General features: G+C 36.5%; 1 protein-coding gene across 3 annotated transcripts; it reads right to left on the bottom strand.

Moving 5' to 3' along the window:
• Window positions 1-11,714: 11,714 nt before the first annotated feature.
• Window positions 11,715-58,528, bottom strand: LOC125411768 (vomeronasal type-2 receptor 116-like). 3 transcript variants are annotated; one of them, XM_085678757.2, is made up of 7 exons: window positions 58,332-58,528; window positions 36,991-37,282; window positions 35,901-36,713; window positions 34,325-34,552; window positions 25,038-25,161; window positions 19,202-19,931; window positions 11,715-11,766 (listed from the first exon to the last, which is right to left on the bottom strand). In XM_085678757.2, exons 1-7 carry the CDS (start codon window positions 58,526-58,528, stop codon window positions 11,715-11,717), a joined length of 2,436 nt encoding a protein of 811 aa, XP_085534883.2. The 3 variants fall into 3 exon arrangements, with proteins under 3 accessions (XP_085534883.2, XP_085534784.2, XP_085534825.2); XM_085678658.2 differs by having other exon boundaries at window positions 19,202-20,081; XM_085678699.2 differs by lacking the exon at window positions 11,715-11,766 and having other exon boundaries at window positions 19,177-20,081.
• Window positions 58,529-72,089: the final 13,561 nt, after the last annotated feature.

The following is a 72,089-nucleotide window of genomic DNA, read 5'->3' on the forward strand; positions in this document are numbered from 1 at the left end:
CAAATGGGTGTGGCTATACTAATATCTAACAAAATTGATTTCAAACTAAAATCAATCAGAAGAAATGGATATGGACATTTAATATTCATAACAGGACCAGTTTATCAGGAGGAAGTCTCTGTCCTGAATATCTGTGCCCCTAATATAAAAGCACTCACATATGGAAAAGAAACATTACTGGAACTCAAAGCATACATCAAACCTCTCTCCTCTCTCACCAATGGACAGGTCAACCAAACAGAAACTTGACAGAGAAATAAGAGAACTAACAGATGTAATGAACCAGACATCTATAGAACATTCCACCAAAACAGAAAAGAATATACATTCTTGTAGGCATCTCATGGAACCTTCTCAAAAATTGATCACATAATTGTTAACACAGCAAACAGGTAGTAACCACCTGTGTACTATCGGATCACCATTCAATAAAGTTAGAATTCAACAACAATTCTAACCCCAGAAATACTACAAACTCATGGAAACTGAACAGTCAACTACTGAACTACCCCTGGGTCAAGGAAGAAATAAAAAAAGAAATTAAAGTCTTCCTTGAATTCAATAAAAATAAAGACACAACATACCAAAATCTATGGGACACTATGAAAGAAGTGCTACGAGGAATGTTCAAAGCTCTAAGTGCCCACATAAAGAAAGCAGAGACAGCACACATAAGAGACTTAACAGCACACCTGAAAACTCTAGAAAAAAAAGGATCAGATTCACCCAGGAGGATCAGAAGACTGGAAATAATCAAACTGAGGGCTGAAATCAACAAAATAGAAACACAGAAAACAATCCAAAGAATCAATAAAACAAAAAGCTGGTTTCCGGAGAAAATCAACAAGATTAACAAACCCCTATCCAAAATAATCAAATGCCAGAGAGAGAACACACAAATTAACAAGATCAGAACTGAAAAGGGGAACATATCCATAGATACAGAGGAAATTCAGAGAATCATTAGATCTTACTACAAAAGCCCGTATGCCACAAAATTGGAAAATGTAAAAGAAATGATCATTTTTTAAGTTAAATACCATATACCAAAATTAAGTCAAGAATAGGTGAGCAGTTCAAATAGACCTGGAAGTCGCGAGGAAATAGAAGCTATCATCAGAAGCATCCCTACCAAAAAAAAGTACAGGACTAGTGGGTTTCAATGCAGAATTCTACCAGAACTTCCAGGAAGAGCTAATTCCTATACGCCTTAATGTGTTTCAAAAAATAGAAACAGAAGAGTCATTTCCTAACTCCTTTTAAGAAGCTACAGTCACCCTGAAACCAAAACTACACAAAGACTTAACCAAGAACGACAATTACCGACCAATCTCACTCATGAATATCGATGCAAAAATTCTCAATAAAATACTTGCAAACCGAATACAAGAACAAATTAGAAAAATTATCCAGTATGATCAAGTAGGCTTCACCCCAGGAAGGCAGGGCTGGTTCAACATATGCAAATCTATCAATGTAATCCATCATATAAATTAACTGAGGGAAAAAAATATGATTATTTCATTAGATACTGAAAAAGCATTTGACAAAATTCAACACCCCTTTATGACAAAGGTCTTAGATAGATTAGGGATACAAGGATCATGCCTAAATATAATAAAAGCAAAATACAGCAAGGCAACAGCTAACATTAAATTAAATGGAGAGAAACTCAAAACCTTCGCACTAAAATCAGGAACATGACAAGTCTGTCCACTCTCTCCATACCTCTTCAATATAGTGCTTGAAGTTCTAACAATAGCAATAAGACAACATAAGGAGATCAAGGGGATTCAAATCAGAAAGTAAGAAGTCAAACTTTCGTTATTTGCAGATGATATAATAAAACATAAGCGACCCAAAAGACACTACCAAAGAACTCCTACAGCTGATAAACACCTTTAGTAATATGGCAGGATACAAAATCAACTCCAAAAAATTGGTTGCCCTCCTATACACAAAGAACAAAGAAACAGAGAGGGAAATAAGAGAGACATCACATTTCACAATATAGCACACAAATAGCATAAAATATCTTGGGGTAACTATAAACAAGGAAGTGAAAGAACTATTTGACATGAACTTTAAGGCTTTGAAGAAAGAAATTGAAGATCATACCAGAAAATGGATGGATCTCCCATGCTCTTGGATTGGGAGAATCAACATAGTAAAAATGAAAATTCTACCAAAAGCAATCTATAGATTCAATGCAATTCCCATCAAAATCGCTACAAAATTATTCACAGAACTTGAGAGAATAATTATCAATTTTATATAGAAAAACAAAAAATTCAAGATAGCAAAAACAATCCTATCAAATAAAAGTACTTCCAGAGGCATTACCATCCCTGACTTCAAACTCTATTACAGAGCTACAGTAATGAAAACAGCATGGTATTGGCATGAAATCAGAGATGTTGACCAATGGAATCAAATCGACGACCCGGATAATAACCCACAAACCTATGAACACCTGACTTGCGACAAAGGAGCTAAAAGTATACAATGGAAGAAAGAAAGCATCTTTAACAAATAGTGCTGGCATAACTGGATGTCAACCTGTAGACGAATGAAAATAGATCCATATCTATCACCATGCACAAAACTCACGTCCAAATGGATTAAAGACCTCAATATTAATCTGACCACACTGAACCTGAAAGAAGAGAAAGTGGGAAGTAGTCTACAACACATAGGCACAGCAGACCACTTCCTACATAGAACCCCAGTAGCACAGACAATAAGAACAACAATGAATAAATGGGACCTCCTAAAACTGAGAAGCTTCTGTAAAGCAAAGGACATGTCATTAAGACAAAACGGCAACCTATTGATTGGGAAAAGATCTTCACCAACCCCGCATCAGGCAAAAGATCTGATCTCCAAAATATGTAGGGAACTCAGGAAACTAGACATCAAAACTCTAATTAACCCAATTAAAAAACTGGGGTACTGAACTGAAAAGAGAATTCTCAACAGAAGAAATTCAAATGACCAAAAGACACTTAAGGTCATGCTCAACCTCCTTAGCAATCAAGAAAGTGCAAATCAAAACTACTTTGAAATACCATCTTATACCTGTCAGAATAGCTAAAATCAAATATACCAATGATAGCCTATGCTGGAGATGATGTGGAGTAAGGGGAACACTCATCCATTGTTGATGGGGGAACACTCATCCATTGTTGATGGGAACGCAAGCTTGTGCAACCACTTTGGAAATCAGTATGGCAGTTTCTCAGGAAACTGCGAGTCAACCTCCCTCAGGACCCAGCAATTCCACTCTTGGGAATATATCCAAGAGATGCCCAGTCATACTACAAAAGCATTTGTTCAACGATGTTCATAGCAGCACTATTTGTAATAGCCAAAACCTGGAAACAACCTAATATAAGAATGGATAAGAAAGGTGTGAAACATATACACTTTAGAGTTTTACTCAGCGGTAAAAAACAATGACATACTGAATTTTTCATGCGAATGGATGGAAATAGAAAACCCTTTACTGAGTAAGATAACCCAGACCCAAAAAGATGAATATGGTATGTACTCAGTCATAAGTGGATTCTAGCCATAAATAAAGGACATTGAGCCTATAATTCATGATTCAAGAGAAGCTAAATAAGAAGGTGAACCCAAAGAAAATCATATCGTTTTCCTCCCGTATATTGGAAGTAGACAAAATTGCCAGGCAAAAGTTGGGTGCACGGGGGTGGAGGTGGGGGTGTAAGGGGAGATGGGTAGAGAGAAGGGAGAAGGGGAATATTAGGGAGAGCTTGGGGGAATGGGATGGTTGGGATGGAGGAAGGGTGGATATGAGTGCATGGAACCAGATATCTTAATTAAGGGAGCCATTTCAGGGTTGGTAAGAGACTTGACTCTACAGGGGCTCCCAGGTGTCCAAGGAGATGTCCCCAGCTTGTTCCTTGGGCAGCAAAGGAGAGGGTGCCTGAATTGGCCTTGTCCCATAACCACACTGATGAATATCTTACACATCACCAAAGAACCTTCATCTAGTGATGGATGGAGATAGAGACAGAGACCCACATTGGAGTACTGTTCTGAGCTCCCAAGGTGCAAATGAGGAGCAGAAGGAGGGAGAACATTAGCAAGGAAATCAGGACCACAAGGGGTGTGTCCACCAACTGAGATGTTGGGACTGATCTAATGGGAGCTCACAAAGGCCAGCTGGACTGGGACTGATGGAGCATGTGATCAAACTGGACTCTCTGAATATGGCTGTCAATGAGGGCTGTCTGAGAAGCCAAGGACAATGACACTGGGTTTGGATTCTACTGAATGGATTGACTTTGTGGGAGCCTGGTTTGTTTGGACGCTCACCTTCCTAGACCTGGATGGAGGTGGGAGGACTTCCCATGGGACAGGGAACCCTGACTGCTCTTTGGACTGGAGAGGAAGAGGGAGGGGGAGTGGCGGGAGTGGGAGGAAAATTAGAGGTGCGGAGGAGGTAGACATTTTTAATAAATAAATAGATAAATAAATAAATAAAAATAATTTCTAATATTTTAGTACCACACAGAAAAATTATCATTGAAAATTTCAATAACACACAGGAATTTGAGATTAGATATTGTGAAGCCCAAACACTAATTTATTTCCATCAAATATTCAGAAATGTAAATCCCTTGAGCAGTTAGAGTGTCCCAGTGGACTAATTTTCTATGTTTGTTAACAACTCTTTTATATGTTTGTTTTTATTTTCTTTGACTTTAAAAATAATACCAATCAAAATTTACACTTTCTCCCATCCTCCCACTCCTCCTGTTCCCCTACACTCTCCCTGAACCATCTCTACTTCTAAGACAGGTCAAGGTACCCTGTCCTGTGGGAATTCCAAGGCCCTCCCCACAACACTTATGATGAGCAATATATCCATCCTAAGAGAATAGGATCCCAATAGGCCAGTACATTTAGTAGAGACAAATTCCAGTGTCATTTTCATTGGTCACTTAGTCTGCTCCAACTATCAACTACATTCAAAGTGATCAGTTTGATCCCTTGCTTGTTCATTCCCAGTCCAACTGGAGTTTCTGAGCTCCCATTAGCTCAGGCACATTGTTTCAGTGGGTGAACACCTCGTGGCCCTGACCTCTTGGTCATATTCTTACACCTTCCGTTCTTCAACTGGACCATGGGAGCTCAGTCCAGTGCTCCACAGTGGGTCTCTGTTTCTTTCTCCATCTGCCTCCAGAGAAAGTTTCTATGGAACTATGATATTCAAGATAATCATCAGTCTGACTATGGGACAAGGCCAGTTCAAGCACTGTCTCCTCCACTACCCAGGGTTCTAGCTGGAGTCATGCCAGTGGACACTTGAAAACCCCTCCAGAGTCAATCCTCTTGCCAACTCCAAAATGGCTACATCAATTAAGATATCTCCTTTCTGGTCTGATAACTAACTGTTCTTCCTCCATCTCAACCATCCCACTCCCCCAATCTCTCCCCAATCCTCCCTCATTCTCTCACTTTCCCTGTACTCCTCCACCCACATGCTGGGCGATCTTGTCTCCTTCCAATTTCCAGGTGGATTTATATATGTTTTTCTTTGGGTTCACCTTATGACGTAGTTTTTCTAGGATCATGTACTATAGTCTAAATATCCATTGTTTGTGGCTAGAATTCACTATGAGTGAGTACATACCATATTCAAATTTCTGGGTCTTGGTTATCTCACTTAGAATAGCGTTTTCTACTTCCATCCATTATCCATTAGCATGAAATTTAAGATGTCTTTTTTTTCCACTGAGTAGTACTCTTATGTGTAGATGTGCCACACTTTCTTTAGTCATTCTTCCATTGAGTGGCACCTAGGTTGTTTCCAGGTTCTGGTTATTACAAATAATGATGCTATGAACATTTTTTTTTATTTATTAAAAATTTCCACCTCTTCCCTGCCTTCCTTTTCCTCCCTATCCCCACCTCCCCGTCGCCACCTCCCCCTCCCTACTTCCCCCTCCCTACCTCCTCTTCCCCACCTCCCCCTCCTTCTCTACTATTAAGAGCAGACAGGGTTCCAAGGTCCTCCCCCATCCATACCGGTCTTTAAAGGTGAACATTCAAACAAACCAGGATCCCACGAAGTTAGTCCATGCAGTAGAATTAAATCCCAATGCCATTGTCCTTGGCTTCTCAGTCAGCCTTCATTGCCAGCCACGTTCAGAGTGTCCATTTTGATCACATACTCCATCGCTCCCAGTTCAGCTGGCCTTGGTGAGCTCCCATTAGATCAGTCCCACCGTCTCAGTGGGTGAACGCACCCCTTGTGATCCTGACTTACTTACTCACGTTCTCCCTCCTTCTGCTCCTCATTTGGACCTAGGGAGCTAAGTCCAGTGCTCCAAAGTGGGACTTTGTCTCTATCTCCATCCATCGCCAGATGAAGGTTCTATGGTGATATGCAAAATATTAGTCAGTATGGTTATGGGACGAGGCCAATTCATGCACCTCTACTCTGCTGCTCAGGGAACAATCTGGGGATCTCTCCTTGGACCTGGGACCCCTGCTAGAATCAAGTCTCTTACAAACCCTAAAATGGCTCCCTTAGTTGAGATATTACTTCCCTGCTCCCATATTCATCCTTTTTCCATCCCACCCATCCCATTCCCCCAAACTATCACGAATCCTCCCCTTCTCCCTTCTCTCTAAGCAACTCCCCTTACATCCACCCCCATCCCCCTTCCCCCACCCCCCACCCAAGCTTGTCTCGCAATCTTGTCTACTAACAATATCCGGGAGGATAACTATATGATTTTCTTCAGGTTCACTTTCTAATTGAGCTTCTCTAGGATCACAGATTAGAGGCTCAAAGATCTTTAATTATGGCTAGAATCCACTTATAGGTGAGTACATACCAAATTCCTCTTTTTGGGTCTGGCTTACCTCACTCAGTAAAGCGTTTTCTATTACCATCCATTTGCAAGCAAAATTCAAGATGTCATTGTTTTTTACCTCTGAGTAAAACTCTAATGTGAATATGTTCCACACCTTCTTTGACCATTTTTCTATTGAGGGGCACCTAGGTTGTTTACAGGTTCGGGTTATTACAAATAATGCTCTTTTGAACATAGTTGAACAAATGCTTTTGTAATATGATAGGGCATCTCTTGGGAATATTCCCAAGAGTGGAATTTTTGGGTCCTGAGGTAGGTTGACTCCCAGTTTCCTGAGAAAACGCCACACTGATTTCCACAATGGCTGCACAAGTTTGCATTCCCACCAACAATGGATGAGTGTTCCTCTCACTCCACATCCCCTCCAGTATAGGCTATCATTGGTGTTTTTGAGTTTAGCTATTCTGACAAGTGTAAGATGGTATCTCAAAGTTGTTTTGATTTTCATTTCCCTGATCGCTAAGGAGGTTGAGCATGACCTTAAGTGTCTTTTGGCCATTCGAACTTCTTCTGTTGAGAATTCTCTGTTCAGTTCAGTACCCATTTTTTGATTGGGTTAATTTAGAGTTTTACTGTATAGTTTTTTGAGTTCTTTGTAAATTTTGGAGATCAGACCTTTGTCTGATGAGGGGTTGGTGAAGATCTTCTCCCAGTCCGAAGGTAGCCTTTTTGTCTTACTGACAGTGCCCTTTGCTTTACAGAAGCTTCTCAGTTTCAGGAGGTCTAATATACTCATTGTTTCTCTTATTGTCTGTGCTACTAGGGTTCTACCTGGGAAGTTGTCTCCTGTGCCCATGTCTTGTAGACTTCTTCCCACTGTCTTATCTATCAGGTTCAATGTGGTCAGATTAATATTGAGGTCTTTAATCGATTTGGACTTGAGTTTTGTGCATGGTGATAGATATGAATCTACTTTCATTCTTCTACAGGTGGACATCCAGTTATGGCAGCACCATTTGTTAAAGATGCTTTCCTTCTGCCATTGCATATGTTTAGCTCCCTTGTCGAAAATCAGGTGTTCATAGGTTTGTGGGTTAATGTCTGGTCTTCTATTCGATTCCATAGGTTGACTTCTCTGTTCTTATGCCAATACCAAGGTGTTTTCAAAACTGTTCAGGGATGGTAATGCCTCCAAAAGTTCCTTTATAGTATAAGATTGTTTTGGCTATCCTGTGTTTTTTTTGCTTTGCCATATAAACTTGATTATTGTTCTATCAAGGTCTGTGAAGAATTTTGCTGGGATTTTGATGGGGATTGCATTGAATCTATAGATTGCTTTTGGTAGAATTGCCATTTTTACTATGTTGATCCTCCCAATTCAAAAGCATGGGAGATCCGTCCATTATCTGGTATCCTCTTCAATTTCTTTCTTCAAAACCTTAAAGTCCTTATCAAATAGATCTTTCACTTCATTGGTTAGAGGTACCCCAGGATACTTTATGCTATTTGTGGCTATCGTGAAAGGTGATGTTTCTCTGATTTCCCTCTCTGTATCTTTGTTCTTTGTGTATAGGGGGGCAACTGATTTTTTGGAGTTGATCTTGTATCCTGCCACATTACTAGGGTGTTTATTCAACTGTAGGAGTTCTTTGCTAGAGGTTTTGGGGTCGCTTATGTACACTATCATATCATCTGCAAAAAAACGAAAGTTTGACTTCTTCCTTTCCAATTTGAATCCCCTTGATCTCCTTATGTTGTCTTATTGCTATTGCTAGAACTTCAAGCACTATATAGAAGAGGTATGGAGAGAGTGGACAGCCTTGTCGTGTTCCTGATTTTAGTGGAATGGCTTTGAGTTTCTCTCCATTCAATTTGATGTTAGCTGTCGGCTTGCTATATATTGCTTTTATTATATTTAGATATGATCCTTGTATCCACAATCACTCCAACACCTTTATCATAAAGGGGTGTTGAATTTTATCAAATGCTTTTTCGGCATCGAATGAAATGATCATATGGTTTTTTTTCTTTCCGTTTATTTCTATGATAGATTATATTGATAGATTTGCATATGTTGAACCAGCCCTGCCTCACTGGGATGAAGCCTACTTGATCATAATGGATAATTTTTCTAATGTATTCTTGAATTCGGTTTGCCAGTATTTTATTGAGAATTTTTCTGTCGATATTCATGAGTGAGATTGGCCTGTAATTCTCTTTCTTGGTTGTGTCTTTGTGTGGTTTGGTATCAGGGTAACTGTAGCTTCATAAAAAGAGTTTGGCAATGATTCTTCTGTTTCTATATTGTGAAATACATTAAGGAGTATAGGTGATAGCTCTTCTTGGAAGTTCTGGTAGAATTCTGCATTGGAACCATCTGGTCCTGGACTATTTTGGTAGGTAGATTTTTGATAGCAGCTTCTAATTCTTTGCGACTGACAGGTCTATTTCAATTGTTCACCTGTTCTTGATTCAATTTTAGTATATGGTACTTATCTTAAAAAATGTCCATTTCTTTTACATTTTCCAATTTTGTGGAATACAGGCTTTTGTAGTAAGATCTAATGATTCTCTGAATTTCTTCTGTGTCTGTGGTTATGTCCCCCTTTTCATTTCTGATCTTATTAATTTGCATATTTTCTCTCTGCTGTTTGATTAGTATGGATAGGGGTTTGTCGATCTTGTTAATTTTCTCCAATAACCAGTTTTTTGTTTCATTGATTCTTTGGATTGTTTTCTGTGTTTCTATTTTGTTGATGTCAGCCCTCAGTTTGATTATTTCCAGTCTTCTACTCCTCCTGGGTGAATCTGCTTCTTTTTTTCTGAGCTTTCAGGTGTACTGTTAAGTCTCCAATATGTGCTTTCTCCATTTTCTTTAATTGGGCACTTAGAGCTGTGAACTTTCCTCTTAGCACTGCTTTCATAGTGTCCCATAGGTTTGAGTATGTTGTGTCTTTATTTTCATTAAATTCAAGGAAGACTTTAATTTCTTTCTTGACCCAGGGGTGATTCAGTAGTTGACTGTTCAGCTTCCAAGGGTTTGTTGGCTTCCTGGGGGTAGCATTGTTGTTGAATTCTAACTTTAATCCATGGTGATCTGACAAGACACAGTTGGTTACCAATATTTTTTTGTATCTGTGGGAGTTTGCTATGTTACCGAGTATGTGGTCTGTTTTCAAGAAGTTCCATGAGATGTTGAGACGAAGAAATATTCTTTTCTGTTTATGTGGAATGTTATATAGATGTCTGTTAAGTCCATTTGATTCATTACCTCTATTAATTCTCATATTTCTCTGTTAGGTTTCTTTCTTATTGACCTGTCCATTGGTGAGAGAGGAGTGTTGAAGTCTCCTATTATTAGTGTGTGTTGTTTGATGTGTGCCTTCAGTTCTAGTAATGTTTCTTTTACATAAGTGGGTGCTTCTATATTGGGGCATAGATATTCAGGATTGATACTTCATCTTGATGAATTGTTCCTGTTATGAGTAGAAAGTGTCCACCTCCATCTCTTCTGATTGATTTTAGTTTGAAGTCAATTTTGTTAGAAATTAGTATGGCCTCACCAGCTTGTTTCTTTGGTCCATTTGATTGAAAAACCATTTCCCAACCCTTTACTCTGAGTAGATATCTGTCTTTGTGGTTGAGGTATGTTTCTTGTAAACAGCAGAATGTTGGATCCTGATTTCATATCCAATCTCTTTGTTTGTGCCTTTTTATAGGTGAATTGAGTCCATTGATATTAAGTGATATTAATGACCAGTGGTTGTTGACTCTGGTTATTTTTTCTTCTTTTTCGGTTGTAGAGTTTGTGTGTTTCCCTTCTTTGTGTTGTGCCAGTGAAGGGTTGCTAGTTGTCTGAGTTATTGTGGGTATTGTTTGATTCCTTGGGTTGTGAGTTTCTTTATATTACTTTCTGTAAGACTGAATTTGTGGCTACATATTGTTTAAATTTGTTTTTATCCTGGAATATTTTGTTTTCTCCATTGATAGTGAACAAAAGCTTGACTGGGTATAGTAGTCTGGACTTGCATCCATGGTCTCTTAGTTTCTGCAGCACATCTATCCAGGACCTTCTGGCTTTCATGGTTTCCATAGAGAAGTCCGGTGTAAGTCTGATATGTTTACCTTTATAAGTTACTTGACATTTTCCTTTGCAGTTCTTAATATTCTTTCTTTATTCTGTATGTTTTGTGTTTTGATTATTATATGGCAAGGGGATGTTTTTTTTGATCCAGTCTATTCAGTGTTCTGTATGTTTCATGTACCTTCATAGGAATATCTTTCTTTAGGTTGGGAAAATTTTTATCTATAATTTTGTTGAATATGTTTTCTGGATCTTTGGGCTGTAATTCTTCTCCTTCTTCTACTCCTATTGTTCTTAGGATTGGTCTTTTTATTTTGTCCCAGATTTCCTGAATGTTTTGTGATGAGAAATTGTTGGATTTGTTGTTTTCTTTTATCAGTGCATCTATTTACTCTATGGTGTCTTCAGCATCTGAGATTCTTTTTTCTATCTCTTGTATTCTGTTGTTTATGATTGTCTCTATCATCTCTGTTCATTTACCTTGATTTTCCATATCCTGCCGACCCTTGGTTTGTGTTTTCGTCATTGCCTCCATTTCAGTTTTCAAGTCTTGACCTGTTTCCATTATCTGTTTGATTGTTTTTTCTCGGTTTCCTTGGGTATTTTGTAGGGATTTATTCATTTCTTCAAACTTTTTGTTATTCTTCTCATCCATTTCTTTAAGGGAGTTTTCACCTCTTGTTTAAGGGACTCTATCACTTTCATAATGTCAATTTTTTCTATTCCTTCTGGATTAGTGTGTTCAAGTCTTTCTGTTGTATGTTTGCTGGGTCCTAGTGTTACCACGTTGTTTTTTTTTTCAGATTATTAGAGGAATTCTTGCATTGGTGCCTACCCATCTCTTCCATCAAATGTTCTCCAATGGATCTTGTAGTACAGGATTAGGACCCCTTGCTGGCTAGGGACCTCAAAGAAAAGATGTCTATCTTGTTCCCTGCAGCCTTGGTGAAACGAAGGAGCTCCTGTCCAGTTGTACTCACCACCTTGTCCCAGGCCCAAACCAGGCTGAGCTGGGGGGTCTTTATGGCCACAAAGAAAGTAAAGGGTGCCTGGGTACAAGCTGGGATGGGATAGAAATAGTGGGGCAGTAGCCGGGGGGAGAAGCCCCTGCAGAATGACTAGAAAGTTAAGGAGGTTGAGGAATCCACTGTTACATTTTGAGTTTGTAAAAATCTGTATTTCTGGAGTATATTCCGGTAACATAATGACTCAATTCATGTTAATGACATCATTGAATTCTTCCAGGGTGCAGAGAAGTCCATTTTGTGCAAATAAATCTTTTGAGGCTTTAATTTCAATTCCAATATGTGTAAGAGAAGTATGAATCCATCAATCTTATCTGTTTAATTTCATCATTGATTTTAATAGCTAATGAATTGTATGGTGCCTATTTTTTTCATCTTTTTGTATCAAGAATATTTTTAAGCAATGTTATCTCCCTTTACATAGCTATTTTCATTGCAACTCCCTTTAATCATTCTAATCCACCCTTCCCTGATAGGCCCCCAATTAATATCCAGAATGCGTAAGGTTTCCCAAGGTGAGTCAATAAAAGTGCATATATGGTCCTATGTTGATCCTATGTAGGTTTCCTCACAATCAGTCCAGAGTCAGTGAGTTCTCAATAGCTTAGGTCATCTCTTTCTGTGAGTATCAACATTACAGATCATACCACTTTGCTTTATCTTAATTCCTCTCTCTCATGGATTGGTCTTCAAAAGCTTGGCCCAGTGCTTTATTGTAGATCTCTGTATCTGCTTCTATTTGTTGCTGGATGAAGGTTCTATGATTACAATGAAGGAAGTCATCAATCTGATTAAAGAGGAAGGACAGTTTAGGTATCCTCTGCACTATTGTTTACAAACTTTACTGGGATTATCCTTGTAAATTCTTGAGAATTTTCCTGGTGCCCTCTTTCACCCTAGCCCTTTGCAGACTCCCTCAATCAAGATATCACTTTTCTTGTTGTCCCTCACTACTGTTCCCCCTTCTTGAGCATCCTGTTCCCTCATATTTCCTCTTCCCTCTCTTTCTCTCTTCTCCCACCCTTTGAACCCTTCTTCCATATTCCCAAAATTTTCAGGAGATCTTGTCTGTTTTCCAATTCCAGGAGGATCCATGTATGTCTCTTAGGGTTCTCCTTGCTACCTAGCTTCTCTGGGATCATGGGCTATAGACTTGTCATTCTTTGATTTACATCTAATATTCACTAATGTGTGAATATATACCATGGTTATCTATCTAGGTCTAGGTTAAGTCACTCAGAATGTTTCTTTTCTAATTCCATCCATTTGAATACAAATTTCATGATTTCATTCTTTTTAGTGATGAGTAATACTACTTTTATAAATATACCATATTTTTTAAAATCTATTCTTCAGTTTGGGAGCACCTAGGTTGGTTGCAGGTTCTGGGTATTACAAATAATGCTGCTATGAACACAGTTGAGAAAATGTTCTTGTGGTATGAGTATGCATCTTTTGGGTATATTTCCAAGTGTGATATTGCTGGGTCTTGAGGAAGACTGACTCCCAGATTTTCCCAAACCACAACAATGTTTTCCAAAGTCATTATCCAAGATTGTACTCCCACAGGTAATGGTGAAGTGTTCCCCTTACTCTGAATCCTCTCTAACATAAGCTCTCTTTGGTGTTTTTGATCTTAGCCATTCTGTTTTGCGTAAGATGTTATCTCAGAATCATTTCATTTTGCATTTTCCTGACATCTGAAGATGCTGAGCAATTCCTTATTTGTGCTTTGGCTATTTGCAACTCTTATGTTGATTATTCTCTCTTTAGATCTCTACCCCATTTTATTAGATTATTTTATAATTTGATGTCTAGTTTATTGAGTTTTTAACATATTTTAGAGATCTGTCCTCTTCAATATGGATCTGGGAAAGATATTTTCCTATTCAGTACACTACCATTTTGTCTTAGTGACTGTGTCTTGCTGATAGTTTCAGGCAGCTCCATTTAATAATTGGTGTACTCAATGTCTATGGTACTGGGGTTATATTTAGGAATTGGTCTCTTATGCCCATAAGCTCATGGATACTTCCCACTGTAGGCTGTGTGTCTTGAGATGGGGCATTGTACATGGCTCTCAGAGGAGAAGTGTGCTCTGCCAAGCTACACTGGGTGAGGCAAGCAGGCAGTACTATATTTCCCCTATCAATGTCACCTCTTAAGTTTTTCAGAAGGGTTTATCATTTTAAGAAGCACTCCTTGACAGTAAAGATTTACAAACATGCAAGAGGACAGAATCAGACATAAAAGACCTCTAAATGAGTTATAGGGTTGGATAAAATGTACATAAGCTTGCAAAAAAAGAAGAAAAAGAGTACAGAGAGTTATAAAAAGAAGTAAATTTTGTTTAAAAAGATAAGGTCTTTAAAGAGATAGAGTACAGACAGTCATAGATTAAAAGAGTAAGTATAATAGAATAAATATTAAGAAGTAATAGAGTAAATATAAGCTATACACAGAAAACCTAGATTTTGTATGCATATATATATATATATATATATATATATATATATATATATATATAATTTCTGTGAAGGAGCTAAGCACAAACAGATATTTTAATGTACAGGGTGCTAAGCAAAACCAACGTAAAGCTATCTTGACTTTATAAGGATATGATGCTTTGGAAAAGAGGTTCTTCTTTTGTTTCTACAGAGGATGAGAACCTGTGGATTTTTTTAGAGACAAATATGGTTTCATACACCATGAGCCCCTGAAAAGTCACCATGAAAATTACTTTGCCTAACTGATGACTGAGAAGACATAGCACACAGGATATACCATGGAAAACCTGATTAACAGCACACCCAATCAGCAGGAGCAGTATGGAGAAAACTATGCCAATATTCTCAAATATTGTCTATAAATCTATATGAATAATTTGCATTGGTATGTATCTTGATTTATTGATACAAATTTAAGATCAATTTTGTTATATGTATATTTCTGCTCTTGATTAAGGTATTATGTGTGTGTAGCTCATTTAAAAATGTAATGTATGATTTAAAAAATATATGTTAATAGATAATCATCTATAATAGTCCAGCTTGTAGTCATGTTAGTTAGATTTTCTAGATCTATAGAGATAAATTTTAGTTAGATAAGAATTCTTCAAATCTTTAGAGAACTTTAGAATATGGCATTAAATGTTCTAATAATGTAGAAATTCTCATGACATGAGACACATCTGCTCATGGCAGCACCAATCTACTTCAAGAGAAAAATGGGCATTGAAGAGGCTACTTATAAAGTCAATCAGCCATTTGTGCAAAAAATGATCTTGCTTAGGACTGCAAATTGGACATGCAGAACCCACAGAGAAATGACTGCTGAACTTGCCTAAAACGAGATAATCCTTCATGGTTCCTGCTTCATGAAAGAGTCTGCTAGACATTCTGCAGGACACAGAAAAATATGACTGAAAAACTGCCAATATATGCAGAACTGGCTTTGAACTTTCCTGCATCATAAAAAAAACTGTTGGATACTATGGGCCTGTAGGCTGAAGATGAGTGCCCCAACTGTAAAGAAGAACTTTGGGAGACTGTCCAGGCAGCGAGATGTCTCTGTCAATTCTAGAATGCTCACTAATGAACATAGATGCAAAAATACTCAGTAAAATACTTGCAAACCAAATCCATGAGTCCATCAAAAAGTCATTCCTATAATCAAGCTGGATTCATCCAAGGGATGCAGGTATGGTTCAACATAACAAAGACATCTATAGTGTAATCTACAATATAAACAAACTAAAAGAATAAAAACCAAATGATCATCTCATTGAATTCTGAAAAAGCATTCAACAGAATTGAACATTAACTAAGGATAAAGGTTTTGGAGAGATAAGGGATAAATGAACATATATAAACATTAAAAGAAAAAGATAGAGGAATTCAAGAGCTAAAATCAAATCAACTGGAAGAAAACTTAAAGCAATTCCACTAAAATAAAGAATGAGACCAGGCTTTCCACTATCTGTATATCTATTCAACATAGTACTAATATTTCTAGCAAGAGCAATAAGACATCAAAAGATTAAAGGGATTCAAATTAGAAAGGAAAAAGTCAAACTCTCACTATTTGCAAATGATATGGTAGTATACATTAGTGATGCCAAAATCTCTACCAGGGAACTCCTACAGTTGGTAAAAACCTTCAATAATGTGCCAGGATACACAATCACCTCAAAAAATTAGTACCTCTTCAATATTCGAATGATAAAATGGCTGAGAAAGAAATGAAAACAACATCACCATTTACAATACCCACAAATAACATAAAATATCTTAGGGTAAAAATAACCAAACAAGAGAAAGATGTGTATGACAAGGACTTTAATTCTTTGAAGGAGAAATTTGTCAAAGATATGAGCAAATCAAAAGATTTCCAGTGCATTTGGATATGTAAGGACAAAATAGTAAAAAATGGCATTCCTATCAAAAACACTCAACAAATTCAATGCAATCCTCATCAAAATCCTAGCACAAATCTTCCCAAACCTTGGAGAACAGTATTCAACTTCGTATGGGAAAACAAAAACCTCATAACAACCAAGACCGTCTTCTACAATAAAGGAACTTCTGGAGGCATTCCCATCCCTGACATCAAGCTTTATTATAGAGCTACAGTAATACAAACTGCTTGGTATTGGCATAACAACAGACAGGTCAATCAATGGAATTGAAGCAAAGATCCTAACATTATCCCAAATACCTATGAACACCTGATTTTGACAAAGAAGCTAAAATTATACAATGGAAAAAAGTGTTGGAAGAAGAGTGAGGCTAACTTTTGGTTCCTGGCTGCCCTGTTAACTTAAACCCAAAATAATCACACAGAAACTTCATTAATTAAATCATTGCTTGGCCCATTAGCTCTATCTTCTTATTGGCTGTCTCTTATATTAATTTAACACATTCTATTTATAAGTATATCACCACCTGGCTGTATCTTATTGGTAAAGTTACTAGCAATTATCTCTAGTAGCTCCAGACCTTTTATCTATCATCCTCATAAAGCTATATTTGAAATCATTTTCTTCCCTACTTCTGGGTTAGCATGATGAAGTCTTTTTGTAATACTCAGTTCTGGTGTTACCATGTTGTTTTTTAGGTTTTTGGAGAAAGTCTTGTATTGGTCCCAGTAGTGTCTTTGTATATTGTTCAGTCCTTGGTGTAGCTGTCTTTGTCTTTGGGAACTTTTCTGTTCTACTCTGTACTATTGCTCTCTGTGTCTCAGCTAGCCACTGACTTATCTCTGGGTCCCGCTCTCTTATTCCTCTCTGTACAATCACAGTTTGTGCTTCAAGGTTCTTCTATTGGTCCTCTCTGTGTAGTAGCAGACTGTGTTTCAGAGTTCCATTGAGGTTGTGGTTGGGTGATAGGAAGGTTTGGGGGTATAGTGAAACTTGTAGGATTCATGGTCTAATGGATAGTTTGGGGTGTTGAAGCAGACGACCCGCAAGAACCTTGACTGCTGGCTGGCTAGAGAAGCTGACACAAGTACTGGAGGAAAATTGTTTGTTTTTCAATGAAAGATAGAAAGTGGGTGGGTAAGATAACATAAAGGGGTTATGGAGAGGGGTATGGAAGAATAAAGGAATAAAGGCTGGAGAAGCCATAATCAGGGGATATTATGTGAAAAAAAATTTTAATGAAGGAAAATAAAACCAGCGTTTCATTTCAGTATTTTTCAAAATTCTATTTTAAGAACATTATCTTTTAATACAATCTTTACTCTCAATAAGGTAAGGAGAAGAACATGTTTTATTATGTAGAGCTAACAAAGCGCATTATAGGAGAGTCTGTGGTCTGTGTCTCTATGCACAAAGATCATAGTAAGACAAACAAATGAGAAAACAACCTCATGTAACAGACAAAACCATGTGGTCATCACACTAACTTTGCATCTTCATGGAACCTCTATTAAAGTATTTCAGTTTTATGAATTAAGTTTGTCAAAGTCTAAAGATAACCCCTGATGGATATCTATATGTTTAAGTATATCTAGATAAATATATATCTTTCATCTTTTCTTCTGTGCTTTAAAAAGTAAGAATAGTACAGCAATGAATTCAGTATATTTAATCAAAGATATACAATATTCAGTTTCATATTTTTCTATTAAAAACAACAAATGAGAAATATACATTAAAATTCTCTACTAAAATAATGTAATCAATAGAAAATAATTGTGTGGATATTTTATACATTGTTCTTTACTTTTTCATTTACAATATAAGCATGTATTCTTTAATTGCATCATATTTAAATTCTTGTATTAATTTTCATTGGTATTACTTATCTATAAATAAAATATTCATAAAATTAAAAAATTAATTTAATTTCAATTAGGTGTGTGTGTGCTTTTTGAGTGTGTTATTATGTGCACATCTGAATGGAGGTGTTCTTGGAAGCCAGAGAGAGCAATGCTATCATTGGAGCTATTATTATTGGAAAGTGTGAACTCCAAGTTCTGAGTAATGGTAAGTGAACTCATCTCCTTGGAAAAAACATAAATGATGCCTGGCAATGGTTGCACATGCCTTTAATCCCAGCACTTGGAAAACAGAGGCAGGCAGATCTCTTTGAGTTTGAGGCCAGCCTGGGCCATGGGAACTAGTTCCAGTACAGGTTCCAAAGCTACAAAGAAACCCTGTCTCAAAAAAACATAAATAAAAAGGATAAAACATACATGACTTTAAATGCTGAGACAACTTTCCATCTTTTTCAAAATTCTTTATATTTATTTATGAAACTCTTTTTTTCTCTCTCTCCTAAATTCTACTCGTCTTACTCCCAGGATGCAACAGGATTCTCTTTTATTTCCATAAAAGAGGGCAAATTTGTTTACCATCTGAAAGTTTTATTTCAATCCACTATAAGATTTCTCTGTTTTCATTTGCATTCAAAGTCATACATTCACTCAGATATCAGTAGAGTTACTTAGAGTTTATGTCAAATCTTAGTGTGCAACTGTGAAAGAAAGGAAAACATCCCCTATATGCTAATGTTCAAGAACTGGATCTTATAAAGTAAGGGGCTGTGTAGATGATTATGGATCACAGTGTACAGAAAAGTAGAACATATGACAATGCTGTACCTCATTGTTAAATGATGAGAATCATTAACCAATCATACAGTTTGCATTGTATTGTATTTGGTGGTTCTGTACCAATACTGTAGTTGTCAGTTAAAATTTATGAAACGTGTGTTCAGGAAGATGTTTTCTCCCTTAACTTTTGAAGAGAATTTCTCTCTGGTCTTACCAAAATTATGTAACACTTGGGGATAAAAATGCATCCTAATAGGCCTGCACTGGAAGCCAAGATGGACAAGACCTCTACAACCACCATTATCTTGCCCTTGGTGCTATGGTAGACAGGGAGAAAGGTGATCCAGATGCTGCAAAACAACAGCATGCTGAAGGTTAGCAACTTGGCTTCATTGAATGTGTCAGGGAGATTCCTGGCCAAGAAAGCAACAATGAAGCTCCCTAATGCAAGGGAGCCATGATAGCCAAGGACACAGTAGAATGCAGTAACTGAACCCTTGTTGCACACAATGATGATTTGACCATGCTCAGAGTACACATCTTTGTCAATAAAAGGAGGAGAAAATGTCAACCAGATTGTACAGAGAATAATTTGGATGAGCATACAGATCACAATGATGTAGTTGGGTACACCAGAAACCAGAAAATACCTCATCCTTCTTCCAGGGGTTGTAACTTTGAAAGCAAGCACCACAGTCACTGTTTTAGCCAACACAGTGGAAACAGCCACAGTGAATACAACTCCAAATGTGATTTGTTGCAGAACGCAGGTAGCTGAGTTGGGATGCCCAATGAAAAGCAAGGGACACAGGAAACAGAAGATGAGTGAAATTAGCAAGATGTAGCTGAGATTCTGGTTGTTGGCCTTCACAATAGGCGTGTCATGATGCTTCACAAATATCCCAAGAACCACAGCTGTGAATGCAGAGAAGAATAAGGCCATTAAGGTAAGAACCATCCCTAAGGTGTCTTTGTAGTTCAGAAAGACCACAGATTTTTGAATACACAGGTTCTGCTCTCTGTTTGCATACTCGTTCTCCGGACACCTCACACATTTATCCACATCTGCTGGAGACAGAAAAGCATGATTAGTCCAATGCACAACTTCTGACATTTATTGACAGAATATTTCAATTAAGTATGTTGAATTTCATTTTGATATTTGCATTATCAGTGATGATGTAGTTGAGAAAAACTGCTGCATAGCAATACTTTCATTTCATAATACTCATTCATTATCATTATGGGAAAAGAAATAAAACAATATGTTGTTAATTTTGCTATTTGTGTTGATGACACCAGTTTTTATGTTATCAGAAAGCACATATATTTTTAGTCCTTTCTGAATGCTACGATGAATTGACTGAAAGTAGTGAGTTGACAGAGATTAAAATAATTAACATTGTATTGTGCAGAGTATATTTTAATATAATTACAGAGATGCCTGTTGTCTTTCTGTCTCTTTTATGAATGCATTCCCTGATGTAGATAGAGAATGTGTCTTCTACTGGGATAAGTTATGTGATACATTTTCTGGTATGAACTGACCTGCCCAAACACTCTGACATAGAAGGAACAGGAAACAGAATCTGTAGGGACCCTTGGGGTCTGCATACAACATACTAAGATCATGTTCTCTACCAAAAAAGATTGATTTGTCTAATAAGACATGGGTAGGGGAAAAGAGTCAAAGACAAGAGATAGAAAATTGATAGGGATAAGTCAAGAAGAGAGGAGGGAAGGGGTTTTGGTCAGGGAGAACCAAGCACAGCCTCTAGTTAGAGGAGACAGGTGTGACCTGGATGAAAATAGAAGTTTATGAAGGTACAAGAGGACTCCCCCCCCATAGGACAAATAATTTAGTTTGATTGGGAAAGTTAATTAGTACAGTCATAAGACACTATTTGCTAGCTGGACATCAATACATTGATAGCTGGATGTTGATAGTGAGCCTTGGGAGGAATACATGACCAAATAAGGTTTTAGATCTAAGGGGCTAATTTTATGAATATACTAGCCATGTTAGTGTTTCTGTTGATGTGAGAGAAACCATGACCACAGTTAGTCTTACAAAAAAAACCCATTCAATTGAGTGTCCTATAGATTGGAGGCTAGGTGCGTTATTATCATCCTGGAACATGCTGGCATAAAGACAGACATGGTGCTGGAGAGGGAGCTGAGTATTTTATATCTTTGATCCACAGGCAACAGGAAGTAAATGGTCTCACTGTGAATAGCCTAAACATATAAAACATCAAAATCTCCCTCTTCTATGACACGTTTCCTTCAATAAGACCACACCTACACCAAGAAGACAATATCTCTAAAATGGCCAATTACAAACACTGTTTAAGCTACTGTTCAAATAGCTTAAATGTTCTAAGCAAAGCAAAGGGAATGGGAATGGGGCAAGACTTGCTAGAGTCATGTTTTCCATTCTCAGGCTGGCAAAATTCCCTTCATAATGAATAAGTTAAATGTGTGTGTGCATGTAAAAGTAACAATAAAGCCCATATATTAGAGTTATTTATATGAAGGAAGGAGGAAAATGAGTATGAGAGAAGAAAGGTATCTAAATATAATTTTTATATTTTAAAAAGAAAAATATAATTAAATAAAATAATGTTTTCAGTTGTGTCCTCATCAAGCAGTAGGGATACTTTATCCTTAAGCTGTATAAGGCACAGTAACTCTATCCTAAAGGTAGAAACCTCTGTACATACTTAATATTAAGAAGCCCTCCCTCTTGGTTCCGTCAAGTTTGGGAACAAACAAATACCTTCCTGCTTAATAACAATTTCTTCAAGACCAAGATTCTGTAAGTGTACTCTGGTTTGAGTAGATATTGGTATAACAGCATGAGTATGAAAACAGAAGTTTGTTCGTGCAAGAGAGATAGCACAGAAGGTTTGCTTTGAAGACTAGTACTGCATTCATAAATTGTAATCTCCTACCTGAAAAATTAAGGAAATGTGATTCCAATTGTTTTTACCATTGGATAATTGCAAAGAGTGATGATGTCCTTCTAGATTTTAAACATTTTTTATGAAAAAATGTATTTATGAAAGCATATAATTATTTAATTTGTTTAAGGGGCTCAGAATTTATCCACGTTATATAGAGAATATACTGTTCTTCCACAATACCTGAGTTCAATTCCCAGCATCCTTGTTTTGTGTCTCATAATTATATGTAATTCTAACTACAGGGGCATTGTATGCCTCTCACATGCACCTGCAATTGTGTATGCATAACCACCCATCTCATATATATACACATATTGGAAGAATTAATAAAATATTTTTGTTTAGCTTTTGTTGTATTTTTACTGTAATTTTACCCTTCATTCTTATATATCTTTATATTTAAGACAATTTATCTGCAGATTGTTTAATTAATTTGGAGTATGCTCTATTAGCAGGTGAATAGAGATCTGAACACAATCCTAATGAGTTGGCAACCACTTCCTACCACATGGGTCCAGGGATGAGCTCAGCATCAGCTTTTTTAGCAAGAGATTTAACTTGTGAGTCATCTTACCACATATAAATACCCTTTGTAAACTTTCATTATATAGAATGACAGGCAATAGGGAAGAAAACTAACTATTTGCCATTTTACGTAAATAGCTTTAAACAATCTTTTAACTGATGTGAGCTGTGTAGGAGACAGCACCATTTGGGTAATTGTGGCTAGTTGCTTTCACAGGAAACAATTGAAATCCTCTACACTTTGATATTACTAAGTGTGTGATGTATGTAAAAATGATTATTATAAGACTCCCTATTTTCCACATCATGTGTTAATACTTGTTTCCCATCCATAGATTGCAAATCACATTGATCTTTGAAAAAAGTATTATTGGTTATTGCTTGAAATCTTCTGTCTAGTAAATAACAGTCATTGAAAAATTTACATGTAATGATTTCCTCTCCTCATTAATCTTATAGAGTAGTTGAGTTTGGTTCCCAAGATCCAGAAAATAGTGTTTAATGACTCTGTTGTCCTTGTATCTTCTCCATTAACTTCTTCTAATACACGTGGCTATAAAATTATATATGGCATATACAGACATGAAAATTGAAAGAAAATAAAAATTAGTAAAGATTCATGACTGGAATAAAATCTATGTTGATCACTTGTGTACAATTTGTTCACAATGTTGTATGACTGTTAAAACTGTTCCTGAGAAAAGGTCAGCTAACATAGACTTCAATGAATCAAAAATGTATGTTATGGCATGAAGCTCAATTAATAAAAACCCAACGTCAGAAACTGGGCTTCAACCTTAAGATCTGAAATGCAAAACAACCAGCCACTGGCTTTTACTTCAACCTCAGTACAGAATAGCAATATTGCCTCCTGGAATCTCAGAAAGAGACTATGTCTAAGAGCTGTCTCCTCCCCTGCCCAAATTTTTTATATTCCCCTCTAGGTGTGGGAATAAAGGCATGCATCACTGGGATAAAGGCAACCACCACCCTATTTCTATGTCAACTATGGTGGCTATTGAGATTAAAAGGTTTTTTTTCTCCATAATCTTCATTATAAGGCTGACCATTGAAACTGTTTTTCTCTGAGATATTCAGGCAGTCCATATTTATTAAAGTACAATTAAAATGCCTCTACATTTTCCCCTTTTCCCATAAACAATAATAAAAAGAAAATCATAAGTAATAAGTACAATGACTATTACAATATAAACAAGGAAGAAATATATCTACAATATTGAGTACATTTGCATTTGACATATTGAGTAAAAATATTTGGTATGCAGCCTGTCTTGGTGAGTCCAAAGGCTTATATCTAATTTATTTTCTATCAATGACTTACTTATGACACAAAGAAAGTAAACTCCATGTGGAGGAGTTTCTTCAATGCCCATTAGTTTCTCTGAAGTAGATTGATCTGCTCTATCATCCCAAACATTTGGTAATACTAATTTTTAAGGACTAGAAATTTGCTTTATATTGTTAAATGAACTGTATAGGTACAATACCTTGAAGAAGATTCAAAATGCATGTACAATATGTTTTAATAAAATTAACCAAAGGCTCTCATTTCCTTTGGAAACAAAAGTAAAACCTCTTCTACAAAGTAACATATCTTTTGACTTAAATTTTGAAGGTTGGATCAATCCATCAGCATCAATAATCAAATGTCTTTTAGCAGCTGTTGTACCTTCCTCAGAAATCAAACAATTCAAAGACATCACAATAGCATACAGTATCCAGATTCCCTGTGTATTTCGGATCTTTACATGAAAGTTAAAGCAAGACAGATGGGAGCTGGGAGCTTTAATTTTTCTCCTGAAGCCAGGTGGCTAGATTTGGGTCCAGCTCCTAAAACTAGAATTTCTGACCTCTCTGTGGCCTGGGCTGGTGAATAAAAACCCTAAGCAAATGTCATTTTCATGAATTGGTATATCAAAAAGTTGAATGTCAAATGAAACATGATTAACAAAAATTCAGGGATCCGAAATTGAGGTTCAACCTGAAGATCTGAAAAGCAAAGCAGTGAGACACTGGCTCTTACATCAACCTCAGTCCAAAATGGCTATCCTTCCTCTCAGGATCTCAAGAAGAGACTGTCTGAGAGCTGTCTCATATTCTTCTTTAGGGCTGGGACTAAAGGCATGTACCAATGGGATTAAAGGTATGCATCCCCAATTTCTTTATCAACTAGGGTAGTTACTGGGATTAAATGTGCATGTCATTGTGACTACTGGGATTAAAGGTGCATGTTACCATAATGTGGTCTGTATTGTTGACCAGTGGGACTGTTTTACTCTCAGATCTTCAGGCAGTTTTTATCTATTAAAATACAATTGAAATGCCAGTTCAATGGTATAAGAAGTTACTTAAAGTTACCTTGTTTATAATTACAGTCCTATAAAAACTAATTTAGAAAAGTGATATATTTTATTTCTTCAGTTTTTATGGACCATTTGATCACCTCAGATTGATTGACAGAAGATGATGTATGTGATGTGAAGGATTTATCTCAATAGCAAACACTCACTCGTCTCATTAGAAACTTCATTTTGTGGGCAGGGGCTGCAATCAAAACAGCAGGCTCCCATTCCCTCCTGTGAGAATTTCCTGAATCCAGGACCACAATCAGCACTGCACACAGAGGGCGGCATCTGTGAAAAAGCAGACACATGCTAGTGTCAGGAGATTCACCTACTCCTTAACTGTATTTTATTATCATGTTGATATGCCAAAAAGCTAATTTTATATACACCGAAGGAGTAATCAGATTAAATTTAAGATATTTTATAATACCAGGCATACATATGCATGGAAACAAACTGATGTAAATTTGAGTAGCTTCTCATACCTTGAAATTAAGAAGGAAGAATGGGTTGTTTGATATGGACAAACACTATAGAACTTGCAAAGTAGTTTTTTCCTTAATTTTCATCAACTCGACACAAAGTACATTAATAAGCTAGAGGGAACCTTAACTAGAATATTTCTTTCCATTGAAAAAGCCTGCTGTCAAATTATTTTATTTATGGGTAATTGATGTTGGACCGCCGTGTTCACTGTGGGCAGTCCTTTCCCTAGGCAGGGCTCGGTGAGAATTCAGAGAAAGCCAGGAAGCTATGTTCCTTCATAATCTATGACTTAGTTGCAGTCTCCATATGCCTGCCTGCCTTGTCATTTCTTTGCTGTAATTCATGATCTCAACCAAACGCCCCCTCGATATAATTTTGGTCAGTATTTAATCACAACAACATCACAAAAAGCAAAGATGAGTCCTAATGTTTGTGAGGTCCTTGGCTCAGGGAGACTTCCTGCTCCATAACAGAGGTGATCAATCCAGAGGCATGAATGTTTTCCTGCCTGCCGGATCATCCAGAACGGAGTACAAGGCCCTTTTCCTGCTGGCCGGATAGTCCAGAACGGAGTACAGGGCCCCTCTAGCTCCTGCTGAAGAGGCTTCTTTGTTCCACACGACCCTGCTCCTGTCCTGAGGAGATTCATTTAGAGGGGTAAGTGTGTGCCTGTCTGGCAGGCTGGTTTGAGAACTGAGTACAGGGCCCCTACAACTCCTACTGCAGGGGCTTCATTATTTCACAATATGCTGCCTCCCCCAAGCCTGCCCTAATGTCTGTGAGGTTCTTGGCCAGGTCCTGCACTGAGGATATACATTCAGAGGGCACTCCTTTCCATCTGCCGGGTCCTTAGATACATCAGCACAGCCAGCTCCAGTGCTGAGAGGTCCTAGGAGAGGGCAGACCAAGAAAAGCTCCCAAGTACACAGGCAGTCACAGCAAAGATTGGACCAAGATGCCAAGACTTTCCTGGCTGCATTTGAAGGAAAGAGGAGCAGGAGCAAAAGCAAGAATACCTCCAAAAACCTGAAAAGCAATACAACATCAGAATCCTGTGAACATGGAATAGGAAGACTTGAACACCCTATTACAGAAGAGATAGAAGAAATCAACTTTAAACGTAGCATTATGAAAATAATAGAGGCCCTTAAACAGGATGTGAAAAACTCCCTTAAAGAAATGGATGAGATGAATAACAAAAAGTTAGAATAAATAAATAAATCTCTCAAATATACCCAAGAAAACCAAGAAAAAGCAATCAAATAGGTAATGAAAACAGTTCAAGACATGAAGACCAAAATGGAGGCAATGAAGAAAACACAAACTAATGGATGACTGGATATGGAAAATGAAAATGAACTACAGAGAGAAGAATAATCAACAGAATACAAGAGATAGAAGAAAGACTCTCAGACGCTGAAGATACTATAGAGGAAATAAACTCACTGATAAAAGAAAACAGCATATCCAACAAATTCTTAACACAAAACATCCAGGGAATCTGGGACACCATGAAGAGACCAAACCTAAGAATAATAGGGGTAGAAGAAGGAGAAGAATTACAACTTAAAGGCCCAGAAAATGTATTCAAAAGAATTATAGAAGAAAACGTTCCCAACCTAAAAAAGGACATTCTTATGAAGGTACAAGAAGCATACAGAACACCAAATAGACGGATAAAAGAAAAACCCTAACCATATAATAAGCAAAACACAAAACATATAGAATGAAGAAAGAATATTAAGAGCTACAAAGGAAAAAGGGAAAGTAACATATAATGGAAAACCTATCAGAATTACACCTGACTTCTCAATGGAAACCATGAAAGCCAGAAGGTCCTGGATAGATGTGCTGCAGTCACTAGGAGACCATGGATGCAAACCCACACTACTATACCCAGCAAAGCTTGCATTCACCATCGATGGAAAAAACAAGATAATCCAGGACAAAAATAAATTTAAACAATGCGTAGCCACAAACCCAGCCTCACAAAAAGTACTAGAAGAAAAACCACAATCCATGGAAGTCAACAACATCCATAATAAAACAAACATCTGTCAACCCTCCACAAGAACAACTGTTAGAACAGAAATACACAAATATTACCGCCAAAAAATAAGCAAAGTTAACAACCACTGGTCATTAATATCACTTAATATCAATGTACTCAATTCACCGATAAAAAGGCACAGGTTAGGAAAATGGATATGAAAACAGGATCGAACATTCTGCAGTTTACAAGAAACACACCTCAACCTCAAAGATAGACACTACCTCAGAGTAAAGGGTTGGGAAAAGGTTTTCCAACCAAATGGACCTAAGAAACAAGCAGGTGTGCCTTTATTAATATGTAACAAAATTGATTTCAAACTAAAATCAATCAGAAGAGATAGAGAAGGACACTTTATACTCATACCAGGAAAAATTTATCAGGTTGATGTCTCAATCCTGAATATCTACATCCCTAACATAAAAGCACCCACACATGTAAAAGAAACATTACTAGAACTCAAAGCATACATCAAACCCCACACTCTAATAGTGGGTGATTTCAACACTCCTCTCTCACCAATGGACAGGTCAACCAGACAGAAACTTAACTGAGAAATAAATGAACTAACAGATGTAGTGAACCAAATGGACTTAACAGACATCTATAGAACATTCCACCCAAACATAAAGGAATATACCTTCTTCTCAGCATCTCATGGAACCTTCTGAAAAATTGATCACATCCACAGGAAAAAAAAATCGTTGTAACCACCTGTGTACTATCGGATCACCAAGGGAAAAAAGTTAGAGTTCACAAACAATTCAACCCCAAGAAATCCTACAAACTCATAGAAACTGAACAGTCAACTACTGAACCACTCCTGGGTCAAGGAAGAAATAAAGAAAGAAATTAAAGCCTTTCTTGAATTCAACGAAAATAAAGACACAACATGCCCAAACCTACGGGACACTATGAAAGCAGTGCTAAGAGGAAAGTTCATAGTACTAAATGCCCACATAAAGAAAACAGAGAAAGCTCACGTTAGAGACTTAAGAGCACACCTAAAGTTATAGAAAAAAAAAGAAGCAGACTAACCCAAGAGGAGTAGAGGACTGGAAATAATCAAACTGAGGGCTGAAATCAACAAAATAGAAATATAGAAATCAATCCAAGGAATCAATGAAACAAAAAGCTGGTTCTTGGAGAAAATCAACAAGACTGACAAACCCCTATCTAAACTAATCAAACAGTAGAGAGAGAACAGACAAATTAACAAGATCAGTAATGAAAAGGTGGACATTACCACAGACACTGAGAAAATCTAGAAAATCATTAGGTCTTACTGTAAAAGCCTGCATGCCACAAAATTGAAAAAAAAAATGGACATTTATTTTAGATAAGTATCATATACCAAAATTAAATAAGACCAGGAAAACAATTTAAATAGATCTATAAGTCATGAGGAAATAGAAACTGTAATCAAAAACCTCCCAAACAAAAAAAATGCCCTTGGCCAGATGGCTTTAATACTGAATTCTACCAAAATTTCCAAGAAGAGCTAATCCCTATACTCCTTAATGTTTCACATAACAGAAACAAAAGAGTCATTGCCAAACTCTTTTTTTTTAAGATTTATTTATTGTGTACACAGTGTTCAGGCCAGAACACTTCTTCTGAAGGCCAGAAGAGGGCACCAGATCTCATTACGGATGGTTGTGAGCCACCATGTGGTTGCTGGGAATTGAACTCAGGACCTCCGGAAGATCAGTCGGTGCTCTTAACCTCTGAGCCATCTCTCCAGCCCTGCCAAACTCTTTTTATGAATACAGTTACCCTGATACAAAAACCACACAAAGACTCAACCATGAGAGAGAATTACACACCATCTCATTCAAAAACATTGATGCAAAAATTCTCAATAAAACACTGGCCAACTGAATCCAAGATCACATCAAAAAAAAAATCATCCATCATGACCAAGTAGGCTTCATCCTAGAGATGCAGGGGTGATTCAACATGAAAATCTATCAAAATAGTCCATCATATAAATAAACTGAAAGAAAAAAACATATGATCATTTCATTAGAAGCTGAAAAAGCATTTGACAAAATTCAACACCCATTTATGATAAAGGTCTTGGAGATATTAGGGATACAAGGTTCATACCCAAATATAATATAAGCAATATAAAATGGAGAGAAACTTAAAGTCATCCCTCTAAAATCAGGAACACGACAAGGCTGTCCACTCTCTCCATACCTCTTCAATATAGTTCTAGCAATAGCAATAATACAACATAAGGAGATCAAGGGAATTTGAATTGGAAAGGAAAAAGTCAAACTTGCGTTATTTGCTGATGATATAATAGTATACATGATTGACCCCAAAAACTCTACCAAAAAACTCCTACAGTTGGTAAATACCTTCATTAATGTGGCAGGGTACAAGATCAACTCAAGTAAATCAGTAGCCCGCCTATACACAAAGAATAAAGAAGAAGAGAGGGAAATCAAAGAAATATCACCTTTCACAATAGTCACAAGTAGCATAAATATCATAGGGTAACACTAATCAAGGAAGTGAAAGATCTATTTGACAATAACTTTAAGTCTTTGAAGAAAGAAATTGAAGAAGATACCAGAAGAAGGATCTCCCAGGCTCTTGGATGGGTAGGATCAACTTAGTAAAAATAGCAATTCTACCAAAAGCAATCTATAGATTCAATGCAATTCCCATCAAAATCCCAGAAAAATTCTTCACAGACCTTGAAAGAACAATAATCAAGTATATATGGCAAAACAAAAAACCCAGGATAACCAAAACAACCCTATACAATAAAATACTTCCTGAGGCATTACCATCCCTGACTTTAAACTCTATTACAGAGCTACAGTAATGAAAACAGCTTGGTATTGGCATAAAAACAGAGACATTGACCGACGGAATTGAATCGAAGACCCAGACATTAATCCACAAACCTATGAACATCTGATTTTTGACAAAGGGGCTAAAATTATACAATGGAAGAAAGAAAGCATCTTTAACAAATGGTGCTGGCATAACTGGATGTCAACCTGTAGAAGAGTGAAAATAGATCCATATCTGTTACCATGCACAAAACTAAAGTCCAGATGGATTAAAGACCTCAATATTAATCTGACCACACTGAACCGGATAAAAGAGAAAGTGGGAAGTAGTCTGCAACACATTGGCAGAGGAGACCACTTCCTACGTGTAAACTCTGTAGCACAGACAATAAAAACAACAATGAATAAATGGGACCTCCTGAAACTGAGAAGCTTCTGTAAAACAAAGGACACTGTCCTTAAGACAAAAAGGCAACCTACTGAATGGGAGAATATTTTCACCAGTTCTGCATCACACAAAGGCCTGATCTCCAAAATATATAATTAACTCAAAAAACTAGACATTAAAATTTTGAATACCTGAATTAAAAAAATGGGGTACTGAACTGAACAGAGAATTTTCAACAGAAGAAATTCAAATGGCCAAAAGATACTTATGGTCATGTTCAACTTCCTTAGCCATCAGGGAAATGCAAATCAAAACAACTTTGAGATAAAATCTTACACCTGTACGAATGGTGAAAATAAAAAACATGAATGATAACCTGTGCTGTAGAGGATGTGGGTTAAGGGGAACACTCATCCATTTCTGGTGGGAATTCAAACTTATGTCACCACATTGGAAATCAGTGTGCAGTTTCTCATGAAACTGGGAGTCAACCTACCTCAGGATCCAGAAATTCCTCTCTTGGGAATATACCCAAGAGATGACCAATGATATTGCAAAATCATTTGTTCAACTCTGTTAATAGTAGCATTTTTTGTAATTGCCAAAATCTTGAAACAACCTAGATGCCATTCAACTGAAAAATGGATAAAGAAAGTGTGGCACATCTACACATTAGAGTTCTATTTAGCGATAAAAAATAATGACATCTTGAATTTTCCATGCAACGGATGGAAATAGAAAACACTTTACTGAGTGAGATAACCCAGACCCCAAAAGATGAATATGGTACACACTCACTCATTAGTGGATTCTCGCTATAAACAAAGGATTTGAGCCTATAGTTCATGATCCTAGAGAAGCTAAATAATAAGGTGAATCCCCCCCCCAAAATATATATAAATCCTCCAGGAAATTAGAAGCAGATAAGATCACTTTGCAAAAGTTGGGAGAATGGGGGTGGGGGTAAAGGGAGATGGGGAGAGAGAAGGGAGAAGGGGAGGATTTGGGAGAGCTTTGAGGAGTGGGATGTTTGAGATGGAGGAAGGGCAGAAGGAGGGAGAACATGAGCAAGGAAGTCAGGACTGCAGGGGTGCATCCACCCACTGAGACAGGGGGACTGATCTAATGGGAGCTCACCAAGTCCAGCTGGACTGGGACTTAGGAGCATGTGATCAAGCCAGACTCTCTGGATGCGGCTGACAATGAGGCCTGACTGAGAAGCCAAGGACAATGGCACTGGGTTTTGATTCTGCTGCATGTATTGGCTTTGTGGGAGACTAGTCTATTTGGATGCACACCTTCCTAGACCTGGATGGAGCTGGAGGACCTTGGACTTTCCACAGGGCAGGGAACCCTGACTGCTCTTTGGACTGGAGAGGTAGGGAGATGTAGGTACACAGGTCGGTCCCCATTTTGCCCGAGGCACTATGCAGGGCCGTTCTGCTTCCTGGTTCCACTGCACCAGCTTGAGGGTGTAGCATAGAGAGAATTCGCCCTCTCCTGTTATGATAATTTCACCTATGGCCCAAGGGTATAGCTTAGAGAGAACTCTCCCTCTTCTGTTATGGTAATTCTACCTGCAAGCAAGGTTCTCGCTGCAGGCAAGGTTCCCTGGTCTCTCTGACCCTGAGCATAGCCACCTGGCTTCCTCTTTTCTCTGTTCAGTTACTCTCCAACTTTGGGCGTGGCCCCCTGATTTTTCTCTTTCCTTGTTCCTGATGGGGGGCTGGTGTCTTTCTGCCCCACAGTATATATACCCAACTTATGCTTAATAAAGTTGCCATTTGCCGCTTGCTCTTTGGTAAATGAGCCCGGTCTCTTGTGTGTGTGTCTGTTTCAACCCTTTAGGATATTAATCCGTTCTCGTGGGCTCGGTTCGGGAAAGCGTGCGCCTGTTTCGAGGTTCAGGTGTTCACAGAAAAGTGCGGAGGCAACAGGGAGAGGGGTAGTGGGGAAATGGGACGGAAATGGGAGGAGGGGAGGAGATGGAAATTTTTAAGAAAGGAAGGAAGGAAGGAAGGAAGGAAGGAAGGAAGGAAGGAAGGAAGGAAGGAAGGAAGGAAAGAAAGAAAGAAAGAAGGAAGGAAGAAGGAAGAAAGAAGGAAAGAAAGAAAGAGAAAGAAAAGGAATATTAGGATAAGTGCTTCAGATATTGACATAGATTTTTTGAGATAAAGTTAAAGAAAAATGTTTTACAATAAAGATGTATTTATTAAAAAACAACAAATAAATACAGCTATATAGGCAGAGTGAGGAAGGTAATAATTAATACATATTGAGTCGGAAGGAATGGTGTTTCCTGAGGTATAAATGCTTTACAAAGTCTGCAAATATTCAAGGAACCTGAATAAAAGTTTGATTTTTGGATTATTTGTTCTTTTGATGACCTATTCCTTCAGTTTTTTTGTATACTTTGGAGACCAGGCCTCTGTCTGATGTGGGGTTAATGAAGATCTTTTTTCATTTTGTATTTTTGATGATGTCCTTTTCTTTGCAGGATATTTACAGTTTTAAGAGGTCCCATTAATTAATTGTTTCTTTCAGTGTCTGTGCTGTTGGGGTGATATTCAGGAAGTGGTCTCCTGTGCCAATGCCTTCAAATGTACTCCCCACTTTCTTTTCTATTAGGATCGATGTGTGACGTCTTTGATCCATTTATTTTGGAGAAGTTATGCTCTGCTCGTGGGAATGCAAGCTGGTACAGCCTGTTTTGATGTCAGAGTGGTGATTTCTCAGAAAATTATAAAACAACCTTCCTCAAGACCCAGTAATACCACTTTTGGGTATATAGCCAAAGGCTGCTCAATTGTGCCACAAGGACATGTGCTCAGCCATGTTCATAGAAGCATCGTTTGCCTTACCAGAACTTGGAAACAATCTAAATGCCCCTCAATCAAAGAATGGATACAGAAAATATGGTATATTTACACAAAGGAGTACTACATAGCAGAAAAAATAACCATATCTTGAATTTTGCAGGAAAATGGATCTAGTTAGAAACATAATTTTGAATGAGGTAACCCAGACACAGAAAGACAATTATCACATGTACTCACTCATAGGTGGTTTTAAAATATAACACAAAGAAAGATAGCCTACATACCACAATCCCAAACAATTTAGCAAACAAAGAGGACACTAAGGGAGACATACATAGATCTAATCTACATGAGAAGTAGAAAAAGACAAGATCTCTAGAGTAAATTAGGAGGATGGGGAAACTGGGGCAGGTTTAATGCAAGGGAAAGGCATTAAGGGAAGCAGAGACTTAATAAAAATTTTCTAATAAAAATCAATGATTTGTATGTGCTTACTTTTCTCTTCCCTTAGAGATACCCTCGGTGTTTCATATCTGTGTCAAATTTTCCACAAAAAGGAGGACAACCACTCTGTAGCTATCAGAATGGTTCCAAGAGAAAGTGGCTCTCTTTACTGGAAACAATATAGTACAGTAGTAATAGTCATTATACAATATATATTTAAAACCAGAAAGATATTTTGGAATGATAAAAATTTATTATATGCCTATCTGAAATCCTCAAAGAATAAATAAAATGTCACATCAAAGAGAGAAATGTAGAAACATAATATAGGAGGGCAAAAAATGCTTTGTATTGTGACTATTTATTTCCATTACGTTAAAAAACAGCACATATTGAACCCACAGTCCATGTTACTGGTGTGTAATGCAAAAGAATACAGTTAAGTCAGACCCACCTGTCCAGTTCCTGTTGCCTGCTCTATCATGTCTTCATATAAATGCAGCTGTTGACCATATGGAAAATATGAACTAAACTCTCCTATTTTCACTTTAAGTCCAAGACCATATGGGAAACTCCCAATCTGGAAAATGTCATACTCTTCCTGCTGTTTTTCTTTCTGGTTCACAATCACTTTGTCTCCCACTGGATTAGTGAAGCGTGTTTTCCTCAGAAATGAGTGCAGCTGAAAGAAACACAACATGCTAAAATGTGTGTGCCCATTCTTGAGTTCATAAAAAGCATTTATTTCATCTTAAAAACAGTATTATTGAATGTGTCCAAGAGAGAAATAACAATAAATCAAGTGGACTAATAAAATTATCATAATGTTCCTAGAATCTAAGTTCTTTCAGTAAAACCTACAAACAGAAACACAGACATATATGCAGATACCAAACACCAATATGAAACACACAGACAATCACATATCATCAGAGAGAGAGAGAGAGAGAGAGAGAGTCACAGCCCTACAGATGTACATAATGCGTCTACTCACATTTTATACAGACATACACATAAATGCCAAAACTCATACATGAAAACAAAGCTATACACAGTGAGACATATGCACCAAAACAGACACACAAAAACTAAAAGCTGCAAAACACATACACAGGCCCACAAATACATGCACACTTTAATTTACAAACACGCACAGGGAGACACTCTCAAATAAAAACGTCTACACTTAGAGATACTGATATGACGGACCTATGCTCACATACAAAGACTGATTGAGAGTGACAAACAGACAGACAGACACACACACACACACACACACAGATACAAAAGTATACATATGTGCAAGCAATATACAATAGCCGGATCGACACATATAAAGAGATGCACTGAAAAAAAACACACAGAAAGATATTCATACAAACAAACTCCCATACAGAAAGACATTGACACAAGAAAAAGTTATGTTCAGTTCCACATACATATTGATACAGAAACACATGAGTATACAACAACACAGATACAATCAGAGATGCCCAGAAACACAAAAACTTCCAACCATACACAGGTAGAAACATGCATTCACACATATGGATACAAATATGTATCCTTAATTGAAGAATGACACTGTTTACTGTGTAATTGCTTTCACTCAAGACATGAAATGAGGTACCCAGAGACTACTGTGTGCGCAGAATCAGTTTAGAATGCTTGTGCAAAATCATCCCATAAACTGGTCATCACATATTTGACAATAAATATACAAGGATTCATCCTCTCAAAAAGAAGAGTATTAAGGAGAAAGAACTTAGGCTTACAGTATGAGAAGGGTTGTGGTGATAGTCACATACTCTGAAACAAAATCAGTGATCTTCCTTTACAAATTGTATCTTCCACACCAGTGCTTTGACAATAAGATCTATACCAGCTTCCAGATTTACATCACTACAGAGAAAAATTTCGAGAAATCTTTCTGTTTTATGAAATGTTCCCTAATCCAGTAAATTGGGGAAATTGACAGACACTTAAAGACATTGATGACATCAAATTTCATCAAAAAGAAGAAAAACTACCTTTAAGCAGTGAGCATAGTGTCCTTTTCCATTATCTGTTGGTTGATTATATACTTGCTGAATAAGCATTTCATGGAGGGAATGGGCCACTGTATATACTGCATTATATATGTCATAACTCTCATCACTAAAGGCCATGTCAAAGGTCTGTGCCTTTAGCCATTGCAATGAAGCATTGGATAAGCAATTTTTCAGGGTATTACACATAAAAGCTGAGATGTTGCAGTTCAACTTCATCCACTCCATCCTGGCCAAAAATTCATCTGTGTATTTGAGAGGGTTCAATGTCTGGACAAAAGTTTTAAAACCAGAAATCTCAGAATGGTGGTGTGCAAAAGTTATTTTCCCACTGAATGAATTAAGTGGGAAGTCATTCTTACTTGTAATGCTGTCCCACTGTGAGGTGGAGACCCATATTCTCTGTAAACCTAGAGATTCCCACATTCTAAATGCCACAGCTAGAGTACTGTCTGGGTCACCATAAATGATAACTACATTTGTTGATGATGTCATGATTTGGTTATAATACACTTCAGCTCTTGGCAAGAATAAATCCATCTTGACTGGGATCATATTCACAAAGGCAAAGCAGACTGTATTTTTTTCCATCTCTTCTCTTAACTGTATGAGAAATTGAGTACCCTGATCATTGTCTGAGATAGCCAGTCCAATCCAGTTCCAGTTGAAGTAAAACCTCAAAGAGATCATAGCAAGGGCTAATGATGTGTCCTTGGAAGCCATCTGATACAGAGAGGGAAATTGTTCACGATTGCTGAGGATGGGATGGAAAGGTCCATAGGTAATATGAAGGATCTACAACATAGGGAGCAGTATGAGTTTACACACACTCATAAGAACTTGAAAACATATTTTCAACCAGGAGTTCCTTAAAAAGTTCCTTATCTATTAGTTCTTCCTTCATCTCTATTTCAAAAAAGGAAATGAAGTCCCATCAAGAATGAATAATAACCTTGAACTACTCTGTTTAACATATATGTGAAGGTTGTATCCTCCTTACAATATTATTAGCATCTAGGACTTATAACAGCATAATCAGAATTTCTTGCAAAGTCACAACACAAAATCTCACCTGTTGAGATATATAGAGGTAGAGTAAGGTCGCAGCCATCACAGATATGGCCATATTTGGTCCTGTAAGCACCACTAGACACACAGTCTTTTTAAAACAGATATAATTAGGGGGAAAAACACGCTCTTTTTCAGTAAATTGCAAGTTAGTATAGAATTTTGACCCAGTTGCACAACACCCTGCTGAGAATTCAAATGTGAATGATGTATTTGGTAAAAGATCAGGGTTCCTGTTGACTTCATCCATGGAAAAAGCTAAGGCCAGTGCAAACTTGATGTTTTCAGTTGATGTTCTGTAAAAGCATATGGTGATTAATATGGACAGACATCTACAGATGATTTTATGTAGTCAATAGATGAACTATGCTGAACTGTACAGTATTCCCAACCACTGCCAGTTCTGATACAAATGGCCTGTGCTATGAGATTGGAATAATATGCATAGCTGGAAGCTTTTAAAAGCTTTAAAAGTTCATTAGAGTGCATCTTCCATAAATAATATGAGCCATCAGCATCTTTTAAAGAGTGTGTTTTCAATTTCTGGTTTATGAGTGCTTACTCTGAAGATAAAGAAAATGGCACAGGCTTTAAGCAAACAATAGACCTATTCATGTATTCATTTTTTGTAGAAAAAGTATTTATTTGTGTCCTGTAATTTATTCATGCAAGATTTTAATTGAAAATATTAAAATTTAGTATGACAAGAAGGATCTTGGTTAAAGAAATGAGATAACATGCAATATAAAGCCACAACAACATTCTTCATTTTTAATCTTTGAGCAATGTGAAAACTTCAAGTGACGTGATCCGTGAGTTTATCTTATTTTCTAATAAAATTAACTGAATTGGATAAGACTGTCAAATAATACCTGGTGAGTGCACAAATGTCTGTGCAACGTTTGGCTCTTGTGCTTTCAATTCTTTATAATCAGTGGGCATTATAGTTAACATATACCTTGATCTTTGTGTTGTTCATTCCATTCTGGTTTATCTAATGGAGGTATAAAATCTCTTTTTAAGATTTATATTTAAAAGAATTTAAATACCAGAGATGTATTTTATAAAGCCGTATGTATGTGTTCACCAACAGATATGGAGAGTATTCATGCTTATCAGGTAATATATAGAGAATGGATTCCAGGTTTTGAAAAAATATTTACAGATAAGACTGGCTTCAAATGTACATAGATATGCCAGCTCCAGGTTATTGATGCAGAGATTAATTTATGTTTACACAGAATGTCATATAGTCACACAAGATATACCTGATCAATATATTTTTTATACTACAAAACTTCTTTGACTACCTTTCCAAGTACAATAACACAATAGTAGCCTACATAAATTTGCATTTGCCACTTTAACATCTATGTGAAATAGAAGATAAAGTATAAAATATGAGGAAAATATTTATGAGGCTTTTTGTAATAATAATGGATAACAAGCAAGTTGGGAGTTAATAACACTAATTTATGTTGATATTTTTGAAAAGAACAGAAACTTCTCTCTCTTCCTAGACATTTCATATCATCTGACCAATAAATATCAGTCATATTTCTTCATTCTAAATGATTCACTCAGAGTAAAATAAATCTGTTTCCCACATAGATATTGCACTACTATGATGTTTCTATGTATTTACCAATACATTTTCAAAATAAAAATTATTTTTGAAAATTTTCTTGCCACACAGAAAATGTGTCATTGAAAATTTTAGTAACACACAACAGGAATTTGAGAGTAGATCTTGTGAAGCTCAAACATTAATTCCTTACCACCAAACATTAAGAAACATAAATCCGTAGAGCAGTTAGAGTGTCCCAGTGGAGTTTATTTCTGTTTGATAACAGCTATTAATAATCTACAAAAATTCTAATGTGCCACATTGGTAAAATATGCAGTTATAATTAACAAAATTAATAAAAGCAAATATAAGAGATACATGTGAAATAAGTGTAAGATATAAAACAATTTAGATAAAAAAAGAGTAGACATTGGTTTTTAAAATAATGGCAAAGATGAGCTAATATGTAACTGTTCTATTCCCATTCTAATGTGTTGATAATTATCACACACCAGGGCTGTCACTCAAGTAAGTGAAAAGCGAAGTGAAAATTGCACTTTCATAGAATACAAACATATAATTTACAGTCCATAATCCATTTTCTAACAAAAATTGGGTGAAGAAGTGGACTTTGAAATTAAAGGGTAGCGATTTTCCATGTATGTATTAAATTATAGTGAAACAATGACACATATGCTGTTCACAATGGACAAATCTCTTACTCCATTCTTGATGCTGCTTCAGAATAATGGGAGCACATGCAGATCATTCAAGAGCGTAACTGTATATCTATGTGAAAATTCTTCACAGCTAGGTGAGTCACAAATATTAGTTGCCCCACCACATTCTTTAGGACTTACACATTGATGAATATCCATCAGTTGATTATAATCTATGACCACTTACTTTGGCCCACTTAGGAGGATACTAATTGAAATAGAGTGGGGTTTTATTTAATAAGTCATCTCCTGTGACAATACTATAGAAACTGTGAAGCAGATGGCTATATATGATGGAACACTGTAGAGAGTCCTTTCTTCAGTCAGCATCCAGTCTTATAAATTGAAGGATAACTCTCATTAAAACAGAACACTTTTTGGACAAATTAAAAGTAGAAAAATAGCATTGATTCTTTAAAAAAATGTGGTTGCTTATTGATGTGCAGGTTTTGAAAACAAGGCAGAAAATTCATACCTTTGTTCTGATTTTCATTGTCTAGTCCTTATGAAATATTCATGATGACACATCATACAACATACAAAGGAACTTACTGTACATTCAAAATATTGTTGAAATGCTTTTTTTCCACAGGTAAATACACTGTTGCAAGTAAGGATGGGCAAACTGCCAACAAGACTCCATCCTAGTCTTCTGATACAAGGAGGGGCCGCTCTAACCAGCTGCCTGGCTATCTTAGCCCTGAAATAACCACACAGAAACTGTGTTCATTAAATCACTGCTTGGCCTATTAGCTCTAACTAACATCTTATTGACTAACTTTTACATTTTGATTTATCCCATTTCTATTAATCTATGTATCGCCTTGTGGCAGTGGTTTACCAGGAAACATTTAGCATATCTGATTCTGGTGGCTCCATGGTGTTTCTTTCTTTCTCTGCCTTTCTTTCTCCCAGCATTCCATTCTGTCTTGTACCTAAGTTCTGCCCTATGAACTATTCCAAGGCAGTTTTTTATTCATTAACCAATGAAAGCAACACACAAACAGAATGAACTCCTACACCAGTCTTCATTGTGCTTTCTTCTCCAAATCTCTTGGAATGAATAAAACTGACCAACAATGTGGAATTTGGGAGCAAAAAGAGGGAAATAATTGTCCATCTGAATGTCTGGACAGTGTAATTTTGAAATGCCTTTAATCTAAGCTTATCAAATAGGCATACGTATATTTTCAAGTGCAGTTATTTCTTTCTTTCTTTCTTTCTTTCTTTATTAAAAATTTCCACCTCCTCCCCGCCTTCCTTTTCTCCCCCCACCTTCCCCTCCCTCTCTAGTCCTAAGAACAGTCAGGGTTCCCAGCCCCAAAGGAAATCCAAGGTCCTCTCCCTTCCATGCAGGTCTATAAAAGTGAGCGTCCAAACAAACCAGGCTCTCACAAAGTCAGTCCATGCAGTAGAATCAAAACCCAGTGTGATTGTCCTTGGCTTCTCAGTCAGACTTCATTGCCAGCCACGTTCAGAGTGTCCATTTGATCACATGCCCCATCACTCAAAGTCCAGCTGGCCTTGGTGAGCTCCCATTAGATCAGTTCCACCGTCTCAGTGGGTGGACACACCACTCGTGGTCCTGACTTCCTTGCTCATGTTCTCCCTACTTCTGCTCCTCATTTGGACCTTGGGAACTCAGTCCAGTGCTCCAATGTGGTTCTCTGTCTCTATCTACATCTATTGCCAGATGAAGGTTCTATGGTGATATGTAAGATATTCATCAGTGTGGCTATGGGACAAGGCCAGTTCAGGCACCCTTTCCTCTGCTGCCCAAGGAATAATCTGAAGACCTCTCCTTGGACCTGAGAATCCCTCTAGAGTCAAGTCTCTTGCAGACCCTAAAATGGCTCCCTTTATTAAGATATTTACTTCTCTGCTCCCATATCCACCCTTCCTCCATTGCACCCATCCCATTCCCCCAAGCTTTCCTGAATCCTCCCTTTCTCCCTTCTCTCTACCCATCTCCCTTTGCATCAGCTCCCCACACACCCCCGTGAACCCAACTTTTGCCTGGCAGTCTTGTCTACTTCCAATATCCAGGAGGAAAACTATATGATTTTGTTTGGGTTCACCTTCTTATTTAGGTTCTCTAGGATCATGAATTATAGGCTCAATGTCCTTTATTTATGGCTATTCTGACAGGTGTAAGATGGAATCTCAAAGTTGTTTTGATTTGCATTTCCCTGATCGCTAAGGAGGTTGAGCATGACCTTAAGTATCTTTTGGCCATTAGAACTTCTGTTGAGAATTCTCTGTTCAGTTCAGTACCCCATTTTATAATTGGGTTAATTAGAGTTTTAGTGTCTAGTTTCTTGAGTTCTTTGTATATTTTGGAGATCAACCTTTGTCTGATGAGGGGCTGGTGAAGATTCTCTCCCAATCAGTAGGTTGCCTTTTTGTCTTACTGAAAGTGTCCTTTGCTTTACAGAAGCTTCTCAGTTTCAGGAGGTCCCATTTATTCATTGCTGTTCTTATTGTCTGTGCTACTAGGGTTCTACCTAGGAAGTGCTCTCCTGTGCCCATGTCTAGTAGACTACTTCCCACTTTTTCTTCTATCAGGTTCAAAGTGGTCAGATTAATGTTGAGGTCTTTAATCCATTTGGACCTGAGTTTTGTGCATGGTGATATATATGGATCTATTTTCATTCTTCTACAGGTTGACATCCAGTTACGCCAGCACCATTTGTTAAAGATGCTTTCTTTCTTCCACTGTATAATTTTAGCCTCTTTGTCGAAAATCAGGTGTTCATATGTTTGTGGATTAAGATCTGGGTCTTCATTTCCAATACCAAGCAGTTCTCATTACTGTAGCTCTGTAATAGAGTTTGAAGTCAGGGATGGTAATGCCTCTGGAAGTACTTTTATTTGATAGGATTGTTTTGGCTATCCTGGGTTTTTTGTTTTGCCATTTATACTTGATTATTGTTCTTTCAAGGTCTGTGAAGAATTTTGCTGGGATTTTGATGGGGATTGCATTGAATCTATAGATTGCTTTTGGTAGAATTGCCATTTTTACTATGTTGATCCTCCCAATCCAAGAGCATGGGAGATTCTTCCATTTTCTGGTATCCTCTTCAATTTCTTTCTTCAAAACCTTAAAGTTCTTATCAAATAGATCTTTCACTTCATTGGTTAGAGTTACCCCAAGATACTTTATGCTGTTGTGGCTATTGTGAAAGGTGATGTTTCTCTGATTTCCCTCTCTGTATCTTTGTTCTTTGTGTATAGGGGGCAACTGATTTTTTTGGAGTTGATCTTGTATCCTGCCACAGTACTAAAGGTTTTGATCAGCTGTAGGAGTTCTTTGGTAGAGTTTTGGGGGTCACTTATGTACACTAAATCATATTATCTGCAAATAATGAAAGTTTAACTTCTTCCTTTCCAATTTGAATCCCCTTGTGCTATCCCGGACTTTCTCCAATACACTTCGCCCTTCTGCAACAACCGCCTGGCAGGATTCATCTTCTAAGCAATTACAAAGTGATCCCAAGAGAACTGCTAAAAGAAGTACCAAGGACTCTACGAAACCTTCTCAAGGCAGAGACAAGTCAAGCCCAAAATCAAAAAGTCCAGGAATAGTCATACCTCTCTGAGCATGCAGACCTGCAGTTTTGAATCCTCCTTGTGTCCAAGGGGTCTCCAGCGGTGCGAGCAGTGGTCAGGGTCCCCTGGCATCCCGGGTTTCGGCACCAGATGTCCCGTGCTACCGTCTCGCCAGCAAGAACGATGTGACACACTTAGGATTCTTCTGCAGAAAAGCTTTAATTCGTCTTGAGAGAGAGAGCATAAGCTTACAAAGTGGAGACCCAGAATGAGGGGAACCCATCCCTTATATAGGAAACAGTCCTCGCTTCGGACGTGTCACTCTTGGATTGGTCCGCTGCCCATCAACCCAGATGATGCCTCTGGAGTAGGCAGGAATGCAGCAGTGGAAAGTTACCAAGCACATGCGCATTATAGTCCCATTGTCTCTGCCTCCCCAATGCTGGGATTAAAGGTGTGTGCTACCCCACCTTGAAGTCACAGAGGTCAACTACCTCTGTCCCTTAAAGTAATGGAGAATGTGGTTGCGGCCCTCCACACCCTTGATCTCTTTATGCTGTCTTATTGCTATTGCTAGAACTTCAAGCACTATATTGAAGAGGTATGGAGAGAGTGGACAGCCTTGTCTCATTCCAGATTTTAGTGGAATGACTTTGAGTTTCCCTCCATTTATTTAATGTTGGCTGTTGGCTTGCTGTATATTGTCTGTATTATATTTAGGAATGAACCTTGTATCCCTAATCTCTCCAAGACCTTTATCATAAAGGGGTGTTGAATTTTGTCAAATGCTTTTTCAGCATCTAATGAAATGATCATATTTTTTTTTCAAGTGCAGTTATTTCTGTGGACAAAAATAGATACTGTGCATTCCTGACACTGTCCTTTTGAAAGTGTTTTCTCACACATTGAGATCTCTAACACTCTTCTCAGGAACAATGCATCTGATATCTGATATCTCTGTGATGAACGTGAATGAGACAAGTTCAGAAATTTCATGACATTACTTATATTTGTAGAAATTAAAGAGCATGGGTGGAAGCCATTTTTGGAAAATTTGGTCCAATGACATTCTCATCAATCTGTTTATGCTAATGTCTTTAGAAATGTTTTCAGGATATTTATTAGGTATCCATAGTGCAAATTGTATTATTGTTTTATGAGGACTCAGAAATTCAGAATTCATAGGTACACACTGATCACTGATCATTGTATCACAAAGTTCATGCCAGGAAAACCCTCCTCATATTTGGAGCAATTCAATTCCAAACAGCATGACAGTTGCACCTATGCTTCATCTATGGCTGGTACAGAATATTTAACCAAATCTTGTGCTTTCTTGACTTTAGAACTGATAATCAAACCAAATACAGAAAAAATTTTAAATTCTAATATTCCAAAACTATCCAGTTCATTGTAGAACCACAGGTCATTCATACGTTAAATGTTGATTTTTAAATATCCATTAAAATCTGGAGAGAACACCAGACTTGTGTGATTCATCTACTGCATAAGACCTATTCTTCTTCCTCCTCCAAAGATCATGAATAATGATAAGGCAAATTGAATATTTAATATCTATAACACCATATCCCTCCATAATCCTCTGTTCTCACAGTTCAAAACCATTGTTGACTGTTTTTTTCTGCTTTATCTTTGATTTCCTTTTTATTTATCTTTGCTCATTATACAGTCTAGTAGTTGTTCCAAAAATTCTTTTGTTGATTATCTTAGAAACAAATGGAAACTAGGAAGTGACATTCTTATACCATTTTTCTAGTCATGTATTTAGTTTGCTCTCTAGAACCTGCGCTGCCAGTGGGAGAGTGTTATTGTTAGTGTGAGTTGATGAGCTTCTTTCAGTGGATATGAGTGCAGAGAATGTAGGGAATTATAAGTCGAGTCTTATCTGTGGGTGGTGTTATGTTTTATTTAGTATTTGTAGTGAGGTAAATAGGACTACTGTTCTTCTATAGATATTATTGTACATTAAAAAATAAACATCTAAAAGGTGCATGACTCTGGGTATGTGATAAGCTATTCTCAGGGCCTGCAATGCAGATATAGAGGAAAGTGAAAGTCAGATTCTTTCATAGGAAGGCAGAGCAAATTCACTTTTCTCAGAGAGTGCAAATAAAAACTCCAGTGATCCAGATTCAGGATAGTATCTGGTTTTTCTGCATGTAATTAATAATTATTTTTAATTAATTCAGTATAAATAGTTTATTTTCAAAATTCACACATTTTACATATTCTTTGTTGGGACTTGCCACTCTATCACCCTCAGATGTTTCTCACCTAACTACTGATTCCCTATTTTAACCTGAACAGTTTCACTTTTACTTTATGAATTCAGTAAGCTTTTCATCTGAATTCAAATATTCCTAAGAGACTTCTGTAGCTAGTAATCTTGTTTAAATTGTTGCTGTATTCAATCATTTATGAATTACATAAGCTATTTATTTAAACTTCTCTAAAATCAGTTTATAAGTTTTAGTTAAAAATCATTTTGGCCCTGGTGGCACGTGCCTTTATTCTCTGCACTTGCTAAACAGAGGCAGGTAGATATCTGTGGGTTCGATATCAGCCAATTCTACAGAATGAGTTCCAGGATAGGCAGGACAGTTACAAAAAGAAACCATCTCTACAAAGCAAATGAAAAAAATTACTGTGTGTTTAATTAAGTGTGGTCATTGATTAAATAAATCTTTCAAAATTCCATAAATGCATTGCAAATAACAACAATGAATTTTGTTTTTATGACAATAAAACCACAAAATTTTATATGAAATATTTCCTATATCTCATTTTTTGATGAGAGACATCAAGGTTGATTCCATATCTTGACTGTTTCAATAATGCTTAAATGAATATGGGTAGACAAGTGTCTATGTGTTATACCAACTTATCTACTTTCAGAAAGGTCTACAGGAGGTATGGATGGATCATAAGATACTCCTATATTAAATGACTAAATTAGCTACATGTGTTTACCACAATGGGATTTTTAGTTGCTACTCACACAAGAAGCATTGACAAGCAATTCCCACAACTCCTATGTGTTCATTAATTTATTTCGTTATTTTTAGTTTTTCATAGTCATTGTGATTTGGGAATCCTGTCTTAACAAAAAGTTTCCATTATTTGAGTGAAAATATTTGTACGTATTTTCACACTCATGTTGCCTTAAATAATTTAAACTGGGGAGTAAAAAAACGCTGGTTGTAAAGATGACAGCATTATAAAATTTTCATGTTGGCCATAGGCTTTCTCTAGACAGCATTCATCTGGCTTTTACAATAAACAGATGTTAGATTTTGTCATCTAATGAGAGAATCACATGTCCTTTCTTTTTTCCGTTTGCTTATATCATTGAAAAGTTACTTGATTTTCATACATTGAACCATCTCTGTGTCTCTGTGATGACCATTTTGATGAGATATTGGATTACATTTACAATTATTTTATTGAGTATTTCAGCATTGATGCTCACAGGGGACATTTATCTACCATTCCCTCTTTATTTTGTTCATCTATGATATGGTTATCAGAGAAACTATACCTCATAAAATGAATTAGGCAATATTCATTTTGTTTTTGTCCTATGGAATAATTTGAGAAGAATTTGTTTTGAATAATCTTTGAAAGTATAATTCTATTCTGTGCTAAAACCATATGACTGTTAACTTCTCCATATCCTTGGGAGTTTTATAATGATTGCTTTGTCTTAACAGGGATAAAAGGTCAACTTGGACTCTATATCTAATATTGGGTTAGGTTTGATAGGAAGATGTATCAAGAAAATTATCTATTTATTTTAGACTATCAAATTGGTAGCATATAGGTTATAAAACTGTGTTTTTAGGATATGCTGGATTTTCTTAATGTCTGTTGCTTATACTCTTTTCTTTTGCATTCTCCAATATGATTATTATTTCTGCTTCTTTCAGTTAGGATGGATGAGGATTTTGATATATTGTTAACTTTATGCAAGAATCATATCTTTGTTTCAATGATTCTTTATTTTGTTCAATTTTTTATTTTATTGATTTCTACAATTTGATCTGTTAAAATGTTGAGTACATGAAATGACAATGTTTATTTTTTGAGGAGATGAAGACAAAGTGAACATTTTTCAGTCAGATTTTATGTTTCCCTGATGGAAGTTGAATGTGAGTATCCAAAAAATGTCTTATGGAGATTAGAGCTTTGTTAAAGCAATAAATGATGAGGGAAAGTTAGGAGAGATGATCTCTGTGTTAGACTGTCAACAGGGTCAGTGGTGTAGATTTGATTTTACAGCAGGTAATCTACTGCTGTGCAGGGGAAAAGACTGTAAGACTGGATTTGTTAGAAGGGAGGGAATGGCAATGATCTGCAGTTAGTCTAATAACATGCATGGTTTGATGGAACACAAGGCACAGAATATGTTTGGTGTGTGTTTATTTCTAAATCTCGGTCCAAAGAACCAACTTGTAAAGTACTGTAAAAACTATCTGAGTAGTTTTACTTTTAATTTTTACAGACTTTTTGTGAATTTCTTGTTCAGAAAAATTTTACTGTTCCCACAAGAGTTTGGAACATTGTATAAACTTTCCTTGGGTAGTTAAACAACTGACTATTCACCACAGATAATGACAGTGCAAGTCAATGATTCAACACAACTCTGCATTGGTTTATCAAATCTTTACAAGGGAACATGTTTGTTAACATAAGTTCATGTAGGAGACTTGTATATTGACCTCTCCAAATCTCTCACTCTCTTTGAGCCTGTCCACCATATCTCATGTCTTCCATCTCCCTTTCTACATTATCTGAGTCTGCAATAGGGGCGGTCTCCCAGCTCTACCAGAGACCACAGTGACAACCAGAATTCTAGGCAGGCCACTAACCTTTTAATGCACCCCACTTTCCATATACCCCAAATGTGATTGCCTATCCCCAAGCCTCCAGACTTGTGTGCTTCAGTCCCTCAATACAGTAATACAGTCTCTACTCAATCAGAGAACATACAGGAGTGTTAGAGGTTGTCACTGATGGCCTACCTCCATACAATCCCACTTTTTAATGTCCTACCATATTCTCAATACAAAACCTCTATGCATAAAAGAGCCCCAGCCTCAAGATAAGGAGAGTCCTACAAACCATAGGCCAATATTGCCACCTGACATTCATCTTCCAACTTGAGTAGAGATGCGCTTAAGATCTTCAGGCAATATATGTGAGATGACAAAAGAGAAAACAGAAATAAAGGAATAAAGCATGTATATAAAGGTGAACTCATAAATAAGCATGGAGGTATATATTCACCACAAATCAGAACCTAGAAACTACTGTAAATATATTATCAGCAACATCTGAGGCAATATGTAACTACCAATTACTGTTATCTTACTACAGCAAGCCCTTACTGTTCTAACACAGCTGAAGCATAACAAAAGACCTTAAAATCAACTTCAGAAGTATAATTGAGGACTTTAAAGAGGATAAATAAATACATGAAAGAAATTGAGGAAAAAGAAAGCTAAAATATGCAGTAAATGAAATAAATTTCTTAAAGAAAGCAAAGAAAACATAATCAGTTGAAAGAAAGAAATAAAAATGTTTAAGACCTAAAAGTGGTTGTATATGCAATAAGTAAAAGAAAATCTAAGGGAACTGTGCAAAAGAAAAGTCTAGGTAAGCAAACAGGAACTATAGCGACAAGTATTCTCAACAGAATACAAGAGATGAAAAAATAGAAACAATTAACAAAGGAAATCTAAAATATCCTTTACACAAAGCCCCCAGGAATGCTGAAACTCTTTGAAAAGATCAAACTTAAGAACAATAGAAATAGAATAATGAGAAGAACCTAATCACAAATTCCTCCAAAATATCTTTTGCATATTATAGCCAAAATTTTTCATAGCCTAGAAATGGAGAACCTTAAAATGATACAAATATTTACAAAATACCTAATAGATTGTAACAGAATACAGATGCTTTCAAAAAATAGAAACTAAAATGGTAAATAAACAGAATAACGAAAGACTATTAAATGCTGCAAGGTAAAAAAAAATCAAGTAAAATATCAATGTAGACTTATCTGAATTTCACTGGAAATTTTAATGACTCTAAAAGACAGCATGTGTTAAACTGTCCTGCAGATATTCAGAGAGCACAGATATCAACTCTATACCCTTCAACACATTCAATTCTTGGAGACTGAGACAATATATCCATGATAAATTCAACTTTTAACAATATTTATCCACATATAGAGCACTACAGAAAGTACCACAAGGAAAACTTAAACCTGAGAAGTTAATTACATGCATAAAACAAAGGAAATAAAGAGCCCCTTCCTAGGAAAACAAAATCAGGAAACAATCACACCACCAAATTCACCACCACTGTCATCACTGCCATTAAAAACAACATAAATAACAAGAAAACAGAAATTTAAAAATCACTGGTCATTGATATGTAAGTGGTATTGGCTTCAAAATAGAGAGACACAGAATAAAAGAATGAATGTCGATGGAGTTCATCCTTCTGGAAATAATGAACACACCTCCAAAACAAAGATAGTTATACCTCAGAGTTAATGCATTAAAAAAATGATTTTCATGAAAATGACCTAAGAAACAAGATAGTGAAGCCTTTTCAGCTTCTAACAAACTACACTTCAAACCTCAAATCAATAGAAGATGATAAAAGATACTTCATTTTTTAATAGTAGACATCCCAATATCTATAGTTTAATGCACAGGGACTCACATTTGTAAAAGAAATATAACGAAAGCTTAAATCACACACTGACATTCATACATTGATAGTGGGAGATTTCAGCATCCCACTTTCTCCAAAGAACAGGTTATCTGAACTAAACCAAAGCAGATAAACACTCCTGGTAACAGACATTATAAACAAAAGAACCTGGCAAATATCTACAGAATGTTGGATGGAAACACAAAATAGTATTTCATCTTTTCAGGTTCTCATAGAACTTTCCCCAAAATTTATGAAAAAGCAAATCTCAAATGATACAAGAAAATAAAATAACCCATGGCACCCTATCAAACAAACAGAGGTTAAACCTGAATATCAACTTTAGGATAAAAAACAGAAAGCTTTTACAGTCATGGAAAACAAACAACTCTAAGTGATGATGGAATCAAGAAAACAATAATGAAATTAAAGATTTTTCAGACTTAAATAAATATAAATACAGCAAACACCCAAACTTATGGGACTATCTAACAGCTGTGGTAAAAGAAAGTTTCATTTATCTACTATTTTACAGAAGCAATAGGTGAGATCTTATACTAGCAATTTAAAACACACCTACAAGCTCTAGAACAAAAAGAAATATGGGCATCCAAGAGAAATAAACACAGGAAAAAATCAAATTGAATTCTGTATTTAATAAGTTAGATGAAAGAGAACAATAAAAAGAGTCAATGAAGCTAAGAATTGATTCTTTGAGAATATCAACAAGAAAGCTAAAACCTTATCCAAACTAACTTATAGATTGACTATCTTAATTAATAAAATCTGAAATAAAAAAGGAGACATAAAAATATACACCAAGTTCAAGTCCCCCCCCCCATCCAGGTCCAGGAAGGTGAGTATCCAAACAGACTGGATCCCAAAAATCAAGTAAATGCAGAGGAAACAAGTCCCAGTGTCATTGTCAATGGCTTTTCAGAAAGGCTCCGGCTGGAAGACCTGACTGCTCTTAGGGATGGAGAGGGAGGAGGAGGGGGAGGGGGAAGTGGGAGGGTGTCGGGAGGAGGGGCGGAAATGGAAACTTTCATAATTTAATAAACTTTGAAAAATATATATATATATACACCAAGGATATCTAGATAATCATTAGGTCATACTTGAGAACCTTAGAATAAAAAAGTTGGAAAATTTAAAAGAAAAGGATAATTTCTCAATAGATATGTCATATTAAATCAAGATCATAGAAGCAACAGAAATACTCTTGCAATTCCTCAGGAAATAGAAAAAATCTTTAAGAGTCGCCAAACAAAGTAAAGCTCAAAGACAAATGAGTTTAGCAAGAAGTTTACCAGACGTTCCTGTAAGAGTGAGCACCAGGTTTCTTCAAGTTATTCCACAAAATAAAAACAGAATCAAAATTGTCAACTTCACTTTATGAGACCACAATCACCTGATACACAATCCACAAATAATTCAACTGTGAAAGAAAATTCTAACAAATTTCCCTTTTGAAGTTGGTGTAAAATACTCAATAAAATACTTGCAAACTGGTTGAGTTTTTGTTTGGTTTTGGCATCATGGTAACTGTAGCTTCAGAAAAGGAGTTTGGCAATGAGTCTTCTGTTTCTATTTTGTGAAACACATTAAGGAGTATAGGTATTAGCTTTTCTTGGAAGTTCTGGTAGAATTCTGCATTGAAACCATGTGGTCCTAGGCTTTTTTTTTTGGTAGGGAGGATTTTGATGACAGTTTCTAATTCCTTGTGAATTATAGGTCTATTTAAATTGTTCACCTGGTCTCGATTTAAATTTGGTATATGGTACTTATCTTGTCAATCTTTTTTTTTGAAAGTAATTTTATTAAATTATAAAGAGTTTCCATTTACGCCCCTCCTCCCAACGCCCTCCCACTCCCCCCCTCCCTCTTCTCCTCCCTCTTTGTCCCCAAGGGCAGTCAGGGTCTCCTGCCCTGTGGGAAGTCCAAGTTCCTCCCCCCCTCCCTCCAGGTCCAGGAAGGTGAGCATCCAAACAGACTGGATCCCAAAAATCCAGTATATGCAGAGGAAACCAGTCCCAGTGTCATTGTCAAGAACCACCCTTTTGTTTCATTGATTCTTTGGATTGTTTTCTGTGTTTCAATTTTGTTGATTTCAGCCCTCAGTTTAATTATTTCCAGTCTTCTACTCCTCCTGGATGAATATGCTTCCTTTTTTTCTAGAGTTTTTAGGTGTTCTGTTAAGTCTCTTATGTGTGCTTACTCCATTTTCTTTAATTGGGCACTTAGTGGTATGAACTTTCCTCTTAGCACTGCTTTCATAGTGTCCCATAGGTTTGGGCATGTTGTGTCTTATTTTTGTTGAATTCAAGGAAGACTTTAATTTCTTTCTTTATTTCTTCCTTGATGCAGGGGTGGTTCAGTAGTTGACTGTTCAGTTTCTATGAATTTGTAGGCTTTCAGAGGGTAGAAGTGTTGTTGAATTCTAACTTTATTCCATGGTGATCCGATAGTACACAGGTGGTTACTACGATTTTTTTTTTGTATCTGTGGATGTTTGTTTTGTTACCGATTATGTGTTCAATTTTTGAGAAGGTTCTATGAGATGCTGAGAAGAAGGTAAATTCTTTTCTGTTTAGGTGGAATGTCCTATAGATGTCTGTTAAGTCCATTTTGTTCATTACATCTGTTAGTTCTCTTATTTCTCTGTTAAGTTTCTGTCTAGTTGACCTGTCCATTAGTGAGAAAGGAGTGTTGAAATCTCCTACTATTATAGTGTGGGGTTTGATGTGTAAATTGAGATCTACTAATGTTTCTTGTACATATGTGGGTGCTTTTGTATTAGGGGTTAGGTGTTCAGGATTGCCACCTCAACCTGATGTATTGTTCCAGTTTGAGTATAAAGTGTCCTTCTCCATCTCTTCTGATTGATTTTAGTTTGAAATCAATTTTGTTAGATACTAGTATAGTCACACACACACTTGTTTCTTAGGTCCATTTGATTGGAAAACCTTTTCCCAACCCTTTACTCTGAGATAGTGTCTGTCTTTGAGGTTGAGGTGTGTTCCTTGTAAACAGCAGTATGTTGGATCCTGTTTTCATATCCATTCTCTTAAACTGTGCCTTTTTCTAGGTGAATTGATTCCATTGATATTAAGTGATATTAATGACCAGTGGCTGTTAACTCTGGTTAATTTTTTTTGATGGTAGTGTTTGTGTGTTTCCCTTCTTTGAGTTGTGCTAGTGGAGGGTTGTCAGATACCCGTGTTATTATGGGTGTTGTTGACTTCCTTGGATTGTGGTTTTCCTTCTAGTACTTTCTGTAAGGCTGGGTTTGTGGCTACGTATAGTTTAATCTGTTTTTTTTTCCTGGAATATCTTGTTTTCTCCATTGATGATGAATGCAAACTTTGCTGGGTATAGCAGTCTGGGCTTGCATCCATGGTCTCTTCATGTCTGCAGCACATCTATCCAAGATCTTCTGGCTCTCCTGGTTTCCAATGAGAAGTCAGGTATAATTCTGATAGGTTTACTTTTATATGTTACTTGCCCTTTTTCCTTTGCAGCTCTTAATATTCTTAATTTATTCTCTATATTTTGTGTTTTGATTATTATATGACAAGGGGATTTTTTGTTCCAGTCTATTTGGTGTTCTGTATGCTTCTTGTACCTTCATAGGAATATCCTTCTTTAGGTAGGAAGGTTTTCTTCTATAATTATGTTGGATATGTTTTCTGGGCTTTGAGCTGTAATTCTTCTCCTTCTTCTACCCCTATTATTCATAGGTTTGGTCTTTTCATGGTATCCCAAGAATACATCACAAAGATCATGACCAAATAGGTTTTATCCCAGAGTTTGAGGGATGGTTCAACATATGAAAATCAGTCAATAAAATTCACTCTATAAGCAAAACTAAAGAAAATACCATATCATAATCTCATTAGATGCTAAAATTTCTTTGACAACACCAACAGCCTTTTATGATAAAAAGCTTTTGAAAAATTATGAATACAGAGAAGTTACCTCAATATATTAAAGTTACTTATAGCTCTCCTAGGGCCAACATAATAATAATAGAAAATAATTCAAAAAATTCTATTAAATTAAGGACCAAGTCAAGGTTGTTTATGCTCTCTATGTCTACTCAACATATTATTTGGACTTTTAATAAGAGCAGTAAGACTGTCAAAGGAGATCAAAAGATTAAAAATTGAAAAGTAAGAATTTAAAATATATGTATGTGCAGAATATATGATAGCATATATAAGTGATTCAGAAAATTCTAGCACATAATCTCTATAGCTGAATCACTCCGAAAGTGGTGGAATATGATATTAAGTAAAATAAAAATATAGCCCTCTTAGTTAATATTGACATGGGACTTAAAAAAATCCGTTGCACAACACCGTTCATGATAACCAGAAACAATGTAAAATGACTCTATGTTCCTGTATAAAGTAAGTGAAATACTTTTATATTGTATATTTTGACTATGATCAAACTATCATATTACATTCAATGTTCCCAAAAGTGTCGATAAAATTTGTGTTGAGTTGGAGGGTGTAATTAGCTACTATCTGACCAAAATAAACCACAGAAGTTTTGCAGGAGTGAGGAAAGATAGTCACAAGAGGTAATAGTGGGTCTTTAGAGAGGGACTTGACTCTTTTGGATGAGGAAAAAAGAGATAGGCAGTCACTTGGCTCTTCACCAGCACTACTCTGATCATTCAGGCTCTTACCTTGATAGCTGACTCCTGAGTTTTTATTGATAAAAATAATCAGATAAAAATATCATCTTACACTCAACTCTGGGCACAAAATCAAGAGTTAGCAGCTACTTTAGTTACTGCCTCCACAGGTGGCTTTTCCTTACTTGCCTCCAGTTCTTGAAATAAGTCTGTCGTCTTCCTTTTTCAGTATCTTACAAGAGTCCGTAGCTGTTGCCCATTCCCTAGCTATTGCTCATTCCTGGAGCCATAACGACACAGACCTCAAAGTTCACAGGCATATGAACTCCAAATGTAACTATAGTTGCTGATTGACCAATGACCAACTCTTCCTACAGGCACCTCCATTCCCTCACATCCTGAAACAGATTCCTCTTTTGCATATTTCCATGTCTCCTTTTTAGTAGTCAGGAAGCCTCTCTTAGATGAGAGCGCTTGCTTGCCTCTAGCAAGCAGAGCAGACCCGAGAAATTGCTGCTACCAAGAAAACATGCTTTATGCTATTCTTTTCCAAGCTTTCTCAGGCTTTCTGTGGATGCAGTTATCCACATTGGACACCGTTCTGTAACATGAGGGGCCTGCTCATTGAAGTTTCTGTCCTGCCTGGTACCCCACAGCTGTCAAGCCCCCCAAAAATCACACAGAGAGTCTGCATTAATTATAAAACCTACTGTGATGTGGTGACTCATATTCTTTGTATACCTAGTGATTCTCACATACTAAAACATAGAGTTAGAGAACTGTCTGTGTTACCATAATTGAAAAATAAATTGAGGATTATGTGTCATGATTTGGTTATCATATCTTCAGGTCTCGACAAGTATAAACGCATGTTGACTGCAATCATATTCACAAGTCATAGCAGACTGTATATTTTCCATCTCTTATCTCAGTTATGAGAGAAATTGAGCACCATCTTCATTGTTTGAGATGGGCAGCCCAACCCAGTTTCAGTTTAAGTGAAGCATGAAAGAAATCACGGCCAGAACTAGAGATGCATCATTGTGGGCCATCAGATACAGAGAGGGAAATTGACCATGATCAGTTAGGGTAGGATGGACAGTTTCATAGATAAGCTGAATGAATGACCTGGGGTGCATAGGTAAGCTAACACAAGAAGTAGCATGACCTCCTGAGAACTTAGAAACACTGTTCTGCCAAGTGTTCTAGAAAACCCCCTCACTTGTTAATATGTTTTCATTCTGTTTCACACAAGGAAATGCAAAAGCCCCATCAAGTATCTGAATAGTAACCTTTAACTACACATTTTGACATACATGTGTGACCATTATCTTCCTCACACATTTCTTACCATCTGGGAATGGTACAAATATAGACAAGCATTTCTTTCAAACACCCAAAAATACTTATCTGCTGAGATTTTAGAGATCCTTGAATAATTCTATTATGAAAGATGTTCAATAAGGTCATCTAAGCACAATTGTATACCTCATCTTGTCGTTACAGACTTAATTATGGGAAGTTTCTTTTCTTTGTTGTTCAGATAAATGAGATTGTGTAATTGTGACACAGTATTACAGCACCCCTGCAGGTAATTTTTATACTAGTGACATATTTAATAAAAGATCAGGGTTCTTGCTGACATCACCAATGCAAAAAGTCAAGACCAGAGCAAACTGGCAGTTTTCACTTCATATTCTATAAAAGGCAACAGGGTTTATTATGAGAAAAGATCTATATATGTTAATCTGTAGTAAAAACAAAAATTATTCTGTCCTGAACCTCCCTCAATAATTGAAACAAATGTCCTGTGTTGTGAGGTTGGAATGACAAAAGTTGCTGGAAGCTTGAAAACCTTTAAAATTTCATGAAAGTAAATCTTGTGTTAATAAGATGAACAATTTGCAGTTTTCACAGAAAGGTCTGTCCGTCTCTGGATCTTGAGTGCTTGCACAGAAGATAAAGGGTACAGGCTTTGAAGAAACCGAAAACCTGAACATATTTTCAGTTTGCAATTATTGAGCAATATTAAATGTACATGTGATGCATTAGCCAAGATTCTAGTAAGATTTATGAAACAAACTGAACTGAATAAGGAATTCAAGGAATCACTGGTGAGTGCACAGTAGTCTGCTGGAGCAATGTTTGCCTCCTGTTCTAATAATTATCTAATATTTAGTGGACAATATAGTTAACACATTCCCTCATGTCTATCATTGCCATTTTGTATTTTTTCCTTTCTGGTTTATCGATTAAAGGCACAAAAAGGTTTTTTTTAAATTTATGTTTTTAATAAATTTAAATACCAGAGTACATTTAGTAAATAGATTCATCTCTGTGTACAGACATCAGAAATACTCATATAGATCATAAAGCGGGAATGGATTTCACACTTTTAAGTAACATTTGCATTTAGTTACCATTGGCCTCACATGCACAATGATGCCCATACTCCATTTCATAAATGCAGAGATTAAGGGCCTGAACCCAAATATTGCAAATATATTTAATGCTTATATAGGTATGTTTGATGTAATCATACCTGGTATATCTGAACAACATGATTTTTTGTACAGAGCACCGATTTTTTATATTTCCAGTTACAAACTAATAACACTGGCATGCAATTGGGAATTATGTACATCTGGAAATTTCTGTGAGATTTGCTTGTGCCAGTGTTATATGTTTGTAAAGTAAAATAATAAAAAGTGTGCAATGTATGGAAAATATTTATGAATTTTATAATACAAATAGTCAGCAATACCATTTTGCTTTTATGTTTAAAGGAAAAATAATAACTCCTATGTCTTCTTACACATTTTGTATCACCTGACCAATAAACATCAAACTCAAACATATGCTTTCATGCCGAACGATGCACTCAGAGTTAAAAAACAATCTATTTCCTAATTTTACTTCTTACCATTGTGGTATCCTTATGAATAAATATAAATATTAACCTCTACATATTGAGAAAACAATCTTTAAATATTTGTTATTACCTTATGGAAATGTCATCAAAAGTTTCATTAACACTCAACATTAATTTGAGATAAGAACTTGTGGATATGAACAATAACTTCTGCACATTAAGAAACATCAATGATTTGACCTCTTGACTTGCTAAATTTGAGCAAAATCAAATGTGCATTGTGCACAAATTGGTAAAATACAAAACAATAATTAGTAAAATTATTGAAGAGAAAAGACATAAATGAGATAAAGCTGACAGTGACTAAACAACTTAGACCTAAATAGAAGAGAGGTGTACATCTTAAATAATAGCAATGAAGAGCTAGTAGATAACTATTCCCAAGTGTTGTCAAGGATCACATGCTAGGGCAGCCACTTAGTCAAGTGCAAGGAAAGTAAGCAGTCACCACTATTAGTGGCAACTCATATTTTAATAAATGCAAACACATCATTTATACTACAAATACTCTTTCTCTCTTTAAAAAGACAGTGAAGAACTGTACTGTGGAAATAAAGGCCCATGGCTGTACATATATATAAGTGAAGTATGGAGATACAGAATCACATAAAAGGTTCACAGTGGGCATGTCTCCTACTAAAGTTCATTCTTTATACAACTTTAGAAGACATAGTGTGACAACATGCAGAACATCTAAGAGCGTAACTGAATATCTATGTAAAATCTCTTTGGAGCAAAGGGTACCACACATATTAGATGCCCTGGGACATGCATCCGAAGCTGCATAGTCATCACAGTACCTAATCAACATCAGTTTAGTTGTTCCATTTAATATGATATTTATTTACTAATATGGGTTTCTTTTGATATCACTGAGAATTCACTTGTGGAGACAGGCAAAAGGAAAGATATACATGATGAACAAACTTATACAGTCCCCTCTTCCCTCAGCTTCCAGCACATAAGTAGGAGGGTAACTAGGAAAATAACATTATACCCCCTGGATAAAACAAATGTAAAAAAAAAAACAGCAATGGGTTTCAAAGACTTTGAGGTTGTTTCTTAGGTGTGAAAATTGAAATAACAGAACAAAACATATAAAGCATTGCTCTAATTCTCATTTTTATGATCCCCCATGAAATATTTATGGTAACATTTACATAGAAAATTCAAAGAAACTTACTCTATGTTTGGAATGTGTTTGAAATAATCTTTCTCCACAGGCCACTGCACTGTTGTAAGGAAGAACATACAACCTGCCACCAAGTCTTCATCCTTGTCTTTATTCTCATTCAGTCTCCAAAAGCACCTGGGATGAATGAACCTGGATACAAGAAGTGGAAAGTCCAGGAGATAGAAGAGAAAAATCAAAGTGAACATCTTTGTCCTGCTTGGAGCCTGGGCAGTGTGTGCTGTGAAGTGCTATTCAAATCATCACATTATATGGGGATCCATATATTCACACCTGCTGTTATTTCTTCAGCCAAAGGAGAGGCTATTTGTGAATTCATGTTTCATTTATTTCCCAGTTGGTTCCTTGCCTCTGGAGAAATCTTGGACATTTTCTTCCCCTTTGGCTGTGCACCTGATATCCATGTGATTAAATTTAGTTCAGAAATATATATGAGGAGAATTTAGTAAGTTTCATGATATCATTTAATTTTATGGAAATTAAAGCTCCTTGGGGATGTTATTTTGAGAAAAATTTGGTCCCAGGACTTCCAGAATAATATTTTTATGTTAATGTTTTTAGTAATGATGTCAGTGGATTTTGTTAGATGAGCCACATTGAGATATGCAGTAATCTTTTATGACAGACACATAAAGTCAAAATTCCTAGTTACACAGTGGAAATTCTTTCATAAAGTAACTGTCAGGGAACAACAGTTCCATGGTTAGAGAAATTGAGTTTCACACAGCTTGTACAGTAGGACTTATACTGTATGACTGATAGTATTAGAATATCTAACCAAATACTGTGCTTCCATTTTCTTAAGAACAAATAATCAGTCCTAATTCCAAACTTTTATGAATGGCTTTTCTACCATTATCAAAAATCACCACAGAATCAGTGTCATTTATAGCATTAGAAAATGTTTTTGAATATTCACCAAGATCCCTACAGATTCTATGTCCTACATTTTAAATAATCACTAACTCTCCCCTCCTCCTCAAACCAATCCTTATTAAAGAGAAGATAGGGCAAATATTTTATGTCTAAAACATAATCTCCTTCCATGAACCTCAGTTCTCATAGATCATTTACATTTTGACCAAATTCTTGTGCTTTATCTGAGATTTTCTACAGTCTTTTTCCTATTTTTGATTCTTGTAGTGGCTGTGAATATGTCTTGTTGAGAATTCACAAAGGAAATAGATATTTTGAAGTGAACATGGACTCAATGTATAAATTATTTTCTTTTTCCTGAATATAAGCACTCTTTCATTAAAATTTATATATTGACCAAGGTGGAATTTGTTTCAGACAAACATCTGGAAACTTTCCAGGATAGTTACCCATAAATTCTTCTTATACCATTTGCAACTCATCTCTTTTTGCTTGCCTTCTATGCTGTGCATTGCCAGTGTGAGGATACATTTATGAGTGTGAGTATGTGAGTCTCTTTCAGTGAATGGATACAGACTGTAGCAAAAGCAGAACAAAATTAGTGCATGGAGGCCCAAAAATGTGAGCCTATTCACGTTGATCAAAAATCAGAGAGTTGGAACATACCTCTATTTCTTGAAGGTTGTTGTGTTTCTACCTCAAACAAAGGTCCCACCTAGATTTAGATCAGAGAGTTGTACTTTGCCAAGGTTATTGCCAACAGGTGTGTCTATTACCCAGACCTTGTATTTCAGGAATAGAGATGTAGATTGCTTCTACCTCAAACAAAAGTCTCAGGATCCAACTGAGGTTCCATTTCCTTTGAAGAGGTGACATTGGATACCAACCAGGGAGTAGTTCGCCTATATAATGTTTTTATCTAGGGTGTGAGCATGACTTGTTTTGTTCTAGCAACAGAATGTTTAACTATGGATGTAGCCAATAAACTTCAACTGGTCTATTCATTTTCTTGTATCATGATAATGCAGTTCTTTTTTATCATACTCCCACCTTTTAGGGAGTATTTTAAGCAATTGGAAATGAAATACAGGTGATTTCAGTATTTATTGGAACTCCCAGTACTATTCTATGTTTTTCTCTATTATTATTTTTATTTGCCTCTTTGTATTCTTTACTAATTTTTCTAAATCCCCAGACCCCTACCCCGACAATTGCTACTTTTGTCAAGTATAGTCCTCAACAGTAGTGCAAGTCTCTTTCTGCTTTGTTGTAAGATTTACTTAGCCTTTGATATGAGGCAAACAGTACAAGTGTTCTCCTTTTGAACGTAGTACATTTAAAGATCAACATGTAAAAGGATATGACCTCTGATTCTGTGATGAGCTGACCTGGGGGGTAAGATGTGACAGAGGAGGATATGACAGAAAGAGTCTTTCGTAGAAATACAGAAAAAAATTCAACTTCTTAATGCATTTATTTAGTTTACATCCCAACTACAGGTTCATCTCCCTCCTCTTTTCTCAGCCCTCTCCCACTTCCCATCTGTCTCTAACCCCAATCTCCTCCTTCTCTGTTTCTATTGAGAAAATATCAGCCTTCCAATGAATATCAACATGACATGGGATTTCAATTTATAGTAAGAATAATCACTTTGCTGTATTAAGAATGGTCAAAGTGATGCTGTATGAGGATTATGATCCCAAAATTCTGCAGAGAAGATAGAGACAGCCCTTTCTCAGAAAATTGAAAACTTATCTACCCAAAGACCCAGAAAAATCATTATTCAAGGGTACAAATGAAATTAACATTAGTAAAAGTTTGGTATTGTATCTAGTTTTGTGTCATGTGTAATAATTACTATTATTTTAATTGATAGATAACAGAAAAGATTCCATATGTCACAGTCACATATGTATTGCATGTCCTTTGTCAGGATTTGCTTCTGTCACCCATGTACATTGCTCATCTTACCACCAATTTTATTGCTCAATTCAGAATTGTTTTTTTCTCACTTCATGTTGTATGTTTGTGCTTGTTTCATTTAGCAGAGAAGTGTGAATTTCCTTCATACTGGTTTCACAGGGTACCCTAACCAAATTCCTTCAGGCATTTAAATTCAAATAATATCTCTCCAACTTTATTTGTGTTAAAATGTATGTATATGTGTGTGTGTGTATACACACATACATGTATACACACATACATACATACATAAACACACATGCTCACTGATACATTTTGAGTCTATGAGAAACCAGCATTTCTGGAGTCTTTTCAGGTAACATGATGGCACATTTCCTGATAATGACATCATCGAATCCTTCCAGGTTGAGGAGGATCCCATTATGTACAAATAAATTCTATAAGGCTTTTAATCTTAATTCCAATATCTGTAAGAGAAGTCTGAATACAGAAATCTCATCTGTTTATCATTGGTTTCAATAGTTAATGAGTTGTAGGGTAACTTGATATTTATTTTTTTCTTTTTTTCTATTAAGAATTTTTAATACAATGTTTTCTCAATTTACATAGCTATTTTCATTACCACTCCATTCCATTTTCCCACCACACCCATCCCTGCCAAGCCCCATATAATCATTAGACAGGATAAGGCTTCCAAAGGTGAGTCAATAAAATCTGACACTTCACTTTGAGGCAAGACCAAGACCCTCTCCCCTATATCTAGACTGTGCAAGGTATTCCTTCAAAAAGAATGTGCTCTAAGATGCCAGTTCAAGGACTAGGGATCAATCCTGGTATATTGCCAGAGATTCCACAGACAGTCCAAGCCTCATAGCTGTCCTCACAATCAGTCCAGAGTCAGTGATCTCTCCCTAGCTTAGGTCATCTGTTTCTATGGGTATCAATATCATGGACTAGACCCCTTTGCTCATAATATAACTCTTCCCTCTCAGGTTGGTCTTCAGAAACTAGGCCAAGTGCTTTATTGTTGATCTCTGTATCTTCTTCATTTAGTTGCTGGATGAAAGCTCTATGATAAAAATTAAGGTAAACATTAATCTCATTTAAGTGGAATTCCAGTTTAGGCATCCACTGTTCTATTATTTTGAGTCATAACTGGGATAATCCTTGTGGATTCCTGAGAATTTCCCTAGTGTCGTGTTTCTCACTAGTCCTTTGTTGCTTCCTTCAATCAGGATATCTGTTTTCTTGCTCTACCTCACTGTCCTATCCCTTTCTTGAGCATCCTGTTCCCTCATATTCCCTCTTCCTTCCCCTCCTTCCTTGCCCTGCCCCTTGAGCCCTCCTACTATACTCTAAATCTTCTCAGTATATCTTATCTGTTTTCCAATCCCTGGAGGATGCATGTATGCCTCTTTCTCTTAGGGTTTTCTTTGCTACCTAGCTTCTCTGGTTATTCTTTGATTTATTACTAATATCCACTTATGAGTGAGTATATAACATGTTTATCTATATGGATCCCAGGTTACCTCACTCTGAATGTTTTTTGTTCTGTTTCCATCCATTTGAATGCAAATTTCAAGGTCTTATTATTTTTAACACTGAGTAATACCCCATTGTGTAAATATACCATATTTTCTTTATCCATCCTTTAATATAGGGGCACTTATGATCTATATATTACAAATAATGCTGCTATGAATATACACAGTTAAGCAAATATTTTTGAGGTATGAATATGTATCCTTTGAGTATATGCCCATGAGTGATATTGCTTGGTCTTGAGGAAGACTAACTCCCAAATTTCCCAAGATACCACTGTAATGTTTTACAAAGTGGTTATCCAAGTTTGTACTCCCACCAGAAATGGAGTAGTGTTCACCTTCCTCTGCATCACCTCGAACATAAGCTATGTCTGTTGATTTTGATCTTAGATTTCTAAATGGAGTTAGATGGTATCTCAGAGTCAATTTGTTTTATATTTTTCTGATAGCTAAAAATGTTGAGTATTCTTCTGTTGATTATTCTCTGTTTAAATCAGTAGCCCATTTTTATTAGATTATTTTATAATTTGATGTCTAGTTTATACTGTTATTTATAAAATTTAGAGGTCAATCCTCTGTCTGATTTGAAGCTGGTGAAGATATTTTCCCACACAATATGCTGTCATTTTGCCTTAGTGATTTTATCTTTTGCCTATCGCAGCTTTATAGTTCATGAGATCCCATTTATTAATTGTTGCTCTCAAGATATGTGCTACTGGGTTATATTTAGGAAGTGATCTCCTGTATTTTCAAGGCTACTTTCCACTTCCTCTTCAATGAGATTCAGTATGACTGGATTTATGTTGAGTTCTTTGATCTATTCACACTTAAGTTTTGTACAGGAATAGACATGGATCTTTTTGCATTCTTTTACATTCTGACAATCAGTTATTCCAGCACAAGTTTTTGAAGATGCTTTCTTTTTTCCATTGTATAATTTTAGCATCTTTGTAAAATATCAGGTGTTCATAGGTGTGTGGAATAAAGTCAGTATCTTGGCATTCAATTCCAATTGGTCCACCTGTCTGATTTTATGCCAATACCAAGCAGTTTTTAATTACTGTATTTCTATAGTACAGCTTGATGTCAGGGATGGGAAAGCCTCCAGAAGTTCCTTTATTGTAGAAGATTGTTTTGGTTTTTCTAAGTTTTTTTGTTTCTCATATGAAGTTGAATATTGTTATACAAGGTCTGTGAAAAATTGTGTTAGGATTTTGATGGAGATTGTATTGAATTTGTGGAGTATTTTTGCTACTATTTATTTTTTTACTATTTTGTCCCTACATAACCAAAAGTATGGAAAGCCATTTTCTAATATCTTTGGCAAATTCCTTTTTCAAAGAATTAAAGTTCTTGTGATACAAGTTGTTCACTTGTTTGGTTAGTTTTATCTTCAGATATTTTATATTATTTGTGAGTATTGTAAATAGTGATATTTTTCTTATTTCTTTCTCAGTACCTTTATCATTTGATTATAGAATGGCTACTAATTTTTTTGAGTTGATTGTGTATCCTTACACATTATTGAAGGTGTTTACCAGCTGTAGGAGTTCCCTTGTAGATATTTTGGAGTCACTTATGTATACTACCATATCATTTTTCAAATACTGTGAGTTTGACGTTTCCTTTTCTATTTATGTGTCTTTAATCTTCTTTTGTTGTCTCATTGCTCTTGCTAGAACTTTGAGTACTATGTTGAATCTATATAGAGAGAATGAACAGCCTTGTCTCATCCCTTATTTTAGTGGAATTATTTTGAGTTTTTTCCATTTGATTTGATTTTACCTGTTGGCTTTCTCTATATTGCTTTTATATATATATATATATATATATATATATATATATATATATATATATATATATTCCTTGTATCTCTGATCTCTCAACAGCCTTTATCATTAAGGTGTGTTCAATTTTGTTGAATGCTTTTTCAGCATCCTATGAGATAATCATTTGGTTTTTTATTCTTTAGGTTTGTCTATGTGGTAGAATACATTGATAGATTTTCTTGAATGTTGAACCATATCTACATCTCTGGGATGAAGCCAACTTGATCATAGTGAATGATTTTTTTTATGGATTAGGTTTGCAAGTATTTTATTAATTATTTTTGCATCGATGTTTATGAGGGAGATTGGTTTGTAATTCTCTTTCTTAGTTTTATCTTTGTATGGTTTAGGTGCCAAGATAACCGTTTCCTCATAAGAGGAGTTTGGCAATGTGCTTTCTGTTTCTACTGTGTGGGTTATTTGGAGGAGTATTGTTATTAGCTCTTCCTTGAAAGCCTGGTAGAATTCTGAGTTGAAACAATCTGACACTGTATTTTAATTGGTTGAAAGATTTTTTTATGACTACTTCTATTCCTCAGTGGTTATAGGCCTATATAAATTGTTTATTTCATCTGGACTTCATTTTGATATGTGGTACCCATCCTGAAAATTGTCCATTTCCCTTAAATTTCCAAATTTGGTCAGGTACGGGTTTTTGATGTATGACCTGATGATTCTCTGGATTTCTTTTGTATCTGTTGTTATGCCCCCATTTTCCTTTCTGATTTTATTAAATTTCATATTCACTCTCTGTCTTTTGATTAGTTTGGATCAGGGTGTATTTATATTGTTGATGTTCTCAAAGAGTCAACTCTTAGTCTCATTGATTCCTTGTATTGTGTTTTTGTTTCTATTTTATTGTTTTCATCCCTCAATTTGATTTTTTCCTGGCATCTATTACTCATAGGTGTGTTTGCTACTTTTTGTTCTAGAGATTTCAGATGTGCTTTGACGTAATTTGTGTGAGATTTCTCCATATTTTTATGTAAGCACTTAGTGCTATGAACTTTCATTTAACACTGCTTTCAAAGTGTTACATAAGTTTGGGTATGTTGTGCATTCATTTTTATTGAAGACTAGGAAGTCTTTTATTTCTTTCTTTATGCCTCCTTTGACTCAGGTATGATTCAGTTGAGAATTTTTTTATTTCTATGAGATTATAGGCTTTCTCTAATTAATGTTGCTGTTGAATTCTAATGTTAAGCCATGATTATCCAACAAAATACACGGGATCATTCTAATTCTTTTGTATCTGTTTAGGTTTTCTTGGTGGCCAAGTATGTGATAAATTTTAGTGAAGGTTGCATGAGGTGTTGAGAAGAAGGAATATTATTTTGTGTTTTGGTAAAATGTTCTATAGATGTATATTAAGTCCATTTGAGTAATGACATTTATTAGGTCTCTTATTTTTCTATTAGCTTTCTACCTGACAGACCTCTCAGTTGCTGAGAGTGGGGTATTGAAGTACACTAATATTTAGTGTGTGGAGTTTGATGTGTGATTTAAGCTTTAGTAATATTTTTTACATGTGTGGGTGCCCTTGTATTTAGGGCATATATGTTCAACATCGAGACTTCGTCTTCTTAGATTTTTTTTTCAGTGATGAAATACAGAATAATTAATATTGTGAATAGAGGTCCAAAACTTCTTGATGAAATATATCTAAACCAAATCCAAGATTACATCATAATATAAATTATTATGTTCAAGTAGGCCTCATTAAATAGATGTGAGGATGTTTCATTATAAGGAAATAAATAAATGTATTCTATAAAACTCAAAAAGCAAAAACACAGTTTCATGCCAATAGATGCAGAAATGGTTTTGACAAAATCCAGCAGTCCTTTATGATAAAAGTCCTGGATATCTGTTTCTATTCCTTTAGCATTTATAGGTCTGTTTAATTTGCTTATCTAATCTTGATTTAATTTTGGTAAATGATATTTATCCAGAAAATTGTCCATTTCCTTTAAGTTTTCCAATTTTTATGGAGTACAGGTTTTTCAAATCTGGTCTGATAATTCTCTGTATTTCCTCCATATGTGTTGTTATGTCCCCTTTTTCATTTCTGATTTTGGTAATTTGAATATTCTCTCTCTGCCTTTGATTTGTTTGCATAAAGATTTGCTTACTTTGTTGATTTTCTCAAGGAACCAACTCTTTGTCTCATTGATTTTTTGTATTGTTTTCTTTGTTCATGTTTTGATATTTTCAGTGCTCAATTTGATTATTTCTTGACATCTAGTTCTCTTAGGTGTGTTTGCATTTTGTTCTAAAGTTTTTAAATGCTCTGTTAATTCACTAGTGTGGGATTTTTCCAGCTTTTTTATGTAGGCATTTAGTGCTATGAACTTTCCTCCTAACACTGTTTTATTGTGTCCCATAAATTTGGGGAAGTTGTGTTGTCATTTTCATTGAATTTTGGGAAGTGTTTCATTTCTCCCTTTATTTCTTCCTTGATCCATTGATGATTCAAATGAGCATTGCTTAATTGCTATGTATTCTAACCAATAAAAGCCCAGTATCAGATGGTTTCAGCTCAGAATTCTACAAGGCTTTCAAAGAAAAATGAACAACAATACTCCTCAAATATTCCACACAATAGAAATGGAAAGAACATTGCCAAACCCTTTTTATGAGGCTACAATTACCTTGATGCCCAAGCCACAGAAAGACATTACTAAGAAAGAGAATTACAGACCAATCTCACTCATGAACATTGATGCAAAAATACTAAATAAAATACTGGCATATTGAATCCAAGAATACATCAGAACCATCATCCACCATGATCAAGTTGGTTTCATTCCAGAGATGCAGATATGAAAGTCTGTCAACATAATTCACCATATAAACAAGCTGAAAAATAAAAACAACATGGTCAGTTCATTAGATGCTGAATTAGCTTTTGACAAAGTACAACATCCCTTCATGATAAAAATTTTAGAGAGAGCATTGATACAAGGAACATACATAAACATAATGAAGGCAATATACAACAAGCCAACAGCCAACATCAAACTAAATGGAAACTCCCAGCAATTCCACTGAAATCAGGAAAAAGATAAGGTTATTCACTATCCTCAAATATATTTAATACAGTTCTTGATATTCTATCTACAGTAATAAAACACCGAAAGGAGATCAAGTGATATAAATTGGAAAAGAAGAAGTCAAACTCTCACTGTTTGCTGGTAATAAGATAGTTTACATAAGCAAACCCCAAAATTCTACCAAGGAACTTCTACAACTCAAAAACACTTTCCGGAATGTAGCAGGATACAAACTTAACTCAAAAAAATAAGCAGCCCTCCTGTACACAGATTATAAAAGGGCTGAGAAAGAAATCAGAGAATCAGTACCTTTAACAATGGCCACAAATAGCATAAAATATCTGTGTACTCTAACCAAACAAGTGGGAGAATCGTATGACAAGAATTTTAAATCTTTGAAACAAGAAATTGATTGAAGAAGACATCAAAAAGTGGAACGATCTCCCATGCTCTTGAGTAGGAAGAATTAATATAGTAAAAATGACAATCTTATCAAACACAATTTGCAGATTCAATGCAATGCCCATCAAAATCCCAGAAAAATTTTTTATAGAACTCAAAAGAACGGTATTCAGCTTTATATGGAAAACAAAAGACCCAGGATATACAGAGCAATCCAGTGCAATAAAAGAACTTCTGGATGCTTCACAATCCCTGATTTCAAACTCCTCTACAGAGCTATAGTACTAAAAACAGCATATATTGGCATAAGTACAGATAGGAGGACCATTGGAACTAAACAGAAGACCCAGATATCAAACCACACTCCTTCAAACACCTAAATTTTGACAAAGAAGCAAAAAATACCAAAAGAAAAAAACAAAGCATATTTAACAAATGGTGCTGGCATAACTCGATTTCAACATGTAGAAGAATGAAAATTAATACAAATCTATCACCATGCACAGAACTCAAGTCCAAATTGATCAAAGGCATCAACATAAAGCCAGCCACATTGAAAATTATAGAAGAAAAAGTGGGAAATATACTTGAAAACATTGGCACAGAAGACTACTTTCTAAATATAACCCCAGCAGCACAGACATTGAGAGAAACAATTAATAAATGAAACCTCCTGAAAATGAAAAGCTTCTGTAAAGCAAAAGACACAGTGAAGAAGATAATCTACAGAATGGGAAAATATCATCATTACCCCCACATCAGAAAGAGGGCTGATCTCCAAAATATACAAAAAACTCAAGAAAGTGGTCACCAAAAGAACACATAATCCAAAAAAAAACATGAAATACAGGCTTAAACAGAGCACTGTCAACAAAGGAATCTAAAATGGCTGAAATACACTTAAGGAAATGTTCAATATCCTTAGTCATCACACAATTGCAAATCAAATAACTCTGAGATCTCATCTTACACCTGTAAAAATGACCAAGATTAAACATACTGATGACAACTTAGGCTGGAGAGGTTTTGGGGAAAAGGGAACACTTCTGCATTGCTGGTGGGAATGCAGGCTGGTACAGCCCCTTTTGATGTCAGAGTGGTGATTTCTCAGAAAATTAGAAAACAACCTTCCTCAAGACCCAGTAATACCACTTTAGGGTATATATCAAATGAATGTTCAATCATGCCAAAAGGACACATGCTCAACTATGTTCATAACACAATCGCTTGCCATATCCAGAATCTGGAAAAAACCTAAATGCCTCTCGGACAAAGAATGGATAAGAAAAATGTGGTACTATTATGTAATGGAGCATTACACAGAAGAAAAAAATAACAACATCTTGAATTTTTCAGGAACATGGATGGAGCTAGAAAACATCATTTTGAGTGAGTTTACCCAGACACAGAAAGACAGTTATCATATATACTCACTCATAGGTAGTTTTTAAAAATAAAACAAAGAGCTTATAAACCACAAATCTAGAGAACTTAGATAACAATGAGGATTCTTTTTTAATTAATTAATTTATTTGTTAAAAATTTCCAACTCTTTTCTGCCTCCCTTTTCCCTCTCCCTCTCCACCTTCCCCTTCCTCTCTAGTCCTAAGAGCAGTCAGGATTCTCTGCCCTGAGGGAAGTCCAAGGACCTCCCCCCTCCATACAGGTCTACAAAGGTGAGCATCCAAACAAACCAGGCACCCACAAAGTCAGTCCATGTAGTAGAATCAAAACCCAGTGCCATTGTCCTTGGCTTCTCAGTGAGCCTTCATAGTCAGCCACATTCAGAGGGTCCAGTTTGATCACATGCTCCATCACTCCCAGTCCAGCTGACTTTGGCGAGTTCCCATTAGATCAGTCCCACCATCTCAGTGGGTGGACACACCACTCGTGGTCCTGACTTCCTTGCTTGTTGGGTCTCTAAAGGACAGGCCTTTGCACCCCCACTTGATCTGTTTTGCTCTCTTGCAGTTGGTTTAAAAACAGGAACAATCTGTTGTTTTTAGCAATGTTTCTAAGAATATTTACCCCTAAGCCATTGAGTTACGGTGATGAGCTTCCTGCTTTTGCTGGTTTGGCCTCCCCTTCTGAGGGCTATATATACTGTTTGAGAAAGTGGAATAAAGGCTTGTCTGCAGAACCTGAAGTTGTGTTGTGTGTTAATCCCGACATCCCTCGCTCAGAAGAACGACAGCTGCCATGCTGGCACGGCAAAGTGGAGGTTCCCACCGAGATCTGAGAAAGAAGGGGTAGCAGATGGGGTCGTCCTAGACCAGTAAGGATGGATTGGGGTAAAATGGGATCCACAAGCAGTAAGAGAGACCTGATATATCAGATAGTTAAATTGTTAGAGAAACAAGGAACCACGGTCCAAGAGAGGACTATAGAGGATTTTCTTAAAAATATGACTGCAGCAAGCCCATGGTTTTTGACAGGTGGAGATTTGAACATCTCCGATTGGAAACAAGTTAAAACAGATTTGCAGAAACAGCTGCAAAAGGAGGGTGCTGATAGTGTCCCTATATCTACCTTATCGCTATGGCGTCTGGTTCGCGATGCCCTACTTACTGATAAAGTGAAAGTGAGACCAGAGGTCTTAGCTGCGAAAGAGATGCTCGAAGAAAGACGGGAGGAGGAAATTCGCTAGTCCATAGGATCAGAAGAGTCATGGGACCAAAAGGAAATGTCAGAGGTACCAGGGGGAATTTTGGAATCTGGCGCAGGACTAAGGCTAGTGCCAAAGTCTACCAGCCTTCGGGTGCAAGATCAGATAATAATAACCTCCGAGTCAGAAAATGGGAAAGACAGCCTCAGCTCTAGTGCAGAGAATAGTTTATCTGATGAGGAAGCACAGCTAACACAGGAAATTAAGGTACTTCAAGAAAAGGCTGAAGTGCTGTAAGGTGAAGGATTCCTTATGTGTGTCTTCAGCCCCACCTGCTTTTAATGCCAATTGGGGAAGAAGGGAGTCCCGCTGGGGACTGACAGATGACAGGGAAGCCAAAGAGGGCTCTGGAAGAAGAGGAGGTGTCAGTTTTCGGCCCTGGCACACAGTTGCCCCGGTTATAGAGGTACCTGATTCTAACAATCCAGGACAGATGCTGAGACAACATGTGGCCCTGAGCTTTAAGGAGATGAAGCAATTGAAAGAGGCCTTGGCAGTATACAGCTCTCAGGCCCCATTTACTCTTGCCATGGTAGAGTCTTTTGCGGCATTGAATCTTACACCTAGTGATTGGCAGCAGTTATGCCGTACGGTACTATCGGGGGGAGATTATTTATTGTGGAAGGGAGAATAGCAAGAAAATTTTCTACAAATGGCTAGGTTAAATGCGCAAGTGGGACAGGCACAGCACAATCTAGACATGCTAACTGGAGCAGGAGCTTATGCTGACTTGGCCAATCAAATTGTGCTCGATCCTGCCATATATCTCCAGATGGTGATTGCAGCTACCAAAGCTTGGAAAGTTCTGCCAAACAAGCCCGCAGGGGATAAGTTGTCAAAAGTACTATACTCAAATGCAACAGGTTTTAGAGAAGGTGGGGCTGATCACAGATCCTGAGAAGGTCCAAATGCAAGTCCCATATTCCTACCTTGGGTACCAATTGGCCATGGATGGAATTAAACCAAAAAAAAAAAAACTATTGACACCTCTCATCTTAAAACCTTACATGATTGGCAGCAGTTACTGGGAGATGTACAGTGGATACACACCTCCCTAGCAATCAAAACAGGTGACTTAAGACCATTGTATGATATGCTCTTGAGAGATCCTGAACCAACCTCACCCCGAATATTGACGCTTGTGGCCAGGCAGGCCTTATGCCTTCTTCTGGACAACATTGAAAGGGTCCCCTCCAGCAGGTTAATTATAATCAATCATTAAATTTTGTAGTTCTTGCTTCCAATTTTGCCACTACGGAAGTCTTTTGGCAGGATGAACTTATTTTATGGGTACACATGCCTGCCTCTCTAGTCAGGGTAGTCATCCCATACTATGAAGCTGTATTACAATTACTTTGGAAAGCTAAGAAGGTTGCTGCCCAGACATTTGGGAATTACCCTGACAAGATTATAACACTTTATACTAAAGACCAGCTAGTACAATTACAGCGGTACCA

The sequence above is a fragment of the Myodes glareolus genome, chromosome 1 (genome assembly GCF_982192425.1).
Source record: "Myodes glareolus chromosome 1, mMyoGla1.1, whole genome shotgun sequence".
NCBI lineage: Eukaryota > Metazoa > Chordata > Mammalia > Rodentia > Cricetidae > Myodes > Myodes glareolus.

What these genes read in the sequence shown, in the direction of transcription:
- LOC125411768 (XM_085678658.2), bottom strand. Translation starts at nt 58,528, where the DNA reads ATGTTCACTTTGATTTTTCTCTTCTATCTCCTGGACTTTCCACTTCTT. An exon ending in AGGCAACAGGAACTGGACAG is followed by an intron (nt 25,162 to 34,324) that starts GTGGGTCTGACT and finishes GCTTTTTCACAG; the next exon opens with ATGCCGCCCTCTGTGTGCAG. An exon ending in TGAAGTTTCTAATGAGACGA is followed by an intron (nt 20,082 to 25,037) that starts GTGAGTGTTTGC and finishes TGTCTCCAGCAG; the next exon opens with ATGTGGATAAATGTGTGAGG.